The 72089-nt window shown below is 43.5% G+C and overlaps 1 long non-coding RNA gene across 1 annotated transcript; it reads right to left on the bottom strand.

Annotated features, from left to right (window-relative positions):
• Positions 1-33371: 33371 nt before the first annotated feature.
• Positions 33372-53521, bottom strand: LOC116975990. Its single transcript, XR_004412845.1, has 4 exons — positions 53511-53521; positions 49764-49770; positions 33693-33699; positions 33372-33438 (listed from the first exon to the last, which is right to left on the bottom strand). It is a non-coding gene; the product is annotated as an uncharacterized LOC116975990 (long non-coding RNA).
• Between the last annotated feature and the right edge of the window lie 18568 nt (positions 53522-72089).

The following is a 72089-nucleotide window of genomic DNA, read 5'->3' as shown; positions in this document are numbered from 1 at the left end:
TGTAGCTGGCCAAATGGTGTTTATTTGTTGTTATTGTACCTGCCCCAACTACTTCTTCTGGCACCTCATTCCGTACACCCATCACTGTCTGTGTGAAAAAGTTTGCCCATCAGGTTCCTATTAAATCTTACCCCTCTCATTGTAAACCTATGCTCTCCAGATCTTGATTTGTCTCCCCTGGTAAAAAGAATCTGTGCATTTACCCTAACTATTACTCTCATGAATTTATATGTCTCAGTAAGATTGTGCATCAGCCTTCAGGGACTTAAGGTTGAAGGACTTTATCCTTATAGCTCAGAATAGGGGATTGCGAAGCACACCTAAGAAAGCAATCAGGAGAGCTAATTGTCCTGTGGTTACTGATTCCAAAATGCTCATCCACTTGCCTTTCCCAATTCCATATAAGTAGGTCAAGTTTTGTCTTCTCCCTTGCAGGGCCCTGTACTGCCTGAGGAAACCTTTCCAAACATATTCCAGTCCATCTAAGCCCTTGGCACTATGATAAAGTTAAAATCCCCGACCAAGACTGCCTCATTAGTCTTGCAACTGTCTGCATTTACCCAGCATATTTGTACCTCTAATTCTCATCTATTATTTGGGGCCTATAGCACAATCTCAACAAGGAACTTCCACTTTTGTTGCTCAGCTCATCCCATAGCATCTCACCCACTGATCCTTCAATAATATAATCTTGAAATATTACGTTGATGTTCTCCCTAATCAGTAAAGTGACCCATCCTACCTCCTTTTACCCCCCCACCTCTATCTCGCTAGCATAATCTGTACTTTGGAGCATTAAGTTGCCTGTCCTGTCCTCCTGAATTTAGTAACGTGGTGTCAAGATAACAACCTCTCCCTCAATATCGGTAAGATGAAAGAGCTTGTTAATGATTTCAGGAATGGAGATGGTGCACATGCCCCAGTCAACATCAATGGTGTCAAATTTGAGATGGATGAGAGTTTTGAGGTATAAATATCACCAACAATATTTTCCTGGACCAACCACCTCTACTTGCCCAGAAGACTAAAGAAGTTTCTCCAACAACTTTTACCAACTTCTAAAGATGTGCTGTGGAAGTGATCCTATCTGAATGTATCAGGTTGGGTGATAGCTCTGCCCAAGACCGCAAGATATTGCAGAGTCATGGATGTAACCCAGACCATCACATAAACCACCCTCCCCCGCATCCCTTCCCCAAAGATTCCATCTACACTTCATGTTGCCTTTGGAAAGAAACCAACATAATCAAGGATAGACACAAAATGCTAGAGTAATGCAGGAAGTCAGGCAGCATCTCTGGAGAAAAGGAATAGGTGAAGTTTCGGGTTGACACTTCTTCAGACTGAGAGTCAGGGGAGAGGGAAACTAGAGATATGAAAAGGTACAAAGAACAAATGAGTGAAAGGTATGAGAAGAATAAATCAGCCAGCCAGATGATCAAGGAAAGGTGGAGCCCACAATGGTCTATTGTTGGCTGTGGAGAAGTTGACAACGAGTGGATAATCAAGGACCATTCACACCTCATCATTCTCGCATTTCCTTTGCCCGATAAGTTAGAAGGTACAAAAGCTTCAAAGCATTAACCATTAGAATCAGGAACAGCTTCCTCCCCACTACTAACAACTACTGATTGATCCTCTCATTAATATGTTGTCCTAATCGCCAAACTTACCTCATTACTTAGACTTGGGCTTAGTTCCTTCCACACTGTTGAGTGTATTGGGCAGCAAGCTTTCGTCATTCTGGTCGGTTATGTGCGACGTCTTCCACCCTCGATAGGTTTGCGTCCCGGGCTTCCAAATCCTTCTAGAATGTTCGCCTGCTTGTGAGTTTTGGTCGGCCTCTTTTCCTTCTTCCGTCAGGTTGCCATGTCATTGTTATCTTAGGTGCACATTCTGCTAACATTCTGAATACATGTCCTGCAAATTTCACACACTACAGCCTCTTTACAGCCCTTAATATTTTTTTTTATTATCTGCACATTCTCTGAAGCTGTAAAGCTATAACACTGGAACACTATAATCTGCACTCTGTTATTTTTCCCTTTGCACCGTCTGTGTGTGACTTGATTGTACTCATGTATATTATGATTTGACTGGATACATAAACAAAGTTTTAACAATATCTCAGTACGTCTGACATTAATAAACCAACACCATCAGTGGAAATAAATTCAATTTTCAAACTCGGAATTTCCCAGAAGCTACTTAAACCTGATGTCCTAAATAAGATTAATTAAAAATAAATAATTGGTGAATAGTAATATATTCAAATAACAATTCTTATTCCATTTTTTTGAAATTAGAAGTTTTTTTTCTCATAGTAAAATGCAAAAATTGCTGTTTATTTCAAATGCTTTCAATAATAAATCACTTGCATCCTTTGATTAAATGCCTTGGCCTGCTGTCTTGGCAGTTAATCAGCATGGGAACTGCTTAATACTTCATACACACCAGATAAATAGAAGATAGAGCTTAATTATACAGTTTTAAAAACAGCTTAACTTCTAGAAATTGGTTAATATAAGGTCCCTTCAGGGATCCGCACAAGATTGGGGCAGTTTAGTCTGGATTTTGTTCATTTCTGCCAAGTGCATCCTGAGACTTACGTATGTTACTATAACCATTCTGTTGTTATGAAGGAAATGCATCTTTTTTTTAAAGGAACATACTCTCAAAGAAGGCATTCAGCTCATCATCAGTAATGTCCCACTTATGGGCTGTAATCCTAGACATTACCATCAGTGCTTTTGAATATGCCAATCAAGTACTATTGTCGCGGCAGTCTAAAATAAAGACCAGATAAATCCCCGAGGATAGTTGACAGTTGTTGCAGGGGACGGAAAGAGGCAAATGGAAAATATATGTGGCATTAACAGTCATTATGAGAGACTCATTATGTCCAGCGGGAATGTAGGGTTGGGTGTGGAGATATCAGACATTTCAAAACTGGCTTCTCTGGCACCTAAATCTAAATTATGATAACCTGGGCGGCATGACAGTGCAGCGGGATGAGTTGCTGCCTTACAGCGCCAGAGATCTGGGTACAATCCTGACTACGGGTGCTGTCTGTACGGAGTTTGTACATATTCCCCGTGAATTACGTGGGTTTTATCTGGGTGCTCCGGTTTCCTCCCACACTCCAATGACGTACAGATTTGTAGGTGAATTGGCTTCTGTAAATCAGTGCGGATTCGGTGGGCCAATTTCCGCACTGTTTCTCTAAACTAAACTAAACAAAACTAAATATTAATGAAAGCATCTCTGGGCACTGCCATTAACCATAAAACAATGGAATAAATCGTGTGCAGATCATATGTAAATGATCTGACCTAACCCGTCTCCACAATTCTTTGAAGAAAGCTACAAAATCCCATGGAAAACATTCTTGGGATTCATAATCATTCCTGAGGAAAGGTTTGATGTATTGGCTCCATTTCCTGGACTGGGTTAGCAGGTGAGAGGAGTGGATCAGCATGATTTGGACCAGGAGGTATTTACTGGAAAGACTTAAGCCTAAAGGAGAAAAACTGAAGTAATTTGTATTTGAACCTTTTGCCATGATGAGCAATTACCCTAATCCCATCATACAGCATGGAAACAGGCCCTTCAGCCCAACTTGCCCACACCGGCCAACATGTCCCATTTACACTTGTCTCACCTGCCTGCATTTGGCCCATATCCCTCTAAACCTGTCCTATCTATGTACCTGTCTAAATATTTCTTAAGGGCCTGTCCCACTTCAGCGACCTAATCGGCGAGTTGAAAAGAGTGTCTTTGACCTTCCAGCTCGAGGGCACACGCCTGGAAAGCCTCGAGCTGGATCCCGTCCGCATTGAAACCGCGAGCAGGAACACGTACTGTGACTCACAATGTCTGTGCTAAACATGGTGCCAAGTTAAAGAAACTTGCCAGCACATGATCCATTTCCCTCAATTTTCTGAATATCTGTCTGCCTATCTAAAAGCCTCGCCTGTATCCACCTATCACTCGCCAGGTTTTTTTCATGCTTTCCCTCTCCTGCTACAATCAATCTGAGAAAGTGTCCTGATCCGAAACGTCACCTATCTATGTCCTCCATAGATGCTGCCTGACTTGCTGAGTTATTCAGATTATGTGCAGATCCATAACAGATTCCCGCTATGAGGTGAGCCTGCTACCAATTGATAGAGACTTATGAAGGTCACCTGAGCGGGGCCTTACACCATCGCCCCGCGCGGCTTGGAATGGCTGCGGGACTTTGCGAGCGCACGCCGGGGGCTCTAACATCAAGAACCCGGTGTGCGACCTTGCATCACCCGGCATGGCTTTAATGGCCACGGGACAACTCGCCATCGCCCGCCGGGGGCTTTGACTTTGACTCGGACTCTGACATGGGGGGGAGAGTGCAGTGGAGAGATAAGTTTTTTTGGCCTTCCATCACAGCAATGTGATGGATGTTTATGTAAATTATGTTGTGTCTTGGGTCTATTTGTTTGTAATGTATGGCTGCAGAAATGACATTTCGTTTGGACCTCAAGGGGTCCAAATGACAATAAATTGAATTGAATTGAATTATTTCCAGACTGTATTGTGTTTGTTTTTCAGTCTAAACATTACCTTCCAAATCAGTTTGATTTCCATTTATGTTTCTTCATTTTCAATTGTATTGCTTTTTTTGCCATCTCCAAATATCAAATTCAGTTTGGTAATCATTTCAGTAAGTTTATCATAAATTGAAAAAAATGAGATAGAGAAGCATTGTGGGCAGCTCACTGGAACATTGGGCCTGATCATGTTTGAACCAATCTGCTGCTAAATCTCATACAAGCCCTGATCTCTGAGTTCTGTGCAGCTCCCTACAACCAGGGGGTCTTGGCCCAATAACTATCCCGCAGGAGAAGCAGTCAGAGTAGTTCCTTCTAGACAATGCACCTTGAGGTTCAAACTCCCGTTAATTTAGACAGCTGAGGGAGAAGGGGGGGGGGGGGGGGGAGAAGGGGGGGGGGGAGAAGGGGGAGAGGAGAAGGGGGGGGAGAAGGGGGGGAGAGGGGGGGGAGGGGGGGGGGGAGATGGGTGGGGGGGAGAAGGGTGGGGGGAGAATGGGGGGGAGAAGAGGGGAGAGAAGGGGGGGAGAAGAGGGGGGGGAGGGGGGGGAAGAAGGGGGGGGAGAAGGGGGAGAGGAGAAGGGGGGGGAGAAGGGGGGGGAGGGTGGGAGAAGGGTGGGGGGGAGAATGGGGGGGAGAAGGGGGGGAGAGAAGGGGGGGAGAAGGGTGGGGAAGAAGGGGGGCAAAAGAGGGGGGAATGAAAGGGGGAAGGGGGGTAGAGGGGGGGAAAGAGGGGGGGGAGAAGGGGGGAGGAAGAAAGGGGGGGAAGAAGGGGGGGAGGGAAAGAAGGGGGGAAAGAAGGGGGACGAAAGAGGGGGGACGAAAGAGGGGGGACGAAAGAGGGGGGGGGGGAGAAGGGGGGGGGAGGAAGAAAGCCAGAGATACACAGCTGTTAAGTTTGGTGGGCATTTAACATTACTGGTCGGTTATCCTTGGTTCTGAAAACTCGTGCTTACGTTTTTCCCCCCCAATGAGCCAATGAAAATGTCCGGTCAGCAAAGGCGATTAAGTAAAACTACCTACGACTACCTCGACTACCCATAACTACATGGCGACCCCACTACAACTGCACCTACGACTACAGGATTATCGATTTTCTCCATGGCAACCAATTTTTGGTCGCAGAAAAATTTTCAACATGTTGAAAAATTTGTGGCGACCATACTGAGGCTGCGACTAGTTCCCAGAATGCGAGAACTCCTCGCGATCATGAAGGAGACTCAACAGAGACCACCAGCGAACATGTGGCGACCATGTGGCGATTATGAGGCGAGCGCAGAGTCCACTGCACTCGCCTAAAAAGTCGCCTAAGTGGGACAGGCCCATTACACTGTGAGGCAGCAGCACTACCAGCTGCGCCACTGACCTCTCATGCTGTCAAAGCCCCGTTTCACCCTTCAATAATGTCTCTGATATTCAAATACATTTAACAAGAATTGAAATTGACATAAATAATTGTAAGATTAGAGGCTGTCAACCAATTGCATATATAAATGTATGGCAGAACAAAACATATATGCATGAAAGATTCAGCTAAATTTAATAAAGGCTGGTAATGCCATTCAATTGAACAGGGATGGGTAAGATTTACCACTACAGCTGGCATAATGTCAACAAAACAAATATGCAATGTACCCAAACCCACAGGTTACTAAGCTATGGAATGCACCAAATATAGCACTGTCCAGAAATGGAGCAAGAAAACACACATATCTATATCTGATATATATTCCGTACTTCCGCAGTGCAGCATATAGACAGATATACATGCCCAGAACAATCAGACGAGTAAACTTGCTGTCAGTGTTATCTGGCTCATTAATATCAATGGAACTGAATATATGGCAGGTAACATAACAGGCGGTCCTTGCAATATCATTTGTTTTGCACTACTGTCCAAGATGGATGTCAAGCCAAATGCATTCAACACTGCTCTCATTAATATTATTAACATTAATAATGTCACATTAATCATTTGATACGCTCTCATCTCCCATCATTTACTTCCCTTTTCCCAGTGCCCTAAATATTTTGCAACTCCCTGACATAATTGCTGACTTTACTAAATTGAGTACTGTATTGAGTACAAGATTTTAAATAATGTCTCAATATTAGAAGATAGAGTAAAAAAATGAGATAAAATTAATCTTAGTTATCATAAGAGTGGAACGGTTACCTTGCTTTGATTTTTTGATACACACTATTGCATTGTTGTGATATGAATAAAGTATTGCACTCGGATAGAAATTTGTCCTGGGCACATGCACTAAATTTGCATCACAATAGCAAGGCAAGGCAAGGCAAGGCAAGGCAAGTTTATTTGTATAGCACCTTTCAACAACAAGGTAATTCAAAGTGCTTTACATAAAACATTAAAAGCATTGGAAAGAAACACATATAAAATGACATTTAGATGTAAAACGATTATTAGATTATTCAGATAAAATAATTACAAAATTAAAAGCAATCAAATAAAATATTTAAAATAGAATAAAACCAGGAATAGAAGTTACAGTGCAGTATAGGTAATTAATAAATTGTATTGTTTACTGAAAGGCAGCGGCAAACAGAAAAGTCTTCAGTCTAGATTTAAAAGAGCTGAGAGTTGCAGCAGACCTGCAGTTTTCTGGGAGTTTGTTCCAGATATGTGGTGCATAAAAACTAAATGCTGCCTCTCCATGTTTAGTTCTGACTCTGGGGACACAGAGCAGACCTGTCCCAGACGATCTGAGAGGTCTGGGTGGTTCGTAGCTAAGCAGAAGATCAGAAATGTATTTTGGCCCTAAACCATTCAGTGCTTTGTAGTATTTTGAAATCAATTCTTTGACAGACAGGAAGCCAGTGTAAAGACCTCAGAACTGGAGTAATGTGATCTACTTTTTTGGTCTTAGTGAGGACTCGAGCAGCAGCGTTCTGAATTAACTGCAGCTGTCTGATCGACTTTTTAGGGAGACCTGTAAAGACACTGTTACAATAGTCGAGCCTGCTGAAGATAAATGCATGGACAAGTTTTTCCAAATCCTGCTGAGACATAAGTCCTTTAATCCTTGATATATTCTTTAGGTGATAGTAGGCTGACTTTGTGACTGTTTTTATGTAGCTGTTGAAGTTCAGGTCTGAGTCCATGACTACTCCTAAGTTTCTGGCTTGGTTTGTTGTTTTTAGCATTACCATTTGAAGCTGGGTGCTAACTTTTAATCGTTCTTCCTTGGCTCCAAAAACAATTATTTCAGTTTTTTTTTTGTTTAATTGGAGAAAATCCTGGCTCATCCAATCGTTGATTTGCTCAATGCATCTACTCAGTGCTTGTATTGGACTATAGTCTCCTGGTGATATTGTTATGTAGATTTGTGTGTCGTCTGCGTAACTATGGTAACATATTTTGATGTTTTTCATGATCTGAGCCAGTGGAAGCATGTAGATGTTAAACAGAAGAGGCCCCAGAATGGGGCCCTGGGGAACTCCACATGTAATTTTTGCACGCTCAGATGTGTAATTACCTATAGACACAAAGTAGTCCCTGTCCTTCAAGTAGGATTCAAACCATTTTAATGCTGTGCCCGAAAGTCCCACCCAGTTTTCCAGACGGTCTAGTAATATGTTGTGATCGACTGTTCCGAATGCAGCACTGAGATCTAGTAATACTAAGACTGCAATTTTGCCATTGTCTGTGTTTAAGTGAATGTCATTGAAGACCTTAACAAGAGCCGTCTCGGTGCTGTGGTGTGGTCTAAATCGCAACTGTGCTTCAAGAGTATCAAGAGTGTTTTCGGTGGGCGGCGCGACTTTCGTCAGCAGCGGCCTCTGCAGTCCGTCTGCGTTTTTATTATTTTATGTCTTATGTTTTTATGTAGTTTTTGTTATTTTTGTTGGGGTATGTGTGTGGGGGGGTGGGGGTAACTTTTAAATCTCTCCCTGCATGGGAGACCCGACCTTTTCTTTGTCGGGTCTCCGTTGTCGTTGGGGCTGCAACGAGGAGCGGCCTCCAACAGGAAGACCGGGGGCTGTGGTGCCGACTACTCACCTCACCGTCGCGGAGCTGGCCGAGTCCAGAGCGGGTGGAGCTGTGGTGGACGCTGCTGCGACCCAACCCCCGGAGATTCGGAGGCTGCAACTGCGGGTTTGGCGGGCGGCACCGGGAGCCCGCGGGTCCCTGGAGGGAGACCGCTTTTCAGGGCTTCCGCAACGGCGACTTCTCCCGCCCGAGTTGCGGGGTTGAAGAGCTCCTGGAGCGGGGCCTTACAGCACCGCCCCGCGCGGCTTGGAATGGCTGTGGGACTGCGAGCGCACGCCGGGGGCTCTAACATCAAGACCCGGTGTGCGGCCTTGCATCACCCGGCGTGGCTTTAATGGCCGCGGGACATTCGCCATCGCCCGCCGGGGGCTTTGACTTTGACTTTGACTCTGACATCGGGGGGGAGAGTGCAGTGGAGAGATAAGTTTTTTTGGCCTTCCATCACAGCAATGTGATGGATGTTTATGTAAATTATGTTGTGTCTTGGGTCTATTTGTTTGTAATGTATGGCTGCAGAAACGGCATTTCGTTTGGACCTCAAGGGGTCCAAATGACAATAAATTGAATTGTATTGTATTGTATTGTTTATCTGTTATCTGCACCGTTATGAAACCAAAACAATGAAATGCTTACTTGCTGCAGCTTTACCCACATATTTGACATAGTATCAACAAAAAATATATGAAACAAATTATGAGTTATTGTAAGTAACTGTGATCATGCAAAAATCAAATTGCTTTGAGCGACCATAGTAATGGAAAGTTTTTGATAGGGATGTGGTTATGGTTGTGACTTAATTGACTTCAATTATAGTGAATTTCAGAAGTGCAATATGACACTCTGTAGATGTATGTATCCCCATGACGAATTTATGTCCCAAAAGCTACAATTGAATTTTTACTTTTCTGATTTTCTAGAAAATCTACAATGTATTGATGACATTTATCTAACATTGAAAAACTACACTGTACTCATAGGATCATCAGCCTTTTGTTGTGAGTTTGTTATGTTTTTAGGGTGTCTCCAGAGAAAACTATTCATACTATAAATTTTATTTTAGTAATCTGGGCATGCCGGGAAAGCCAGCATTTACTGTCCTTCTGAATTTTCTTGAACCCCAACAGTCCTTTTGAGGTGGATAGTTCAATTTCCTTCAAGATCCTTGATGTGCATATTACCAATGATCTGCCATGGACCTACCATATAGAAGTCACAATGAAGAAGGCACACTAACTCCTCTAGTTCCTCAGGGGACTGAGTAAATTCGGCACGTCTGCAACGACTCACACAAACATCTACAGAAGTACCATAGAAAACATACTGTCAGGTTGCATCGCAGCTTGGTCTGACAATAGTTTTGCCCAAGACTGCAAGAAATTGCAGAGAATTGTATATGGAGCACAGTCCATCACACAGACGACCATTGAGTCCATCTACACTTCATGCTGCCTCAGAAAAGCAACCATCGTAATCAAAGATCTTTCCCACCCCAGTCATTCGTTCTTCTCCCCGCTCCCAACTGGCAGGAGATGCAGAAGCTTGTGACTCAGATTTCTCCCCTCTTATATCAGACTTCTGAAGGGTCAAGGAAAGTATCAAGAGAGAGTTAGATAGAGCTCTTAAAGATAGTGGAGTCAAGGAATATGGGAAGAAGGCACGAACGGGGTACTGATTGTGGATGATCTGCCATGATCACAGTGAATGGCAGTACTGGCTCGAGTGGCTGAATGGCCTACTCCTGCACTTATTGTCTATTTTCTATTGTCTATTGTAACATACAGTCCCGATACTCCAACCTACCTCATTGCAGACATTGGGCTTTTTCTCTGCAACTGTTCAGCTACAATGCTGAGAAACTATATTTTGCTCTCTGGTATCATCCTTCACTCAACCTTTTCTACTTGAGTTTGACTTGATTATATTCATGTATGTGTTACCTGATTTGACTGTACAGCACACCAAACAGTGCTTTTCACTCTACCCCAATACATGTGCTGAAATTTATTCCAGAATTTATATCCAGCAATACTGAAGGACCACTGAAATATTTCAAAATCAGTAAAATGTGCATCAAAAGGTGCCTGTGCCCCCATGTCCTTCTACATGATAAAGGCCATGGATTTGACAGGTCCTTTCAGAGAGGCCAATGTGAGTAATGGCTCTGCAGTTTAGTTTACTGTCACGTGTACTAAGGTACAGTGAAACGCCTTTGTTGCGTGTTAACCAGTCAGCAGAAACGCAATACATGATTACAGTTGAACCTTAGTGTATTGATGCATGATAAGGAAATAACATTTAGTGGTATATTCTGTAGCAACACTTATGGGGCGAGTATGTGTTTAGAATAAACAAAATGCTTCTAAAACAGCCTGCTTTGTCCAACATAGTGTTGAGTTTTTTTTCGAGTTGTTGGAAGTACTCTCACCCAGCCAAGTGCTGAGTCTTCTTTTAAGCTCCCTTATTCTGTCTCATAGATGTAAGCCAGTGAGTCACTTGAAACAGTCTTTCACCTGGTCTGTGGCATTGGTATCTGTATGACTGATCCAGATCAGTTTATGATCAATTGTGATCTCTAGGTTTATATGGTGGGACTTCCTCATTTGACATCTGTGCCAAATTATTCAATTCATTAGGTTGAGGTGTCGGTTTAGGTTTATTATTGTCATGTGTACCAAGGTGCAGTGAAAAGCTTTGTTTTGCATGCTATCCAAACAGATTAGATATATCATACATAAATACAATCCTCAAACTTAAATACAACAGTTAAAGGGCTTTCTCACGGTGCGACCTGAAGCAAGACTTAACAAGAGTTTAACATCGTGGGAACCTCTGCGATAGCAGTACGGCATTCGTGGACCACCGAGGACCTCCGTGGCGCTAACGGCAGGTAGTCGTGTAACTTTGTAAGGTCGGGAGAAAATTCAAACATTTTTGAATTTCTCCAAGAGTGACTTGAGCAGCGTTGCAACATTGTATGAACGCAGATGCCAGTGCGATATCCGTGCGATATCCGTAATGACACTTGCGGGTACCGTGGGAACTCCTGCGAACGGTAAACCCGGAAGCTTGACAGAAGGGACATAAGGTGAGTAAAAAAGGTGGTCTCAATATCGCCAATGGACCATGTGTCCATCGAGGACGTCCCACCTAATTGTCATTGTTTGAGAATCTTTTTCACAGTAAAAAGACTTGCAGAGATGCCTCTCAGAAAAGCGCAAAGAAAGGGGTCAAAGAAAGTCAGAAGGTTTTTAGCCATGCAGGTAAATGAGGAGGAAACTCAGCAAGAGAGACAGGTGGAGAGGCAAGAGGAGATGCCAGAGATACCACTGCCTGTGGGCTCCTTGGAGCACGGAGAGGGTGATCAAGGTGGATTTGAGATTGCCTCCCCAGTAGTGAATATCTATAACAATATATTAGTTTATGTACAGGAGAACAATTTAATGTTATCCATGATTTAAAAACATACAATGCTACAGATGTAAAAGTGCTGTTTTTGCAATTTCCTTTAATTTATCTTATAAAAGTCTGTCTGTTCCCTGCAAAAACAGCACTTTTACATCTGTAGCATTGTATGTTTTTAAATCATGGATAACATTAAATTGTCATTAAAGAGGTCCTCGGTGGTCCACGAATGCCGTACTGCTATCGCAGAGGTTCCCACGATGTTAAACTCTTGTTAAGCCTTACTTCAGGTCGCACCGTGAGAAAGCACCATTAGAGCAAAGGGGAAGATGCAGAGTGCAGAATATAGTTCTCAGCATTGTACTGCATCAGCACCATAGACAAAGTCCAATGTCCACAATGGGGTTGAAGTGAAACAGACAGCATCCTAGCTTATGGAAGGATTGTTAAGAAGCCTAATTATTGTGGAAGAAGTTGTTCCTGAGTCAGAAGGTGCATGTTTTCAAATGCCTGTATCTTCTGTCAGATGGGAGCAGGAAGAAGAAGGAATGACCAGGGTGGGACTAATCTTTGTTTATGTTGGTTGCTTTTCCAAGGCAGTGTGAAGAGTAGAAGGAGTCCATGGCAAGGAGGTGTTGGTCTGTGTGATGGGCTGGACCATATTACAACTCTCTGTAATTTCTTGCGGTCTTGAGCAGAGGAGTTCCAAAACTAAGTTGTGATGCAATCCAACTGTATGCTTTCTATGGTGCCCCGGTAGAAGATGGTAAGAGTCATTTGTGACTTGCTGAATTCCCTCAGTCTTCGCAGGAAGTAGAGATGTCGGTGTGGCTTCCAGGCTGTTGCATCAATGAGGTTGGCCCATGACACATCATTGGAACTTGAAGCTTTCAACCACTCCCATTTACGCATGATTGATGTACTCCATAATGCTTCCTCAAGTCGATAAGTCAATAAGCCTTTAGTTTGGTTTAGTTAAGTTTATTATTGTCACGTGTACTGAGATACATTGAAAAGCTTTTTTGCTGTAAGTTATCCAGTCAGTAACAAGATGAGAACATGATTACAATCAAGCCGTCCACAGTGTACAGATACAGCATAAAGGGTATAATGTTTAATATAAATTCCACTAAAGTCTGATTAGTGGAGAGTTTGTAGGTCTCCAATAAGGTAGATGGAAGGTCAAGACAGCTCTCTAATTGGTGAGAGGACAGTTCAGTTGCTTAGCTGGAAATAAATTGTGCCTTAATCTGGAGGTATGCGTTTTCAAACTTCTGTGCCTCGTGCCTGATGGGACAAGAGAAAAGAGCGAATGACCGGAGTGAGGCTGGTTTTAAAATTTAAGATAAATTGGACATATTCTCTCCTCCCCAAAGCAATAAAGGACCACATTATGTAAACATTCTCTGGCATCTGCCGCACAAATTATAACAAGAATATCACTTCTTCCCCCTTTCATTATACTACAATTTCAATGGAAAATCAGTAGAAATCTCAGAGAAGTTGAAACAAACTTCCACTGAAGTGCTGTGATCAGCCAATTCATGAAATGATGACCGCCAGGCAACACCACTTGTTGATGTTCTCAGTTGCTTGACGAATATCTTAAAATAGTCTCAATTTTTACATTTAGTCTCCATCACAGGAAATAGACTATTGACTGATGTCTATTACAAATCCACTGACTCCCACAACTATCTCCACTACACTTCTTCCCACCCTGCTTCCTGCAAAGACTCTATTACCTACTCCCAATTCCTCCATCTATGCTGCATCTGTGTGTATTCTGTGCCCAAGATGAGGTGTTCCATACTAGGACATCCGAGGTCCTCATTTTTTAGGAAACGGGGGTTCCCCTCTCCCATCATAGATGAGGCCTTCACTCGTATCTCCTCGGTACCATGCAGATCTGCCCTTGTTCCCCATCCCCCTAGTCGCAACAGAGACAGATACCCCTAGTCCCACAGATACGGTCCCACATAGGAGATTAGTGGGCAAAATTAGAGCATATGGTATTGGGGGTAGAGTCCTGACTTGGATAGAAAATTGGTTGCGGAGAGGAAACAAAGGTTAGGAATTAACGGGTCCCTTTCAGAATGGCAGGCAGAGACTAGTGGGGTGCCGCAAGGTTTGATGCTGGGACCGCAGCTATTTAATTATTATAGATTTGGATGAAGGGATTAAAAGTAACATTACCAAATTTGCAGATGACACAAAGCTGGGTGGCAGTGTGAACTGGGAGGAGGATGCTATGAGGATGCAGGGTTGGGTAAGTGTGCAGGGATGTTCCCAATGTTGGGGGAGTCCAGAACCAGGGGCCATAGTTTAAGAATAAGTAGTAAGTCATTTAGAACGAAGGTGAGGAAACACTTTTTCACACAGAGAGTTGAGCGTGTGTGGAATTCTCTGCCACAGAGGGCAGTGGAGGCTGGTTCTATGGATGCTTTCAAGAGAGAGTTGGATAGAGCTCTTAAGGATAGTGGGGTTAAGGGATATGGAGAGAAGGCAGGAATGGGGTGCTAATTGTGGATGATCAGCCATGATCACATTGAATGGCGGTGCTGGCTCGAAGGGCCAATTCCTGCACCTATTGTCTATTGTCTATTGTCCTTACTTTACACCCCATCAGCCGTCTCATACAACACATAATCCTCCGAAATATCCGCACCTCCATCGGGATCCCATCACTAGCCACATTTTTTCCATCTCCACCCGTTTCCGCCTTCCACAGAGACCGTTCCCTCCGCAACTCCCTGGTTAACTCAACCCTTCCCACTCAAACCACCCTCTCCCCAGGTACCTTCCCATGCAACCGCAGAAGATGCAACACCTGTCCCTATATCTCCTCCCTTGACTCTGTCCAGGGACCCCAACAGTCCTTTCAGGTTAGGCAGAGTTTCACTTGCACCTCCTACAACCTCACCTACTGTATCCGTTGTTCAAGATTATATGTTATACATCTGCGAGACCAAACGCAGACTGGGTGATTGTTTCGCGGAACACCATCGCTGAGCCCGCGTGAACCTACCTGATCTCCCGGTTGCTGGACACTTTAATTCTCCTTCCCATTCCTACCTAGACCTTTCTGACCAAGGTTTCCGCCATTGTCAGAGTGAGGCTAAATGCAAATTGGAGGAACAGCATCTCATATTTTGCTTGGGCAGCTTACAGCCCAGTGGTATGAATATTGATTTATTTCACTTCATGTAGCCCCAGCATTCCCTCACTCTTTATCCCTCCCCCACCCAAGTCACACTGGCTTCCCATTTTCACCCAACAAACAGCTAACAATGGCATGTTTCCTTTATCATCGTTACTTTTTTGCATATCTTTCATTCATTGTTCCTAATCTCTCCACATAACCCTTTATATCTCACATTTCCCTTATCCCGAACCAGTCTGAAGAAGGGTCTCGACCCGAAATGTCACCCATTCCTTCTATCCAGAGATGCTGCCTGTCCCGATGAGTTACTCCAGCTTTTTGAGTATATCTTCGGTTTAAACCAGCATCTGTAGTTCCCTCTCACACACTCTACATTTACCTGTTCCTTTAAAAGATATTCAAAAAATGTATCTCTTTGACCATCCTGCCTTAGTATTATTACTTTATGTGCTTGCCATAATTTTTTCATTAATAGTCAGCCAGTCTCACTTTCAGATGTTTTGCTGTGTTAAAGTAGCTACACCAATGGAGGTTATTGGTACTGTTGTACAGTATTGTGTGCAGTTTTGGTCCCCAAATTTGAGGAAGGACATTATTGCTATTGAGGGAGTGCAGCATAGGTTTACAAGGGTAATTCCCGGGGTGGTGGGACTGTCGTATGCTGAGAGGATGGAACGGCGGGGCTTGTATACTCCGGTTTAGAATGATGAGAGGAGATCTTATTGAAACATATAAGATTATTAATGGTTTGGACACACTGTATGGAAACATGTTCCCGATTCAGAATCAGGGGCCACTGTTTAAGAATAAGGGGTAAGCTATTTAGAACGGAGATGAGGAAACACTTTTTAAACAGAGAGTTGTGAGTCTGTGGAATTATCTGCCTCAGAGTGTGGTGGAGGCCGGTTCTCTGGATACTTTCATGGGAGAGCTAGATAGAGCTCTTAAAAATAGCTGAGTCAGGGGATAGGGGGAGAAGGCAGGAATGGGGTACTGATTGGGGATGATCAGCCATGATCACATTGAATGGCGGTGCTGGCTCGAAGTGCCGAATGGCCTACTCCTGCACCTATTGTCTATTGTCTGTTTTCACGTATAGTGCTTTCAAATAGATGACTCTTCTGAAGCCTATGATGATGCTTTCATTTGGATTTCATATATTGGGAAAATTATAATCTACAGTATTTTTCAATAAAGCACATTTTCAGTACATTCGGAAAGCAGATAAAGAAAGCCTGAGCTGCATTTTACTTCTCATCAAATTACACTGGGGAAAATTGCATTGCCCCTGTCACATTCTTCCACCTGGTACAAGCTAATCCAACACAAATTATGTATTGAATCCTGGCCTTCTGAATTATCACAGTAGGCTCTCTAAATGTTTATATGCACATTCACAGTTTTGTTTTAAATGGCACACAAAATAGAAGTAATCTCCATTTATCTACAATATTCTTTGCAATAAAGTGCTCCTCTTGCTTTGATTAAATGCTTTGGTCTGCGGTCTTGTCAGTTAATCAGCTTTGGAACTGATCACTGCCTCATAGATACAGGCTGCAGCTTAATTGTGTGATTTTGTTTTAAATTGCTTGGCATTGTGAAGTTGGTGAATGTAGAGATTAATGAAGCTTCTTTGCATGTTGTCGATTTAATACAGACTTTATTCATTCCTATTTAAAGCAAAGAGGCAATATTACCATAACTACTCAGTTGTTCCTTTAAAAAGACCATATCATAGTACCTCCCTGTGGTATATCATGTGTGCTATTTAACTCTATGCGATTCCAGATATCATCACAGCTCTCAAATGATCAGACACCAGAACTCAGTCTGACACTGGTAGCTACACATTTGGGATCTGCTTTCTGACAAGATAACAAACTGGAAAGCACCAAGAGAAACTGGAGATTGGAAACCACTTTTTCTCCCCACTGAAAAGGTTATAGGGATAAACCCAGGCATCAATGACCAATTACTGTAAAAAACATGCTGCAGCGGTCCAGAGGTAACACTACTCCTCATGGAGACCATATGGAGTTTACGTCTCCTGATAACATGTTCAACTCATTGCTACATACAGACATGATTCCCAGGAATGAGAAGCGTGTGGAGCTTAGAAGGGTTTGGATTTTCATGGTCGGCAGCTTCGAAGAAGATGCTGACTACTGTGAAAGCCGCAGGAGAAATTTCACGTAAAAAACAAGAATGGTGTCCACTGAGTAATTGAGTGCTGACCAGTGACAGAAGTGTTTGTACCAAAGAATGATCCTGATGAAGGACAGTGAAAAACAGACTAATAACAATAACAGTGGAAATAAATAACAGAGTGTATATATACTGTGGCACTAATGATCCAAACAGTAAGCCGATGAAGAACATTATTATTTCTGCAAAAGAAAGTGTGAAAAAATGTTGATAACATTTCATTACTGTCTTTTTGTTCTGTTTTTTTTATTACTTTGAAGAGTAGGTTTTTACTTGCAGCCTATACACACAGTACACATGGAAACATAATAAACAAAACAACATTTTATCAATCACAAACCCTCATGTTAGTGCAAAACCTTTGAAATCCTTAGTGCGATCAAAACAGTTCATAGTTCGTCTGTTGGGTAGTGTTTTTGTCATGTTCAAGAGCCTGAGGAAGGCTCTTGTCGGGAGGAAGATGCTCTTCAATCTTCAATCTGGAGGTTAAACTCCTATTCCTTCTTCCAGATGGTAGGAGTGAAAGACAAGTGTGCCCAGGATGGCATAGGTCCTTGATGATGAGGGCTGCCTTCTTGAGGCAATGCTTCCTATAGATTCCTTCAATAATGGGAAGGTGCATATCAGTGATGGACTGGGCAGTGTCCACCAACTTTTGTAGTCTCGTTCATTCCAAATTGATGGAGCTGCCGAACTAGGCATGATGCAACCAGATAATGTGCTCCCAACCAAACGTCTGTAGAAGTGCAAGAGAGTATTAATTGACATGCCAAATCTCCTTCATCTTCTGAGGATGTGAGGGTGTTGGTGGGCTTTCTTATGATTGCATCGATTTTCTGGACCCAGGTCAGATCTTCAGAGTAGGCATGTTCAGGAACTTGAAGATGTTGACTCTCTCCACCACTGACCCATCCATAAAGAGAAGTGCAAGGACAAAACGGAAACGGCAACAGATGATGTCAGATAAGGAAATTCCTTGAAGCCAATTGTTGGCTTGAGACAACCTATACTATTACTAAAACTCTCATCTTGACCACCTCCAGTCTGCATTGTATTTAAATTTGTGCAAAAACAATCCCCCATAATGCTATGACTTTTCGCCACCTTCCTCACCATTCTCCTCTGCTGCAAGTCAATGATACAATGATACAATGACACAATTTATTTGTTGTCATTTGAATCTCATTGAGGTTCAAATGAAAGGTACACAAAAATGCTGGAGAAACTCAGCGGGTGCAGCAGCATCTATGGAGCAAAGGAAATAGGTAACGTTTCGGGCCGAAACCCTTCTTCAGACTGATAGGGGGTGGCAGGGAGAAGGAAGGGAAAAAAAGAGGAGGAGGAGCCCCAGGGCTGGGGATGGGAGGAAACAGCTCGAGGGCTAAGGAAGGGGAGGAGACAACAAGGGCTAACAAAATTGGGAGAATTCAATGTTCATGCCCGCAGGATGCAGGCTCCCCAAGCGGAATATGAGGTGCTGTTCCTCCAATTTCCGGTGTTGCTCACTCTGGTAATGGAGGAGACCCAGGACAGAGAGGTTAGATTGTGAATGGGAGGGGGAGTTGAAGTGCTGAGCCACCGGGAGATCAGGTAGGTTCTTGCGGACCGAGCGGAGGTGTTCGGCGAAATGATCGCCCAACCTCCGCCTAGTCTCACCGATGTAGATCAGCTGACATCTAGAGCAGCGGATGCAGTAGATGAGGTTGGAGGAGACACAGGTGAACCTCTGTCGCACCTGGAATGACTGCTTGGGTCCTTGAATGGAGTCCTGGGGGGAGGTAAAGGGACAGGTGTTGCATTTCTTGCAGTTGCAATGGAAAGTACCTGGGGAGGGGGTGGTACGGGAGGGAAAGGGAGAATTGACATGGGAGTTGCGGAGGGAGTGGTCTTTGCGGAAGGCAGACATTGGGGGAGATGGGAAGATGTGGCGAGTGGTGGGGTCACGTTGGAGGTGGCGGAAATGACGTAGGATTATTGGTTGTATGTGACGGCTGGTGGGGTGTAAGGTGAGGACTAGGGGGACTCTGCCCTTGTTGCGAGTGCGGGGATGGGGAGAGAGAGCAGTGTTGCGGGGTATGGAAGAGACCCTGGTGCGAGCCTCATCTATGGTGGAGGAGGGGAATCCCCGTTCCCTGAAGAATGAGGACATTTCAGATGCCCTGGTGTGGAACACCTCATCCTGGAAGCAGATGCGGCGTAGGCGGAGGAATTGGGAGTGGGGGATGGAGTCCTTACAGGAGGCAGGGTGGGAAGAAGTGTAGTCCAGATAGCCATGGGAGTCAGTAGATTTGTAGTGGATGTCGGTCAGAAGTCTATCACCTGCGATGAAGATAGTGAGGTCAAGGAATGGTAGGGAAGTGTCGGAAATAGTCCAGGTGTATTTGAGTGCCGGATTTTGAAGAGATTCAAATGAAATTTGGTTTCTGCAGTCATACAAACAAGTAGAAGAACCAAGACACAACGCAATTTACACAAACATCCATCACAGCGAATCTCCTCCTTGCTGTGATGGAAGGCAAAGTCTTATCTCTCCCCTGCACTCCCCATTCTCCTCCCGATGTCAGAGTCAAAGCCCCCGGCGGGCAATGGTAAATAAGTCCCGCGGCCATTAAAGCCGCGCCGGGCGATGCAAGGCACTGCTCCGGGTTTTGATGTTGGAGCCCCGGCGGGCGCTAGCAAGTCCCGCGGCCATTTATAGCCGCGCCGGGCGATGTAAGTCCCCGCACCAGGTCATCCTCAAACCTGCAACTTGGGCGGGAGAAGTCGCCATTGTGGAAGCCCCGAAAAGCGGTCTCCCACCAGGGACCCACGGGCTCCCGGTGTTACCGTCCACCTGACCTGCAGCTGGAGCCTCCGAATCTCTGGGGTCGGGCCGCAGCAGCGCGCCACCACAGCTCCTCCCGCTCCGAACTCGGCCAGCTCCGCGATGGTAAGTAGTCTGCAGGCTCCGCGACTGGAGCCCCAGGTCGTTCCGGTTGGAGGCCGCTCCATGCTGCTAAGCCCCAACGACAACGGAGACCCGACAGAGAAAAGGTTGGGTCCTCCGTACAGGGAAAAGGTTTTAAAAGTTTCCTCACCCCTCCCCCTCCCCCCCCCCCCCCACCACCCCCCGCCCCCCAACACACATACCCAGTTTAAAAAAAAACACTATAACTACACTCAAACGAGACAACAACAAAACAAAGACAGACGGACTGCAGAGGCCGCTGCGACGTGAGTCGCGCCGCCATTTCAAATAAGTTTTGTTCTGATCGGTGAAATTGTACAAAAGTTATGAAGGTTTAAAAATCGTAAAAACCGCCCTTTCTGTAACCCTCTGTCAATAACGCAGTGAGGAAAATAAAAAGCTGAAGGGCCGCAGTGTGTTGAGCTGCTTGCAGAGAGTGCAAAGCCAACGGAGAGTGTGCAGCCTGAGGAGAGTGAGCAGCTTGCAGGTTGCTTCTGCGGTGACCAGCATGACCAGCCGAAAGCAGCTGAGTTGAACCGGAAGCCTCTGAGTGAGGCCAGAGTGGGAACAGGATCTGCTGCATGAGGCCGAAAGCTGTAGGTGCAGGTTGAGCAGTGTGCGAGCCCCCCCCCTCCCCACACCCCCCCCCCCTCCCCACACCCCCCTTCCCCCTCTCATCCCACCCCCCTTCCCCCACCCCCCCCTTTCCCCACACCCCCTCTTTCCCCATCCCGCCACCCCTTTCCCCACCACCCTCCCCCACACCCCCTCTTTCCCCACAACCCTCTCCCCCACATCCCCCACACACCGCCCTCTGCCACACACCCCCTCCCCCTCCCTTCACCCTGAAATACGAGTACTGGGAGAATAAGCAGACAATAATGGGACTAAACAAGTGGAAGAAAGAAGGAAATGAAGCAGGTGAAATGAGTTTGCAAAGGTGATTTATTTGGATTAGCACCTCTGATTTAATAAAATATGAAGACAAGCACAATTCAATCCATTCTGCTAACTCAAAGTTGACTCGCAGAGTGCTTCTTAAATTGTAAAGATCCCCAGCAGAATTTTGTGCAACCCCATTAAAGTGAGTTAGGGCTGATGCAAAATCATGGCTTGACAGTTGGTTAAGACAGAAAATAAAGAGTAGGCATAAACAGATACTTCTCAGTTTGGCAGGCTATGACTGGTGGATTTCAACAGGGATCAATGTTTGGACTCCAAATACGCACCACCTATACCAATCATTTGGTGAGGGGTCCAAATGTAACATTTCTTATTTTGCTGATGAAACAAAATTAAGCAGCGATGTGTATTACTGAAGGTGCAAAATGGTTTCAAGAAGATATAGAAAAGCTGGGTGAATATTCAACACCATATAACCATATAACCATATAACAATTACAGCACGGAAACAGGCCATCTCGACCCTTCTAGTCCGTGCCGAACACGTATTCTCCCCTAGTACCATATACCTGCGCTCAGACCATAACCCTCCATTCCTTTCCCGTCCATATAACTATCCAATTTATTTTTAAATGATAAAAATGAACCTGCCTCCACCACCTTCACTGGAAGCTCAGTCCACACAGCCACCACTCTCTGAATAAAGAAGTTCCCCCTCATGTTACCCCTAAACTTCTGTCCCTTAATTCTCAAGTCATGTCCCCTTGTTTGAATCTTCCCTACTCTCAGTGGGAAAAGCTTATCCACGTCAACTCTGTCTATCCCTCTCATCATTTTAAAGACCTCTATCATGTCCCCCCTTAACCTTCTGCGCTCCAAAGAATAAAGCCCTAACTTGTTCAACCTTTCTCTGTAACTTAGTTGCTGAAACCCAGGCAACATTCTAGTAAATCTCCTCTGTACTCTCTCTATTTTGTTGACATCCTTCCTATAATTAGGCGACCAAAATTGTACACCATACTCCAGAATTGGCCTCACCAATGCCTTGTACAAGTTTAACATTACATCCCAACTTCTATACTCAATGCTCTGATTTATAAAGGCCAGCACACCAAAAGCTTTCTTTACCACCCTATCTACATGAGATTCCACTTTCAGGGAACTGTGCACAGTTATTCCCAGATCCCTCTGTTCACCTGCATTCTTCAATTCCCTACCATTTACCATGTACGTCCTATTTTGATTTGTCCTGCCAAGATGTAGCACCTCACACTTATTAGCATTAAACTCCATCTGCCACCTTTCAGCCCACTCTTCCAACTGGCATAAATCTCTCTGTAGATTTTGAAAATCTACTTCATTACCCACAACCCCACCTATCTTAGTATCATCTGCACACTTACTAATCCAATTTACCACACCATCATCCAAATCATTGATGTACATGACAAACAACAGTGGACCCAACAGTGGACCATGACAGATGAAGTAAAATGCGGAAAGGTGTGAGGCTTTCCACTTTGGTAATAAAAACAACAATATTAAGCATTTTATAAATAGTATCAGATAGGGAAATACTGATGTTCAGAGGGAATTTATGTTCTTGTACATAAGACACCTGCAGCTCGCATGCAGGTGCAGAAGGCAGTTGTGAGGGCAAATGGTTTGGTGACCTTAATTTGTTGAAAACCTAGGTACAAGACCAAAATGATCTTACTGTTGTAATATAGGCCTTATTGAGGCCAATCCTGTAAAATTATATCTCCTTTCCTGAAAGAAGGATACTTGATCTAAAGGTACAGATTGATCTTGCTTGTAGGATGGCAGCTCTTACATATGGGGAAAGGTTGGGTGGATTAGGCCTGCATTTATAGTTTCAAAGACTGAGAGATAATCTATTGAAACATACAAGGTTCTTCAAGTTGAAGGTGCAGCCATGGCTACTTGTACGGGCTCCATTGATGCCTGCATTGTTGTTGGTTACGTCTAACAATTCTTATTCCAAACTTATACTGGCACCATCCCTCAACGCTTTCTCCGCCACATCGATGACTGCATTGGGGTTGCCTCCTGCATCTGTGCAGAACCCATTGATTTTATCAGCTTTACCACTAACCTCCACTCTACCCTCAAATTCACTTGGAGTATCTCTGACACCTCACTCCCTTTTTCATTCTCTATGTCTCCAACTCTGTCACCAACATGAGGTATGGATATTGACTGATAAACCCACAATAAACCCACTGCCTCTAGCAGTTAACTAGTCTACACCTTCTCTTCTCCCTGCCTCTTGCAAATACACCATACCCTACACTCAATTTCTCTATCTCTACTGCATCAGCTCTCAAGATGACGCTTTGCATTTTGGGACACTGGATATGTTCTCTTCCTTCAGTAAACATGGTTTCCCCCTTGCTGTCAGAGATGGATACCTCACCAGCGTCTCCTCTTTCATCTGCCATTCTGTTCTCGCTCCCCTTTCCCCTGGATGGAACAAAGATAGAGTTTCCTTGGTCCTCAGCTTTCACCCCACCAGCCTCTGAATCCTATGCCATTCTCCAACATTTCCGCAACCTTCAACGTGATCTCACTACCAGTCTTGCTTTCAACAGATTGTTGACTTTAGAAGAGGGAGGCCGAGAATCCATGAACTTGTCAATTCACGGGTCAGTGGTGGATAAAATAGTAAGATTAAACAAGAACTTACCAGTTTGAAGTTTGATCTGTATTTTATGAGGAGTTACGATGAGGGATTACGTGAAGAGCCCGCTCAGCACGCATGCGCGGCATACTTCAAAGCAGCGGTGTGGAATCACAGATAGACACAGTTATTGAAGTAAACATAGTAAAGACAAGGAGACATCAGTTTATCAATTTGACACATATTATTGAGGGTGGGAGCGGAGGGCACGTAATCCCTCATCGTAACTCCTCATAAAATACAGATCAAACTTCAAACTGGTAAGTTCTCGTTTAATCTTACTATTTTACTTCGGAGTCACGTGAGTGACTACGTGAAGACTTCAAAGCTCTGTGATTTCAAACCGTGTAACAGGTATTACTTCATGCACTGCCGAAGTCCCTGAGGGAGGAAGTGTGTTATCGTAATCAACCAATGAATCTGTTTGTAGAAAAAACACAATGGTATTTTTTAACAATAACAACAAAGAAATTAAATTGCTCCCCTGGGTTTAAATTAAATATTTGCAGTCTGTAAAAACTTTTTCTGCAAATAAAACAGGTTTTACAACAGCTTATTTTAAAATTTCTGAACGGTCTTTCCCCCGACCATCCTGCTGTAGCCAGGATGTGGTTTATAGGCACGTCCATTCTTTTAGCCGTCGAAGTGGATGCTGCCCTGGTGGAATGTGATTTGTACATGTTAGTGTTTATCCCAGCAGCTTTTAGCACCTGCTTGAGCCATCTCGCAATGGTTTGGCTCGTCACTCGACCATAAGGTTTTTTTATGACTGACCACAAGGCTTTTCATCTCCCTCGAATATTTTAGGTTGTGTCTATGTAGGATAGTAGGTGGGTCATGGCACATAACCGTGGTTCTGGCGGGTAAGCCCGGAATTCCACAACTGGATTAGGTGTTCCTGGTCTGCTCTGTTTGATCAATCCCTGGATAACGACAGAGATCTGGTCTGGAGCTGTGAGCATGCTGTCCAGTAGCAATAGTAGTGTAGTGACTGGACCCTCTGTGCAGATACAAGTGCCATCAACATGAGTGTTTTGAGCATAGACTGTTCCAGGTTGAGGGATCTGGCTGGTGGGCATTCCCTGAGGTATGTCAGGACCACACTGACATCCCATATATGGGTGTACCTTGGTCTAGGGGGTTAGAGTTGTAAATACCCTTCATTAGTTTGACCACCAGCGGGTGGGACCCCATGGCCTGTTGTCCTGGAGCTGGTTTTAAATAGACAGGCAGGGCACTTCTAGCTGTGTTGATGGCTCTGTAGCTGAGTCCTTCACCGTGGTGAAGGTTCGCCAGGAATTCCAGTACGTTGGTAACTGTAGCGGTTGAGTAGGTGGTCCCTGTATCCAAGCAGTACTTCTCCCATTTTTTGATGCTGGACAAGTGCTGTTTTTTAGTGGATGTTCGGAGGGATGCTGACATGGTGTCGATGGTTTGTTATGATAATCCCAGTCCCAGAAGTGGTTTGTGCAAAATCTGCAACCCAGGAGTTTGATTTTTTCATGGCATGGGAGGCTTGTGCCCGACACTGGGTGTTAATAACTCTGGGTCACTGGGGAATACCATCGGAGTTTCAACAACCATGTCATGGAGTATTGGGAACCATGGCTGCGTAGGCCAGTCGGGTACTATCAAAATACCTGAAGCAGAGTCCATTTGTATTGTGCGTAGTCCCCGACTGATGAGGCAGAAGGGAGGAAATGCATAGAAGAAGAATTTCCCCAATCCAGCGTGAACGCATCTACCGCTGCTGCCTCAGGGTCTGGTTCCCAAGCGACATACATAGGTACCTGGTGATTTAGCCTTGATGCAAATAAATCGATATCTGGCGTGCCATATTGCTTGATAACTTCTGCAAATTTTTGGGGGTTTAACATCCATTCGATGTTGTCATTAAATTTACGTGACCTGGTGTCTGCCACTGTATTTAGCTTACCTGGCAGGTAAGTTGCTGATAGCCAAATATGTCTTTCGACACACCATTGCCAAATTGTGTTGACCAACTTGTCGCATGATACCGATTTTATGCCGCCCATATGGTTAATGTAGGCCACCACTGTAGTATTATCTATTTGTAACCGTACATGTAAGTGATGCATATTTGTGCATATGCTTTTAAACCATAAAAGTCACCCAACATCTCTAGATAATTAATGCCCAGTGTAAGTGGTAACGATGACTCTGGGTTAGTCCATCTACTACCTGTGCTGGATATAGAGTTAGTTGCTCCCCAGCCTTGAGCACTGGCATCTGTTTGGATAACTAATGTAGGGTTAGTGATGATAATAGGGCTGAAAACTATGCCAAATGTTTTTTTTGCCCACCACTGTCGTTCTGATATTGCTTCAGTGGGTAACTTCATGACACGATCATAATGACCTGTAGTCGTTTTGGTGCCTGTACATTTGCTCTTTGTAAGTTTTGACAGTGCAAAGGTCCAAATTGTGTAGCCGGAAATGCTGCTACCATTTTCCCAATTACTCTGTTACTTGTCGAATAGTTGGTCGTTCGTTGACCATTAAATTGTTACATGATTGTGCCAATTCAACTGTTTTGTCTCTTGGCAATGTTACAGTCACGTAGACTGAATTAATTGTGAAGCCCAAGTAGTCCATGATTGTGGATGGCTTCAACTTAGATTTATCTGGATGTAAGACGATCCCAGGGTTTCGAACAACTGTTTGGTAGCTGATACAGCTAACATAGTCAATTCCATGGTCTTGCCTACTATTAAGACATCATCAAGATATGCCATGACAATATGTTTTTGTCTTCTTAATATTGCCACAGCTGGTTTCAGTATCTTGGTGAATAATCTTGGGCTGAAGTGAGTCCATTGGGTAACGCTTTAAACTGCCATTGCTGCCCCATCCAGGTAAATTTCAGGTATCTGCGATGATCCTTGTGAATGGTACTAAATAGTCAACATCTTTAAGATCAATGCTTGTCATGAAGTAGCCTTTGGAAATTAGTTGTTTGCCAGTAACAACCATTTCCATTTTGAAATGTATATACTTAACAAACATATTTAGTGAAGTTAAGCCAATGATGATGCGACATCCACCATCTTTTTTGGGTTTAGTGAATATATTTGATACGAATTCCAAAGGTTCATGTTTTCCCATGATACCCTTTGTAATTAGTCTCACCAGTTCAGCTTGTCCCTCTTGTTTCTTTAACGGAGAGGGAAAATACCCTCTGGGGTGAATGTTGAACTGGTGGCAATTTTCCTAGTATGAATTGTATTTTGTATCCACTAATGCCATTGAGTATATACTGATCACTCATGATATACTCCCGTGCTTCTTTAAACAGGTGTAATCTCCCCCCTGTTAGTATTAAGCCCCTATTTTCTATACACTGGTAGGAACCAGACCCACCTACCTCCATGTTTATGGGTATTCTTCTGTTTCCTGCCGGTCCAACGAGTCTTGCACGTTGCCCCAACGTGCCCCCACTTTTGGCTGTTTACAGCCGGCACTTTAAGGGACTCACAGTTCTCTGGAGCTGTATACGCCTCACTGACCACCTCTCCTGTAGGGCCTTTAACGACCTCCTGCACGTGGGGTTGCCACGTAGCGGTCCACCACACCTAGCAGCTCTTCCTGTTCCTGCACCCCTTGCATACTTCCGACATCTTCAGCCAGCGTCCCCTCTTTTTGACCAGCCCATCCTGGTCACCAAAGCTACCCTCAGGTAAGGAGGAAGCAATGGACAGTGCACTAGACACTGTGGAGGGAGTGCCTGAACTCCCCCTGCGAGAGCGCCCCTCACAAGCGCGTCTCGCTGGAGCTCCTGCTCCAGGAGCCGCTCCATTCGGCTCAGGCGGCTGTCTCCCCTCCCCGTGCTGGTGGAGAGACGTCCCCGTCCGACAAGTCGGAAGCCACCGGCTGGATGCCTCTTCCGTGGCTTCACATCCAGCCCGCTGCTCAGGCGCTAGCGGGCTAGGCTCGGCACGGTGTCGGAAAATAGTGGAGTGCCCGGTAAGCGGTCCTACCGCCTTGTTGCTGCCCCCCCCCCAGATGGAACGCTCCTCCGTGGAGTCGAACGGGGGACAGGTCTTTTCTGTTGCTGCCGCCCCCCAGATGGAACGCTCCTCCGTGGAGTCGAGCGGGAGACAGGTTTGTCCAAGAGCCTTTCTTCGCTGCCTGAAAAGCAGAAGGCTCTCCTGTGAAAGAAAACCCGACCTCAGAGCTTACCTGATGGTCCGTTCTTTCACCCCGTAGCGGGAGCGCCTGACTCCCGATGCGCCGCTGTTGCAACTGCTGGCGTAATGCCGCGCATGCGTGCTGAGCGGGCTCTTCACGTAGTCACTCACGTGACTCTGAAGTAAAATCAATAATTTCTAGTATTGTAGACTGAAAACAGTGACCTCCAGGCTGAGGAACAGCTTTGTTTCAACAACCATCAGTCTATTGAATATTCAGAGTCATAGTCATAGAGTGATACAGTGTGGAAACAGGCCCTCAGCCCAACTTGCCCACACCAACCAACATGTTCCAGCTACAATAGTCCCACCTGCCCGCGTTTGGTCCATATCCCTCCAAATCTGTCCTATACATGTACCTGTCTAACTGTTTCTTCAATATTGGGATAGTCCATGTGCCAATTACCTCATCTGGTAGCTTGTTCCATACACTCACCATCCTTTGTGTGAAAAAGTTACCCCTCAGATTCCTATTAAATCTTTTCCCCTTCACCTTAAACCTATATAGGTTCTTTGAAAGATGAATTTTCATTGAAATTGAATCATAAAAGATGGCATAGATCATAGGGCGGCACGGTGGCGCAGCGGTAGAGTTGCTGCCTTACAGTGCCAGCGACCCGGGTTCGATCCTGACTATGGGTGCTTGTCTCTCCGGTGTTTTACGTTCTCCCTTGACTGCATGGGTTTTCTCCGAGATCTTCGGTATCCTCCAACATTCCAAAGGCTTACAGGTTTGTAGGTTAATTGGCATGGTATAAATGTAAATTGTCCCTAGTGTGTGTCGGATAATGTCGGAGCGGACTCAGTAGGCTGAAGGGCGTGTTTCCACGCTGTATCTTTAAATTGAACTAAACTAAACTAAAGAAATTTAATGTGTCTCACCTAAAATCAATTATATCAACACAGAGTCTTTGCCATCTACATATTCACCTGCATGCAGTTGGTGATCACTATTCTAGACATTTACATACGTCTCTTCTGTATTCATTAAGAAATATGCATCTAACCAAAAATAATATTCATGGACAAAAAATGATTGCCAATATTCTAGAAATGTTCTGAAAAATACAAAGAATAACAAATTTGGATAAATAAAGTCAGCCATCTTAAAATTAGGCCATTTGCTTAAAAAATGCCAGTGTTTGTATCTCTGATTGTTACATAGACATCTCTCCAGTAAATTCTTGTATGTGAAAACTGCATGAGAAGTATTTACCTCAGCTTTGATTTCCTGTGTTGTGAGGAACCTGTTGACCTTGATTGTTCAGGCTTATAAATGACTCGTGACTTCATTGCTGTGATTGTTGCCAGTTTAATTCTGTCAGAGATAACATTCTGAACAGATAGAAATACAGGAAATTGTAAAGGCTGATAAAGAATATTTGGTTAACAGGAAGTCACACTGGATATCAGTAAGAATTTAATGCTGTACAGTAACTCGTAAAATAACAGGTATCATTTTAATTGCATTAGAAGGTTGTCCAAATTGCAAATCGTTTCACACAATTGGTTATTATTGCTTTTAACTCGCTTTAATTTGGTGGAAGGCTGGAAATGTCAGGTTAAGCAACACGTTTAATGGAAGGTGACTGTGTAATTTTGGTTGTGAGTTTGGAAAATGTGTAATCAATATTCAGTTAACAGAAGCTAGGGCTGGAATAAACCATTTACAGAGGATAATTATAATGGGTTATATAGGTAATAGTTCAGGATGTTTAATTTCTATTCACTTAAACGATTAGGTGAATTGAAGAATGTTCAACCAAGCTTTGCATTTGTTTGCCAAACACTGTTGTATAATAACAAATTTGTCAGAAAATGCATGACAGAAATACGTTGGTTCTTTAAGTACATTTCTTTATACAATAAAGACACTTTTTTTGTGCATTCTCACCTATTCCTCCTTAGCAGAACAGATTACACTTCCATTGTGAAACTATCACATTTTAATTCTATTTATTGATGACAAAGATTGATGCAAATTTGCTATCTTTTGGAGAAAATCCCAACACTGAGGCAATAAAATTACCGCTAGATAACTTATGGGCCTGTCCCACTGTCAAGTTGCCGGCAGTCGCCTGAAAAACTGGCAACTGGAACGGCCACTGTCAGAGTGGAACATACACACATCGCTTCCTTCATCAGCCTGTTATGCAGGCGGGAGACAGTGCAAGCGTGGGGAGCGCTGTCTGAGTGAAATTCACATGGTGCAAAGCCAAGGTGATACGGACACACACCGCGATGAACAGGAAGGTTGGCACTGACGGCTAAAGCACAATGTACGGTAAGTCCTTTAAAAGAGGGTTGGAGGGGAAGAAGGGGGGAAGAAGGAGAGAGAAGGAGTGGAGACATCTTTTAAGAAGCCAGAGATATATGGCTGTGAAGCTCGGCGGACATTAACATTACCGGTCGGTTATCTTTGGTTCTGAAAACTACTGCTTATGTTTTTTTTCCCAATGAGCCAATGAAATTCACCGGTCAGCACCAGCTACAACCTATGAGAACCTACGAGACCCTTCGACCTCCTGGCAACCCACTAGGACCTTCCGCGACCCACCTATGGCAGGAGAATTCTCGCTACTCTCCATGGCAGCTCCATCCTAGTCCATAATGAGGCCGCGACTAGTTACCAGAATGTGGGAATTCCTCACGACCATGAAGACGACTCCCCGGCAACCACCTGTGAACATGTGGCGACCATGTGGCGACTGCATAGCCTCCTGCAGTCGCCTAAAAAGTTGCCAAAGCGGAACAGGCTCATAAGACTCACTGAAGTGGGTGTGGAAATTTAAAGCTCTCTCTACTTTCAAAGAACATTACAATTAGTGCAGATGTTAGACTTTACTTTAGACTTTAGAAAATCAGCATGGAAACAGGCCCTTCAGCCCACTGAGTCAGTGCTGACCAGCGATCACCTGGTACACCAGCACTATCCTACATACTAGTAACAATTTAACAATTTACAGAAGCTAATTTACCTACAAACTGTTCGTCTTTGGAGTGTGGGATCACTTGGAGAAAATCCACGCGGTCAGGGCGAGAACGTACAAACTTTGTACCGACAGCACCCATAGTAAGGATCAAACCTGGATTGCTGGCATTGTAAGGCAGCAACTCTACCGCTGTGCCACTGTGGGTATTTGATGGTCAGCATAGGTACAGGGTGGGATGAGGTGGAGTGGTGTGCAATGGACTTGTTTCTGTGCTAATTAATCTATATTACTAAAAGTCTGTTCTTGACCGGTTTTGGCGATCTGTGCTGCAATTTCCGAGAGAACGCCGCCACCTACGGCCGTCATTTTTGGCCACCTCGCTCAGAGCCCCCCTCCGCCGCATGTGTGCCGAGGATTTTTCCAGATGAAAAATGACAGAGATATTAATGATTTTACAAAATTCCCCATTCTCTCTGCTGCCCCCGCTGGTGGCAAGGGGGATGGACTATAAAACCAGGAAGTGGTGTGCCTCAATTAGTCTGCAAGCTGGAGGAAGGCAGAGGGTCACGTTTCTCTGAGCTGTGAATAACACTGAACACATGTCCACACAACTGTGAGTACGTACCCTTAATGTGGTTTGAAAATGAAAATATGGTTAAAGTAAAAAAGCACTGCCTGCAAATGGTTGTTTGGGGGGTTTGGGTTGAACTAAAAAGGCACTCTCTCTCCCCCCCCCCCCTCCTCTCCCCCCCCCCTCCTCTCCCCCAAGTGTGTGTGACGCTGAATGCCGCCTCCCCCCCACAACCGCACGTTGGGGGAACAGACCCAACGGGTCTGCACTAGGTCTAGTATATTTTATAATTTTTGTTAGACCTTCACATTAAGGAATGCTGAGAAAAACAAATGATCAGGCTAAGCACTAACTTTACTGAACTGTACGTTAAAAAAAATCACTGTACCTCTGCACACGTGATAATAAAGGACCATTGAACCATTAATTTTCAGGTTGAATGTGACCAAATGAATGTTCAATACAGTTGACGATGTAGTCAATGTGGTTGGAAAATTTATAGACAGCATCAAAATTGGTGGCTATCTGAATACTGGAGGGCTATCTAACTTTGCAAAAGGATTTGGATCAAATAGTAAAGTGTGCCAAGGAAAGGCAAAAGGAATTTAACTCTAATAAGTGTGAGGCGTGAAGCATTTTAGTAAGTCAGGACTTACACAGAAAATGGCAGACCCCTGGAGACTTTGCACAGTTCACCCAAAATGGTGACACAGCTAACTAGGGTAATGAAAGCGTTTGCCATGCTCGCAATAATTAGCTAGGGTATTATTATAGGAGTTGGGGAATCATATTGCAGGTGAGAGGGAAAAGATTTGAAAGAGACCAGAGGCGCAATTGCTTCATGCAGAGGTATTTATGGAACAAGTTGCCAACGAAAGTTGTAGAAGCCGGTACAAAGGCGATAGATAATAGACACTTAGACAGGTATATGGCAGGGAAACATTCAGAGGGACATGGGCCATACTCATGCAAAGTAGCTCATTTAAAAAACTTAGTTGGGAGGAAGGGTAAGGCCGAAGAGCCTGGTTCCCTAATATATGTCTCAATGAATCTAAACTGTATAGGGTCAACCCTGAGGGTCTGAACAGCTTGCTGTCTTATATTCTCAAACAATTTGTTCACAGAAAACATAGAAAACAAAGAAAAATAGGTGCAGGAGTAGGCCCTTCGAGCCATTCAATATGATCATGGCTGATCATCCGAAATCAGTGCCCTATACCTGCTTTCCCCCCTTATCCCTTGGTTCCTTCAGCACTAAGAGCTAATTGTAACTCTCTCTTGAAACAAATCCAGTGAATTGGCCTCCACTGTCTTCTATGGCAGAGAATTCCACAGATTCACCACTCTCTGCGTGAAAATGTTTTCCCTCATCTGTCCCAAATGGCCTACCTTTTATTCTTAAACTGGGACCCCTGGTTCTGGAGTCCCCCAAAATCAGGAAAATGTTTCCTGCATCTAGCCTGTCCAATCCTTTAAGAATTTTAGAAGTTTCTATAATATCCCCACTCAGCCTTCTAAATTCCAGTGAATACAAGCACAGTCGACCTATTCTTTCATCATATGTCAGTCCTGCCATCCTGGGAATTAACCTGCTGAAACGATGCTGCACTCCCTCAATAGCAATAATGTCCTTCCTCAAATTAGGAGACCAAAACTGCACACAATACTCTAGGTGCGGTCTCACCAGGGCCCTGTACAACTGCAGCATCGATGCACAGCTATTTTCAGAGATGTTCGATCGGGGTCAAGTCCAGGCACTGGCTGGGCCACTCTAGGACCTTCACAGACTTGTCAAGAAGCCACTCCTACATATTGTTTTCATCAAGGATCTCTCTGAACTTTGCTCCATTCATCTTTCTCTCGATCTTGATTAGTCTTCCAGTCCCTGCTGCTGAAAAACATCCCCACAGCATGATGCTGCCACCACCATGCTTCACCGTAGGTATGGTATTAACAAAGAAACATAGAAATTAGGTGTAGGAGTAGGCCATTCGGCCCTTCGAGCCTGCACCGCCATTCAATATGATCATGGCTGATCATCCAACTCAGTATCCCATACCTGCCTTCTGTCCATACCCTCTGATCCCTTTAGCCACAAGGGCCACATCTAACTCCCTTTTAAATATAGCCAATGAACTGGCCTCAACTACCCTCTGTGGCAGAGAGTTCCAGAGATTCACCACTCTCTGTGTGAAAAAAGTTTTCTCATCTTGGTTTTAAAGGATTTCCCCCTTATCCTTAAGCTGTGACCCCTTGTCCTGGACCTCCCCAACATCGGGAACAATCTTCCTGCATCTAGCCTGTCCAATCCCTTAAGAATTTTGTAAGTTTCTATAAGATCCCCTCTCAATCTCCTAAATTCTAGAGAGTACAAACCAAGTCTATCCAGTCTTTCTTCATAAGACAGTCCTGACATCCCAGGAATCAGTCTGGTGAACCTTCTCTGCACTCCCTCTGTGGCAATAATGTCCTTCCTCAGATTTGGAGACCAAAACTATACGCAATACTCCAGGTGTGGTCTCACCAAGACCCTGTACAACTGCAGTAGAACCTCCCTGCTCCTATACTCAAATCCTTTTGCTATGAAAGCTAACATACCATTCGCTTTCTTCACTGCCTGCTGCACCTGCATGCCTACTTTCAATGACTGGTGTACCATGACACCCAGGTCTCGCTGCATCTCCCCTTTTCCTAATCGGCCACCATTTAGATAATAGTCTGCTTTCCTGTTTTTGCCACCAAAATGGATAACCTCACACTTATCCACATTATACTGCATCTGCCAAACATTTGCCCACTCACCCAGCCTATCCAAGTCACCTTGCAGTCTCCTAGCATCCTCCTCACAGCTAACACTGCTCCCCAGCTTAGTATCATCCGCAAACTTTGAGATATTGCCTTCAATTCCCTCATCCAGATCATTAATATATATTGTAAATAGCTGGGGTCCCAGCATTGAGCCTTGCGGTACCCCACTAGTCACTGCCCGCCATTGTGAAAAGGACCCGTTTACTCCTACTCTTTGCTTCCTGTTTGCCAGCCAGTTCTCTATCCACATCAATACTGAACCCCCAATGCCGTGTGCTTTAAGTTTGTATACTAATCTCTTATGTGGGACCTTGTCGAAAGCCTTCTGGAAGTCCAGATACACCACATCCACTGGTTCTCCCCTATCCACGCTACTAGTTCTATAAGATTCGTCAGACATGATTTACCTTTCGTAAATCCATGCTGACTTTGTCCAATGATTTCACCACTTTCCAAATGTGCTGCTATCCCATCTTTAATAACTGACTCTAGCAGTTTCCCCACTACCGATGTTAGACTAACTGGTCTGTAATTCCACGTTTTCTCTCTCCCTCTCTTCTTAAAAGGTGGGGTTACGTTTGCTACCCGCCAATCCTCAGGAACTACTCCAGAATATAAAGAGTTTTGAAAGATTATTACTAATGCATCCACTATTTCTGGAGCTACTTCCTTAAGTACTCTGGGATGCAGCCTATCTGGCCCTGGGGATTTATCGGCCTTTAATCCATTCAATTTACCCAACACCACTTCCCGACTAACCTGGATTTCACTCAATTCCTCCAACTCCTTTGGCCCGCGGTCCCCTGCTATTTCCGGCATATTATTTATGTCTTCCTTAGTGAAGACGGAACCAAAGTAGTTATTCAATTGGTCCGCCATATCCTTGTTCCCCAAGATCAAATCACCTGTTTCTGACTGCAAGGGACCTACATTTGTTTTAACTAATCTCTTTCTTTTCACATATCTATAAAAACTTTTGCAGTCAGTTTTTATGTTCCCTGACAGTTTTCTTTCATAATCTATTTTTCCTTTCCTAATTAAGCCCTTTGTCCTCCTCTGCTGGTCTCTGAATTTCTCCCAGTCCTCCGGTATGCTGCTTTTTCTGGCTAATTTGTACGCATCATCCTTCGCTTTGATACTATCCCTGATTTCCCTTGTTATCCACGGATGCACTACCTTCCCTGATTTATTCTTTTGCCAAACTGGGATGAACAATTTTTGTAGTTCATCCATGCAGTCTTTAAATGTCTTCCGTTGCATATCCACAGTCAACCCTTTTAGAATTAATTGCCAGTCAATCTTGGCCAATTCACGTCTCATACCCTCAAAGTTACCTTTTTTTAAGTTCAGAACCATTGTTTCTGAATTAACAATGTCACTCTCCATCCTAATGAAGAACTCAACCATATTATGGTCACTCTTGCCCAAGGGGGTACGTACAACAAGACTGCTAACTAACCCTTCCTCATTACTCAATACCCAGTCTAAAATAGCCTGCTCTCTCGTTGGTTCCTCTGCATGTTGATTTAGATAACTATCCCGCACACATTCCAAGAAATCCTCTTCCTCAGCACCCCTGCCAATTTGATTCACCCAATCTATATGTAGATTGAAGTCACCCATTATAACTGTTTTGCCTTTGTCGCACGCATTCCTAATTTCCTGTTTGATACCATCTCCAACTTCACTACTACTGTTAGGTGGCCTGTACACAACACCCACCAGCGTTTTCTGCCCCTTAGTGTTTCGCAGCTCTACCCATACCGATTCCACATCCTCCAAACTAATGTCCTTCCTTTCCATTACGTTAATCTCCTCTCTGACCAGCAATGCTACCCCACCTCCTTTTCCTTTCTCTCTATCCCTCCTGAATATTGAATATCCCTGGATGTTCAGCTCCCATCCTTGGTCACCCTGGAGCCATGTCTCCGTGATCCCAACTATATTATAACCATTAATGGCTATCTGCACGTTCAACTCATCCACCTTATTACGAATACTCCTTGTATTGAGACACAAAGCCTTCAGGCTTGTTTTTACAACGCTCTTACCCCTTATACAATTATGTTGAAAAGTGGCCCTTTTTGATTTTTGCCCTGGTTTTGTCTGCCTGCCACTTTTACTTTTCACCTTGCTACCTCTTGCTTCTACCCTCATTTTACACCCCCCCCTGCCTCTCTGCTCTTGTACCCATCCCCCTGCCACATTAGTTTAAATCCTCCCCGACAGCACTAGCAAACACTCCCCCAAGGACATTGGTTCCATTCCAGTCCAGGTGCAGACCGTCCTGTTTGTACTGGTCCCATTTCCCCCAGAACTGGTTCCAATGCCCTACAAATTTAAATCCCTCCCCCTTGCACCATTTTTCAAGCCACGTATTCATCTGCAATATCCTCCTATTTCTACTCTGACTGGCCCGTGGTACTGGTAGTAATCCAGAGATTATTACCTTTGAGGTCCTACTTTTAAATTTATCTCCTAGCTCCCTAAATCCATCTTGTAGGACCTCATCCCTTTTTTTACCTATATCGTTGGTGCCAATATGCACCACGACAACTGGCTGTTCACCCTCCCCCTCCAGAATGTTCTGCAGCCGTTCAGTGACATCCCTGACCCTTGCACCAGGGAGGCAACATACCATCCTGGAGTCTCGTTTGCGGCCGCAGCAACGCCTATCTATTCCCCTGACAATTGAATCCTCTATTACTATTGCCCTTCCACTCTTTTTCCCCCCCTCATGTGCCGCAGAGCCACCCATGGTGCCATGAACTTGGCTGCTGCTGCCTTCCCCTGATGAGCCATCTCCCTCGACAGTATCCAAAATGGTATACCTGTTTAGGAGGGAGATGACCGCAGGGGACTCCTGCACTACCTGCCTACTGCTTGCTGGCTATTTGCCACCCGTTCCCTTTCTGTCCTCTTACCTTTTACCTGCGGTGTGACCAACTCGCTGTACGTGCTATCCACGACTTTCTCAGCATCGTAGATGCTCCAGTATGAATCCAGTCGCAGTTCCAATCGTTCAATGCGGTCTGCCAGGAGCTGCAGCTGTACACACTTCCTGCAAACGTAGTCACCAGGGACACTGACCATATCCCTGATCTCCCACATGTTGCAGGCTGAGCAAACCACGGGGCCAATCTCCACTGACATATCTTACTCCCAAATTAACTCTATATTAAATATTTTAAAAAACTTTATCCTTTAAACTTTACTAATAAATATTAATAAATACTGTACACTTAACTCCCAGAATCCTTAACCTGAAGGCAGAAATGTGAAAATGTAAACCCGGGGTTGCACCTAATCAGCTGCTTCCTCTGGTCCTCTTCCACCAGACCCCTTCTCTGGAACGTTGCCGATTTTGGTGTCAGGTCCCTGGGCCTCTGTGAAAGCAAACCCCGCGATGTATTTTATACTTACAGCGCAGGTACTCCTCCCCTCGCACCAACGGCTCCCTGGGCCTCTGGCCAGGTGATGAGCAGTGCTTGGTTTTCTCTTGATGAAAACCTGCTCCAGATCATTCTGGACCTCAGACTGGGGCGGAGGTTCACCTTCCAACGGGACAATGACCCTAAGCACACAGCCAAGACAACGCAGGAGTGGCTTCGTAACAAGTCTGTGAATGTCCTTAAGTGGCCCAGCCAGAGCCCAGACTTGAACCTGAGCAAACATCTCTGGAGGGACCTGAAAATAGCTGTGCATCGATGCTCTCCATCCAACTTGACAGAGCTTGAGAGGATCTGCAGAGAAGAATGGGAGAAATTACCCAAATACAGGTGTGCCAAACTTGTAGCGTCATACTCAAGAAGACTTGAGGCTGTAATCACTGCCAAAGGTTCCTCAACAAAGTACTGAGTAAAGGGTCTGAATACTTATGTAAATGTGATATTTCAGTTATTTCTTTTTCATTACTTTGCAAACATTTCTAAACACCTGTTTTCACGTTTATTAAGGGGTATCGTTTGTAGATTGATGATAAAAAAAAATGAATTAAATCCATTTTAGAATAAGGATGTTTATATAACAAAATGTGGAAAAAGTGAAGGGGTCTGAATACTTTCTGAATGTATTGTGAGTGGCAGTTAAAAAGATATGTGCGTGCACACGATCTCCGAGAGAGACTAGTCTGTAGACTTTCATACCCATCGTCCATGCATTCTTGATTCTTGTACACAAATAATCAGATCCCATTTCCCTCTACAAATGCTGCCTGGCCTGCTGATTTCCTCATGCACTTTGTTTTTTAATTAAACTGGTACTTATTTTAATAGTTTCCAAGCACATTTTAAATGAGGTTCAGTATAGATGAACATTTTTCATTAAGAAGTTTTTTCAATAATATAAGAAAGTAGGAGATTCTTTTTTTATTTTATTTTCCAGGATTCTATTAGTGATGTTTTTTTTTAATTGATTAATTAATCAAACTGTTAGCATCTGCACAGCACAAAACAAAAATCAGATTCTGAGTTTCAAATTTTCAGGCTTAAAAGTCGAAACTCGATCACTGCTGAGTCAAGAAATCCACCACTTTCAAACATTTTGTCTCTGCTTAACCAAAATAGTAATTACCTGAATGCGCATGTAATAAAGAAAAAAGTCAGTTCAAAAACCCCCCACTATCTTAATTGTAAAGCATATGCACACAGAAATTAGGAGGAATTAGTGTCACATTTGGGTAGAGGTACTGTATTTCCTGCATGCTCTCACTGTATTGACACTGATAGGGAGGTGTTCATTTTTCTTACTTTGTGTCAGTGCAAATAATCATCTGGGCAAACTGTGCTGAGAAATATAGCGCCGGGGAGTGACTATTTTTGCCTGTGCTCCAGAATCTAACAATTATTTAACACAGAAAAAAGGACATTGTTATTTCCATGACTTTTCGCAATAACAGCAGTCCAAGCCCAGGGATTTTTGATCCTTGAGGCATTACTGAAATCAAAGGGGCTAAGCTCCTATGTTTGCAGATGCAGTGTCTCTTTTGCTGCTATTTTTCTCCCCTTTCTGCTTTAGCCTTGTAGATTGGCTGCTATTTACTTTCTGCCCACAGTCTTCATTTTCACATGAAGCACAATGGCATGTCCTTTGGGAGCTGCCCTCTATCTTTGCTGCATTAAAGAAGAGGGGAAGCAACAGACAGGGACCAGACTAATGAGACTGCACTGCAGGCATCTGACACCCACCCGCCTGCAAATCATCACCATTGCCTGCAAGCACTGCCTTGCATGTTTTTCAACTGATGAGAATGTTTGTAGATGTTTTGTATACAAGGGAAGTTATTGGCAAGTATATGCCACTGCTATCATCAGATCTGCAGTCCACCTCTTCAAGATGTGTTGCTTGCTCAGAGGCTATGAACAAGAACTTGAAGTGATCTGGCACTCTTTACACACAAAAGAAGCCTGAGGTGCCGGACATTGGTCTGAAAGATTGAGAGCAACACAGTGTCCACTGTGCAAGAACCTGACAGAACATTTGAAACATAGATGATGGACACGAAAAAAGAAGTGGCTATAATACTAGCATACTATTCCAGAAATCTGAATTTAAGCCTCACCATGGGCAGATGGGAATTCAAATTCAGTTAATTATAGAAATGTTGAATAAAAAACTCTTATCCATGGGAACAAAGGGAAAACATATAAAACTGGAAGGATCGCTTGACTTTAAGTTCATAGTGAATATGAAAAAAATAATAAAGGGGCTTACTGTGCAGCCAACTGTGCATTGTCCTCTTCACGAGCATCAGTGGATATGTGTGAATGTTGGGAGAGCAGTAGTCTGGCAATGTTATTCCCACTGAATCATGACTTTCAGCAGATATCCTGGAAATGTCCACCGTCAACTGCAGGAATGGAGATCGAGGCACCAAGTGTACATTCCATAATGCACAAATCATCACTTCATGAGATTAGAATAAATGTGCTCAAGGGAAGCTCCTGTTGATAACCATCCACTCTGTTCAGATGAATCATTGCAACTCCATGTTGTAGACTACTTCAACCAGAATTGGAAAGTAACAAAATCCTGGAGTTGGCCTACATAGTTGACTTCAAAGTCTCATCCCATGAATACCAATGCCAACTAAACCAGATAAATACTAAAGCTACTTGAATGGGAAGTAGCTGAATGTCTGAGAAATAACAGAGGAAAGATCTTAATTGTTTGGACTCTTGTCAATATACTTGCCACTGAACCATCTGACCATGATAGAATTAATAGGAATGATAACTTTACAGCCAGTCTTAACTCTTCTTCACCATAATCCTTTCTACATGGAGTAAGTCAGAATAAAATGTGAAAGTTAAATCCATGAGACCTTGTGGGTCATTTTAAGGAGCTGAATTTTATCCACTACAAGCTGTTCAGCTGTTTTTTCTATTGCATCTATTTTTTCCCTCTCAATCCAATTTCTTCCTATAAAAATGATCATAAAACCATGGTTGGTTTGGTTCAACATTGAATGTTAAACATTCTTGCCAGGAACAATACTAGGCATAATTAAAGATAAGTTGCCATCTCATTGAAGTCACCCAAGATGACTGCATTTATGCCAAAGAGTAAATGCTGCATGCTAGAGAAATAACTAAGTGATCCTGTAAATTGCTTCCCCCCTGTCTAGTTTCAGTAAAAACACTGAATCAAGCACTTGAAACAGCTAAATTTCATTTTAACAAAAGTGCGTCACAGTTCAACTACTGTACCTATCCCACCGCGGGTTCGATCCTCGCATCTGCCTGTTCAAGCCCTTTAGGCCTCACTCAGACAGAGACACTCCAGAAGTTCACGCAGTCCCAAGCGCTCTCCCAGAAGATCGACGCTGAACCTCATGGTAGCGGACTTTTATATGTCCCGGGACCTCGAGGGGCCGAACCACATGAGGGTGGTCTCTTAATAACCCAATTAGAGATATCGATTAACCGCATACATAACAGACACTTCCCTAACCCAATAATACAACAGCTCATACATATTTGTATAAGAAAGGAAGCTCTCGAAGGAAGCTAACAAGAACAAACATTGAAACATGTCAAGTCAAGTCAAGTCAAGTCAAGTCAGATTTTTTCGTCACGTGCAAAATAAAGTGCAGTGAAATGAACTTGCCAGCAGCAGTACAATAAAAAAGAACACACAATACACAACAAAAATTAACACAAACATCCACCACAGCATTCATCAATGTGGCGGAAGGCACAAAGTTTAGTCAGTCTTCCTCCAATTTCCCCCGTAGTCGGGACCACAACTCTCATCAGTCGCCGCTGTGGGCGGCCCGATGTGCAGATGTAAGACCTGAATCGGAGCTTCCCTACCGGAGACTGTGGCTTCAAGATGGTGTAGGCCGCAGGCCAGCGGTCGAAGATCTAAAGTCCCCGCCGCGCCACAGTTAGAAGCACCGCAGATCGCAGGGCCGGCGGTCGGAGCTCTTCTCCAGGGATCCCCGGCGAGGGATCCCGCTCCGGAGGTAAGTCCCCGCCACGCTCGTGGTTAGAAGTAGGCTGCGGGCCGGTGGTCGGAGCTCTTCTCCTCCGGGGTCCCAAACGAGGGATGCCAGGCTCCGGACGCCACGCCAGCTGGAGCTCCGCAGACCGCGGCTTCATGCTGCCATGGGCCAGCGATCGGAGCGCTCCCTTCCGGCGACCCCCGACGAGGGCTCGCCCTCTCCATGATGAAAAAGTCTATGCTGTGCCCGCTGCTGAAGCCCCGGGTGTGTCTCCGGAAAAGGCCGCACCGATCCTTTGTGTTAGGCCGCGAGGGAGGCCACATGGGAAAAGTCGCCTCTCCGTGGACGAGGCGACCAAAGCGGTTTCCCCCTTACCCCCCCCCCACACTCGACACACCGAGAAACATTAAACACACACATTGGGACATACTAAAAAACAAAAACATTAGAAAAAATGAACACGCTGCTGGCAGGGCAGCCTGCTCGCAACGCCCCCACCGAGATTGCCCTGAGATTCAAACTATTTCCCCAAGGCTCAACAGTTCGACCAATCATCAGTTAACAGGATGATCATCTTGCAACACTATTTATACTGTTTACAATGTTTTTGCAGCGAACCAATAGAAATGATGCATTTAACGTAAGCTTGAAAAACCACTATACATGTTATCAATTTAAGAGAAACATGGAGAACACCTGGACCCCTTACCATCCTGCATATCAGCCTGAGCCTAGACTGGATGGTGCCAATCAAAGCCTATAAAGTTCAGCTGACAAGGTTTAAGCAATTCTGACAAGTGCAGGGATCCTCCATTCTATGGCATCTTTAAATTAGCCAATATTAACAATCCCCTAACCAGTGTATGAAATCAAAGCATATGAGCATTTCTACATCCTGTTACAAATCATAACATTTTATTAAATGGCCTAGGCACCATATATTCTCTCTGATTGCTTAATGTTAATTGCTTAATTCCAACAGCACTCAAGAATCTTGAAACCGTCCAAGTTAACTGACTGATCACATATGCAATGCTAAACATTTGGACCCTGTGCAATATGGCTCCAGTTTCCACCACCTACATCTTACATATTGAAGATCAATTCCACAGTAACTTCAAAATGCACCAAGAGAAATGTGTGACATTAGCCAAGAACCTACGCAAAGGTTCATCAAGAAAGACATAGATAACTTTCCTTCCCAGTATAGACATTTCTGGAGGGAGATAGATACAGAATGTTGGTGTAACTCAGCAAGGTCAGACAGCATCTCTGGAATAAAGGAATAGGTGGTGTTTCGGGTCAGAACCCTTCTTCAGACTGTGCATGGAGAACTGGTAATTGGGTACTGCAGTTTTAATAAATGTTATATTTTACAATATAATTTTGCAGTTCTAAACTACTATCAATCCATAACTATAATACAGTCTCCATATCCTTGCAACATGTTTTCAACAATTTTGATTTAAAATACTGTCTAGTTTCCTCTTTAAACTGCAATTACCTTCAAAGTCCTGCATCAAATTACTTCCCACCACCAAAATATCAAGGTCTGGATTGGAAGTGGTCATCACTCTGGGATCTTGCTATGACTATTGAAATGATTCGCAGCTGGAAATCACAATGTAGTCAGATCAGTTCCTATTTAGCATTAGAAATCTCATCTCATCCAAGTGGAAAATTTAAGCCATTGAGTTCATTATGCAGCAAGATTAGCATTAAATGAATATAAAAAAGGGTAGAGTGGAATATAATTGTCGTGTAACATGGCACATTTCCTTATTTTAATACTTTGTAATACTTTTCACATTTAGGAATCCTGCTATATTCAGCCACAATAGATGAGATGATATAAAACAATAAGTGTAAAAAGAAGACATTGTAGACATCCCTGTCCTCATGGGGAAGATGGGGTTAATGGGGAGGAAGCAGGAGCCTGGGTTAAGAGGGATATGTAGATCAGCCATGATGTAATTACAGAGTAGACTTGAAGGTCTAATTCTGCTCCTATCACTTATGAACTTATGAACTCATTGATGTAAATCAAATGAGAGCAAAAATGAAAGATTAGACATTCACAACAAGCCAGAAAGTCTGAATGGAAGATGACACTTCTCAGGTCCCCATCAGTACAGCGTATCCACCAAAATGTTATTCAATCCAATTCAAGCATCTGGCAATGGCTAACTGCATTGAATAGGGCAAAAGCTATCGGAATATAATAAATAGAAGCCGACATGGGCTATATGGTTCCTCAACCTAAATCCAACAATCAGTAAGGTCATAGCCTCGCAGACACTTTGCTACCTTCGGGTCGCCGGTCCGCTTACAGACTGATAACGGCCGGCAGTTCACCAGCACAGAATTCAAGGCTTTCGCTGTCAAGTGGAACTTCCATCATTACACCAGCAGCCCTGAGTACCCGCAGAGCAACGGACTGGCCGAGCGAGCTGTCCACAGTGCCAAGAATTTACTCGAGCAGTCTCGCCTGTCCAATTGCAAAGATTATTTCTATGCTTAATCCCCATATTTCTGTATCTCCTTAATATCCACAGAAGTCCACCTATCTCAAACTATATTACATTCAATGATGAAACATCCACAGCTCATCCATCGCTGAAATATAAAGGAGACACAAGAAACTGCAGATGCTGGAACCTTGGTCAAAACACAAAGAGTTGGAGGAACTCAGCGGACCAGTCAGCATCAATGGAGGGAATGTACAGTAGTTTGAAATCCCATCAGTCCAGGGCACTAGTACTTTTGCACATAAGGAAAAATGTTTCTATTTCTTTAAGTCCACATGCAGCACGTTCAAAGAGATCAAATACTGTTTTAGTAATGTATTTTAATGATCATTAAAGTGATGGAAAGAGTTAACTACTGTGGTTTTTCACCAAGAACAGCTCACAGATATTCAACATGCCATGTTTACTCAGCTCCTGACCTCTTTAATATCTCCGCTTAATTGATGAAGATGAGAGTGAATATTTTCACTAAGGACTGCCCCAACCTACCAGGGACCCATTTCACATCCCCTTTCCCCATCCTAACTCCCCACACCAATCAAATTTTGTTATGGAGCACAGATGTGGTGGGAATACATATTCCATTACACAATGCAGCTTCTCTGAACCCTTTAATGCTTCCCTGCCAATTAGTACACAAGATCTTACAAGCAACAGAGAGGTGAAAGAACCATGTTTTTCCTGTTTTATTTGTTGAGGAAGAAATGTTTTCTAAATAAATTTTTCCTTGAAATTGTCTAGTTAAGTCTTACGCATTAAATTGGATAAATGTGACCTTAGTACAACAACGGACCTGGAAAACACCATCTCATCAATTCATAATTTTGCAGCTTGACATTGATGTCTAATCCTATATTATGAGTTTGCAACCTAGAGTGAGGTTGAATTTATAATCCTCTCATTCACAAGCACATTTTCTATAATGGTTCATAGCAGGTATTGTACATATTAATTTTGTTTCATGTTCAATGGAACTGAATCCTATTTGCCCTGTAAACAGTGTTTTTCCCAATATTTTTGTACTGTTTGTTTTAACTATTTCTTAATACAACTAAACTGTTAACATATCTGCACATACTGTTTATCTCTCCAGCGCCAGAACAACTAAAGTATATGACTACATATTTAAGCAGAAGAATATAAGAAATAGCAGGACTAGGTATATCAGTCTTTCAGTCTCTGTCCTTTTAAATCTGCTCTATCATTCATTAAGATTATGACGGTTCTTCTACCTTAGCTCCATATTCCTGTACTATATTTATAATCCTTGATCCCCTTTTTGTCTAGAGATCAATAGTTCTCAGTTTTGAATTAACATGCCTTAGACTCCCAAGCCTTCCCAGTGGAGGTTTCTGAAGATTCAGCCCTCTTTGAGTGAAGACAATTCTCCCCACACTATTCCCTTATTCTGAGAATTTAGTTTTAATTTCCTCAATCAGGGAAAATATCCACTTGGATTGATCTGCTGAACCCTGCAATACTTTTATAAGAGGGTGCTGTGTCTCTAGCCAAAACCATTGTATTCTCTCAATGAATGTTGCCTGACCCCATTGAATTCCTCCAGCAGTTTGTATTTTGCTCAAGAATTTTCAACATGAAAATATCAATATGATCACTTTTTCATTCTTCTGAGAATATAAACATTGTCTACTCAATATCTCCTCATATGGATAACCACAATCCAAGGATTTCTCCATTCTGGTGAATATTTGTTACAGTCACTTGATGGAAAGTGTATAATTTTTTGTGATAATGAAGGTCAAATTCTACACAATACTCTAGGTGTAGTTTCACTAAGGGATATACACTTCAGTCAAGCCATCTTCACTCCTGTACTCAGAACATCTTGTTATTAATTCAACATAACATTTGCTTTCTCAATTACTTGCTGCACCTGCATGATGGCTTTCAGTGGATTGATTTTCTGAGAATTGAACCACTTACTGTGGCATCTCAAAATGCTGGAAACATATCATTAACATTGTCTCATAATTCTCTAACTTCACTGGTAAAACAAGCCAACTAATATTAATTTCCTCTCCAAAGCCAACATTCACAATGTTAGTCATAGAGTCAGAGAGCCATACAGCATGGAAATAGGCCCTTCAGCCCAACTTCCCCAAGCTAACTAATATGCCCCATCTACACTAGTCTCACTTGTCTGCTTTTGGCCCATATCCCTTTAAACCTATCCTAACCATGTACCTATCTAAATGTTTCTTAAACATTGCGATATTACCTGTATCAACTACCTCCTCCAGCAGCTTGTTCCATACACCCAAGCACCCTTTGTTGGGAAAAATTACCCCGCCATGTACCCATTAAATCTTTCCCCCCTCACCATAAACCTATGTCCTTTGGTTCTTGATTCCCCTACTCTGGGCAAAAGACTCTATGCGTTTACCCAATCTATTCCTCTCATGATTTTGTGCATCTCTATAAGACCACCCCACATCCTCCTGCACTTTAAGGGACAAAGCCTGAGACGGCTCAACATCTCAGCTATGTCCCTCGAGTTCTGGCATCTTCCTGATAAATCTTCGCTGAACCCTTTCAAGTTTGACAGCAGCTTTCCTATAACATGGTGACCAAAACAGAACATGGTGACCAAAACAGAACATGGTGACCAAAACAGAACATGGTGACCAAAACATAACATGGTGACCAAAACATAACATGGTGACTCTCTTCTTTTTGTTCTTCAAACATTGAGGTCTCATTTGCTTCCCTCTAATTTTCACACTTTTAGAACTTTGAATTAATAATAATAATAATAATAATAATAATAATAATAATAATAATAATAATAATAATAATAATAATAATAATAATAATAATAATAATAATAATAATAATAATAATAATAATATCTTTTATTGTCATTGCACATCACTGCAACGAGATTTAGTATGCAGCTTCCAACCGACATAAAAGAAAAGTAAAATAAATAAATAAGCTGTGTGACGTGGCCATCCAAGGGAGACAGTCCAGGGGGGATGGGGGGCACTCAGCAGGGCCGGTTCAGAGCCGCTATAGCTCTGGGAATAAAGCTGTTTCTGAGTCTGGAGGTTCGGGCGTAGAAGGCCTTGTAACGTCTGCCGGAGGGAAATAGTTCGAACAGTCCGTTACAAGGGTGTGAGGAGTCTTTATGGATGCTGACGGCCTTCCTGAGGCACCGTGTGTGGTAGATGCCCTCCAAGGCTGGTTGCTCTGTCCCAATAATCCTCTGCGCTCTGTGGACGACGCGCTGAAGAGCTCTCCTCTCCGCCTCGGTGCAGCTGAGATACCACACAGAGATGCCATACGTTAATATGCTCTCTGTGGTGCAGCGGTAGAACGTTGTCAGCAGCTGTTGGGGCAGACCAGTCTTTTTTAATGTCCTCAGGAAGAACAGTCGTTGCTCTGCCTTCTTGGCCAGCGCAGCGGTGTTGGTGGACCATGTGAGGTCCTCTGAAATGTGAGTACCCAGAAACTTAAAGTTGGACACTCTCTCCACACTTTCCCCGTAAATGGAGTTTGGGGCGTATTCTCCATTATGGGACCTCCTGAAGTCAATAATCAGCTCCTTGGTCTTGGAGGTGTTTAGTGACAAGTTGTTACATGCGCACCAGTCTACCAGGTTCTGCACCTCCGCTCTGTAGTTTGTTTCATCACCGTTGGTGATCAGCCCAATCACTGTTGTGTCGTCTGCAAACTTCACGATGGCGTTGGTGTCGAATGCAGGAACACAGTCGTGAGTGAAGAGGGAGTAGAGCATGGGGCTTAGTACACAGTCTTGTGGTGTGCCAGTGCTCAGGGTGATAGTGGAGGACAGGTGCGGGCCCAGTCTCACTGCCTAAGATAACAACTGTACTATTAATATAGCTGACTCTGCCATGAGATGTAAATCATTGGTTCTTAGTGTGCATTAGCTATCAATTTCACCAACTTCTTAATTACATTTATTTGTACTCATATTAATTGTATTAATTTCAGCATTCCTGCCAGCCCCTTGGTTTCCTTGTGTTTTTCCAGTATTTTCTTATTCACCATTATAAATTTTACCACCACTGACTGCAAGAAATCCACATTTCCTCTTACTTTTCACATAGAAAATCTTACTGTTCATTTTTGTACTTCGCACCAATTTACACCAATATTCTATTTCCATTTTCATTTTCAGTTTCTTTGTCCTTCTTACTGAGCACTAAAACCCGCCCAATCAGGTTTACTGCTCCTTTTGACATCTTTATATGTAATTTTCCACTAATTTAATACTTTAATGCTGGCTACTGACAGACCAGATTTCCTGTTGGGATTTCATGCCAATGTTTGTTTTTTGCAAATCATGTCATATTTCTTTAATTGAAAGCCTGCAATACGTTTGAATTGGGATTTATAAATCTACTGCAGCCAAGTCATCACTGATACCTTCTTTGTTTCCTTTGTTTATATTAAGAAATTGATCTCATACATCACTCTCACACTCAATGCAAAATTCTATCATATAATTAGCATGCTCCCCTGAACAGATCTATCCAACAAGATTATTAATTAACCCCTTCTAAGTGCAGATAAAATATATTTATTAAATCGCATTCATTTCCACGGGCTATTTATCGGTCCACCCATCTTTGCAAATGTTGTTATAATTTTGTTAAATTATGTTAGAATAAAGGGCGGCACAGTGGCGCAGCGGTAGAGTTGCTGCATTACAGTGAATGCAGCTCCAGAGACCCGGGTTCAATCCTGACTACAGGTGCTGTCTATACAGTGTTTGTACGTTCTCCCCGTGACCTACGTGGGTTTTCTCCGAGATCTTTGGTTTCCTCCAACACTCCAAAGACGTACAGGTTTTAAGGTTAATAGGTTTGGTAAATGGACAAAAGACAATAGACAATAGGTGCAGCAGTAGGCCACTCAGCCATTTGAACCTGCACCGCCATTCACTGTGATCATGGCTGATCATCCACAATCAGTAACCCGTTCCTGCCTCCTCCCCATAACCCTTTACTCCGCTATCTTTAAGAGTTCTATCTAACTCTCTCTTGAAAGCATGCAGAGAATTGGCCTCCACTGCCTTCTGAGGCAGAGAATTCCACAGATTCACAATACTCTGGGTGTCCAGTCCCTTAATAATCTTATATGTTTCAATAAGACATCCTCTCATCCTTCTAAATTCCAGAGAATACAAGCCCTGCTGCTCCATTCTATCAACATTTGACAGTCTCACCATCCCAGGAATTAACCTCGTGAACCTACGCTACACTCCCTCAATAGCAAGAATGTCCTTCCTCAAATTTGGAGACCAAAATTGTACACAATACTCCAGGTTTGGTCTCACTAGAGCCCTGTTCAACTGCAGGAGGACCTCTTGGCTCCTATACTCAACTCCTCTTGTTATGAAGGCCAACATACCATTAGCTTTCTTCACTGTCTGCTGTACCTGCATGTTTACTTTCAGTAACTGATGAACAAGAACACCCAGATCTCGTTGTACTTCCCCTTTTCCTAACTTGACACCATTCAGATAATAATCTGCCTTCCTGTTTTTGCCACCGAAGTGTATAAACTCACATTTATCTACATTAAACTGCATATGTCATGCATCTGCCCACTCACCCAACCTGTCCAAGTCACCCTGCATCTTCATAACATCCATCTCACAGTTCACACAGCCACTCAGCTTTGTGTCATCTGCAAATTTGCTCATGTTACTCTTAATCCCTTCATCTAAATTTAAAAGTCGGTTGTAGCATAGTGTTAGTATGCGGGGATCGCTGGTGGGCGCGGACCCGGTGGGCCGAAGGGTCTGTTTCCGTGCTGTATCCCTAAAACTAAATACAACTAAAACTAAATATTGCAAACATTTAGAGTATAAAAGGCCCTAACCTTTGAAATGCATCGATAACCACCGGCTGGCATTCTAACTATTGTCTATTTACTTTAAATCTTTTTTGCTGCTGTGTGTTATTTCTTAAGTTGTTCCACTACGCATGTTAAGGATAAGTTTGCTCATTAAAGGAAAAAAAACTTAGGACTGATATGAAATGCAAGACAGTATCTATAGTGCTCAAAAAGTGGGATTAATAATCATTCCCATAGTTATCATAGAAGTTAATGTTTGTAGCACCTATGTCTTACTTTGGACATTTGAAATGGTGTGTTGAAAGTTTAAATGTACATTATATCTTCGCTTTTTAAATGTAGCATAGAACATAAATCTTGAAAATAAAGTCAGAGAAAAAACACCATTTTCAATATCCCACCTCATTTAGACCACAGTAATTGTTGTGCATCAAAGACCCATAGCCATATAATCTATTGCAAGAGACAATAAAAAAGAAAAAGAACTTGAAGCCAATTCAGGAAAATCTCTCTGAAATGTCTATTTAACTCCCTAAGGCAATCAAATAAACTCCAGAAGACAAAGGTCACCCATAACTCCTCACAATCCTGGGCACTACCAACATTCATTTGAAAACTGTCAGGAACTTGCCAAGTAACTCTTTAAAGAACTGGAGGGAAATCATTGCCATGACATTTCTGTAGCTCTGACTTTTTGTGAAATGAAACACTTCCTTGGAACAAATAAATTTCCAAAGATGTACAGGTCTTTGTACGTCTTTTTCTACCCCACCTTTTCTACGAGTTGCAAATTACTTATTCAGATAGTCTGTCGAATTCTGTTACCATTCTTGAACTGAAAAACATATAAATTCTGAATTTCCTCATGTAATCAACACCTATAGCAGCACTGCAACAAAGTGAATGAACTAAGTGGAATCCACTTATCACTATCATGTATTACTCAAATACACAGAAGTTTCCTGGACTTTCAAGGTTCCTATATTTGTCTCAACTTCATCACGTCATTGAATCATCGAGTAATGGACCTGTCTCAATTAGGCTATTTTTAGGCGACTGCCGGTGCCTGTCATAATCGTAGCAGGTCGCCGAAAAACCGGCAACTGGACCCCCCCTTCGACATAAAATTTGAAATAGAATCATTACTTTAACAACAAAAAAAAACGAAGTCAGCACCGGCGACAACCTACGTGAACCTGGCGACAACCTACGTTAACCTGACGACAACTACAACAGCACCTACGTCAGTGGGACAAGCTATGCTCATTGGTGTCAAACCCACTGTCGCCGACTGTCTCCGAAATGTTTTCAACATGTTGAAAATCCAGCGGTGACCAGAAAGATACTACGACTCTTTGGGCGACTGAGGAGATTACTCACGACCATACAGGTGACACCCCGGCGACCTTGACAGCCTAGTCGCCTATAGTCGCCTAAAATATCGCCTAAGTGGGTCAGGTCCATAAGGAAACAGGCCGTTCAGCCCAATGTCCTTGCCGACCAAGATGACCCATCTACACTAGTCCCACCTGCCTGTGTTTGGTGCATATTCCTCGAAACCTTTCCTATCCACGTACCCATCCAAATGTCTTTTGAATGTTGTTATATGATTTTTAAATGTTGCTATAGGTAAAATAAATTGACATAACAGTCCCACCAAGTTACGTAAATAAGCGTGAAAGTGAGGAAGTTTCCTTCCATGAATTATATTTATATCTGACTACTCTCTGGCTAATTTTCTTAATAAAATATATTTGATTCAATACACAAATTTCACTTGCTGGATTTGAACGGAGTGCCAATAATTTAAGCAATATTTTGCCATACCTAATTTTCAAAATTTTCTCCGAATGAAATACAATAACTACTTGTGCCGGAATTCTGAAACTAAAACATAGCAACTGTGGCGAGAGAATCAAAGATCATATTTCAGATTGGAGATCCTTCAACAGAAACGGCAAAGAGTTGAAGGCTGCAGAGAAAAGTTAAAGTGAAGTGTAGTGAAAGAATAGAGGAATCTTCACTGTATGTACAACATTCACAGTTGCTTTCTTGCCCACAAGTTTGAAATAGTTTCATCTTTGTTCTTTACTTGAAGTTTTTTTTTAAATGTGGGTGTTGCTGAATTAAAATTGCTTAATCTACTTTGATTAAATTGTCAGGTGGAATCAAGAGGAAGAACAAAAACACCAGTAACAAGTCCCACAGCAACCTGGTGCTCACATTCCTGGGCCTGCACATCCATGAAAGAAGCAATAGGGAAGTAGTCAGAAACAGAAAGACCAGCAGTGAAGTAATGCTCACACTCAAAGGGTGCATGGAATGAGCTGCCAGAGGAGGTCGTTGGGGCAGGTACGATCGCAATGTTTAAGAAGCAATTAGACAGATACATGGAAATGGCAGGTTTAGAGGGACGTAAGCCCAAGAAAGGCAAGTGGGATTAGTGTCGTTGGGACATGTTGGTCGGTGTGGGCAAGTTGGGCCATAGGGCCTGTTTCCACACTGTATGACTATGACTCTATGAAAATACACAACCACGCTAAATTTCAGGAAGTTCCAGATGTCATGTGAATTGGTAGCAGGCATCTGCAGCCTCCTCAGCTGGACACCTACTAGAACCCTCTTTCACAGAAACATGGAAACGTAGAAAAATAGGTGAAGGAGTAGGCCATACGGCCCTTCGAGCCAAAATCAGTACCCCGATCCTTTTTCCCCATATCCTTTGATTCCTTTAGCCATAAGAACGGAATTTAACTCTCTCTTGAAAACATCCAGTAAATTGTCCCGCACTGCCTTCTGTGGCAGAGAATTCCACAGATTCACAGCTCTCTGGGTGAAGAAGTTTTTCCTCTTCTCAGTCCTAAATGGCCTACCCCTTATTCTTAAACTGTGATCCCTAGTGCTGGAATCCCCCAACATCGGGAACATTTTTCCTGCATCTAGCCTGTCCAATCCCTTAAGAATGTTATATGTTTCTTTAAGATCCCCTCTCACCCTTCTAAATTCCAGTGAATACAGGCCCAGTCCACCCATTCTTTCATCATATGTCAGTCCCACCATCCCGGGAATTAACCTGGTGAACCTACACTGCAATAATGTCCTTCCTCAAATTAGGAGACCAAAATTGCACACAATACTCCAGGTGCAGTCTCACCAGGGCCCTGTATAACTGCAGTAGGACATCCCTAAACACAAATCCTCTCGCAATGAAGGCCAACATACCATTAGTTTTCTTCACTGCCTGCTGTACCTGTATGCTTACTTTCATTGACTGATGTACAAGCAAACCAAGGTCTCCCTGCACTTCCCCTTTTCCTAATCTGACACCATTCAGATAATAATCCGCCTTCCTGTTCTTGCCACCAAAGTGGATAACCTCACATTTTACCACATTATACAGCATCTGCCATGCATCTGCCCACTCGCCTATTGTAAATAACTGGGGTCCCAGCACCGAGCTTAGTCACTGCCTGCCATTCTGAAAAGACTGGTTAATTCCTACTCATTGCTTCCTGTCTGCCAACCAGTTCTCTATCCATGTCAATACACTACCCAAATACAATGTGCTTTAATTTTGCACATTAATCTCTTGTTTGGGAACATGTGAAAGGCCTTTGGAAAGTCCAGATACACCATATCCACTGGCTCTCCCTTATCCATTCTACTTGTTACTTCCTCAAAAAATTCCAGAATATTAGTCAAGCATGATTTACCCTTCATAAATCCATGCTGACTTTGACCGATCCAAATGCTTTCCAAATGCGCTGCTATAACATCTTTAACAATCGATTCAAGCATCTCCCCCACTAAGGCTAACTGGTCTATAGTTCCCCGTTTTCTCTCTACCTGCTTTCTTAAAAAGAGGGGTTACATTGGCTATCCTCCAGTCCACAGGAACTGATCCAGAGTCGAGAAAACATTGGAAATTGATCACCGATGCATCCACAATTTCTAGGACCACCTCCTTGACTACTCTGGGATGCAAACAATCAGGCCCTGGTATTTTATCTGCCTTCAGTCCCAACAGTTTACCTAACACCATTTTGTGATTAATGTGGATTCCCATCAGTTCTTCCCTCCTCATCATATAACCATATAACCCATATAACCATATAACAATTACAGCACGGAAACAGGCCATCTCGACCCCTCTAGTCCGTGCCGAACACATAATCTCCCCTAGTCCCATATACCTGCGCTCAGACCATAACCCTCCATTCCTTTCCCATCCATATAACTATCCAATTTATTTTTAAATGATAAAAACGAACCTGCCTCCACCACCTTCACTAGAAGCTCATTCCACACAGCTACCACTCTCTGAGTAAAGAAGTTCCCCCTCATGTTACCACTAAACTTCAGTCCCTTAATTCTCAAGTCATGTCCCCTTGTTTGAATCTTCCCTACTCTCAGTGGGAAAAGCTTTTCCACTTCAACTCTGTCTATCCCTCTCATCATTTTAAAAACCTCTATCAAGTCCACCCTTAACCTTCTGCGCTCCAAAGAATAAAGCCCTAACTTGTTCAACCTTTCTCTGTAACTTAGTTGCTGAAACCCAGGCAACATTCTAGTAAATCTCCTCCGTACTCTCTCTATTTTGTTGACATCCTTCCTATAATTAGGCGACCAAAATTGTACACCATACTCCAGAATTGGCCTCACCAATGCCTTGTACAATTTTAAAATTACATCCCAACTTCTATACTCAGTTGGCAGTCGGCAGTCACTCAAAACGAGTATGACTGTCCTCTTTTGGGAGGACGCCTGTGCATGACATTGTTTAGTGTGGGGCGACTGGTGCACAGACAGCCACCACATGGTTCTTGACAGATCTGGGTTATGATCCAGTGGCATGGAGTCTAAGACAATGGGGGACCCTTTTCAGCTGCAGCCTTCATCCGCCTTCCCAACCGTTGTGACGTTCCACTAAAGTTAGCCATCATCCTCTGCCTATTCCACCATTGAGGTCTTGGATGAATTGCTCTTTGTCAGAGACCTCCTCCTCGACCTTACCGCCATGGGTGGCCCTACCAGGAGCATAGCTCCAGATGGCATCGCTCTCAGGATCTCAGGACCACACAAGCTTCTCCACCACAACAAGGTGACAATCCACGGACAATCCTCCCTCCTACTAGATCCTCAGTCCCCTACTATTTCTGGGAGATTGTTTGTGTCTTCCTTTGTGAATACAGAACCAAAGTACTTGTTTAACTGTTCTGCCATTTCTTTGTTTCTCATTATAAATTCACCTGTCTCTGATTGTAAGGGACCTACATTTGTCTTCACCATTGTATTAGTCCCCGAACCTTGAGGGGCCAAACCACATATGGGTGGGCTCTATACAGTCCAATAACAGATATCGATTAACACAGTATATTGTAGACATTTCCCTAACCCATTAAGAGATATTATAAAGATAATATACTCCTATATAATTCCCCCCTTTGAGATCTAATTGGTCTCACAGAAAAAGAAAATCACAAGCTGCACATATCAGCGTTGAATCAAACTACAACTAGCCCCCAAAGTCAGGGACCTTATATTTGTAATGTTCAGCCTCACGGTTTTCTTTCTCTGGGATCCTGGGTAACTGAGCCAAAAACCCACCCCCATTATGCTGGGGCAGGAAAAAAGACCCAGCTATCCTTACATACTTTTGTTCAATATTCCTCTGATGTGTTTTGCATATCACCGTAGTATTCTATCAGCTTCTCTAAGAGACCAGATTCGCCTTTTTCCTGGAGCAAGAAAGCTGCTTTGCAGTGGCGCCTACTAGGATAAACTTAATACAGGGTCAAACGCAACATAGCACAACAATAACCACTAACAGCACAGCTCCAATAGTCACCCCCATCTTAGGCAACCATGCTCCCCAACCACCAAACATATTTTCTAGCCAATCAAAGAATTCATGTCCAAAAACCCACAATCTGCTTGATCTCTTTTCTCAGATTTTTCAACATCCATTGCTTTAGTGAAGGATCCCTCTGGGCTAATGTTGTAAGATATGAAGGTGCAACAGTGTTCCCCAAACAGGACACACACACACCCTTTTTGTGACCTCATTTACAACAGCCCCAGAGTCAGTAGTGTCTCCAATAACCTTACTATCTGGCTAAAGCTCTGCTCTCCCCTTATGTCTTTGTCCTCCTGTTCACTTACCTCAGGGTTATTATCGAGCCATAACTGTGGGACAGCCCTCGTGCAATAATTGAGATGGTACCATGTGGATCGACCTTCTACCTGAACAGCGGTGAGCTAAGCCCTAACCACCATGAACGGTCCTTCCCTTCTTTGCTCATTCCACTTCCTTCGGAAGGCTTGTACACAAACCTTGTCTCCGGGTTTAATGGGTTCTTCCTCCGGGTTCTTTTGCTTTTCCAGTTCATGAATAGACTTGTGTATCTTAGTTAACTGTTGCATATACTGCTCACGTTCTACCTCTAACTGTCCCAAACTTGGTCCCTTGTAGGGACCTCTCCATTTTGGCGCTGGCATATACGTCTGCCAGTAAGCATCTCATGTGGCGTCAAATGAGTTATTTGATTAGTTTACATGCGACAGCCCATCAGTGCAAATGGCAGGGTATCAATCCAATTCAACTTTGTAGTTGCACATATCTTATTTAGCTTAACCTTCAATGTCCCATTAATTCTTTCCACCATGCCCTGTGACTGACGGTGATATACACACCCAAACCCTTGTTTCATTCTCAGGGCTTGTAGCACCAACTTGACTACTTACTGGATGGAGTCCAGGGAAGGGTACTAAAGGACTGTGCTGTACAGCTGGCGGAGGTATTCACGAGAATCTTCAATCTATCTCTATCTCTGGCAACGATCCCAAAGTGCCTGAAAACAGCCACCATAGTGCCGGTGCCGAAAAAGTCCAAAGTCACCAACCTGAACGACTACCGCCCAGTTGCCCTAACTCCAATCCCAATGAAGTGCTTCGAAAGGCTGGTCCTCTCCCATATCAAATCCAGCATCCCTGCCTCACTGGACTCTCATCAATTTGCATACAGGGCAAATAGATCAACAGAGGATGCCCTCTCTCTGGCTCTTCACACTGTCCTGACTCACCTGGACAGACAGGGCACGTACGTGAGGATGCTCTTCATTGACTATAGCTCTGCATTCAATACGGTCATCCCCACCAAGCTCACCACCAAACTCCACCAGCTAGGCCTCAGCTCGCCGATATGCGATTGGATCCTGAACTTTCTGACGGAGCGACCGCAGGCAGTGAGACTGGGCCCGCACCTGTCCTCCACTATCACCCTGAGCACCGGCACACCACAAGACTGTGTACTAAGCCCCATGCTCTACTCCCTCTTCACTCACGACTGTGTTCCTGCATTCGACACCAACGCCATCGTGAAGTTTGCAGACGACACAACAGTGATTGGGCTAATCACCAACGGTGATGAAACAAAATACAGAGCGGAGGTGCAGAACCTGGCGGACTGGTGCGCACGTAACAACTTGTCACTAAACACCTCCAAGACCAAGGAGCTGATTATTGACTTCAGGAGGTCCCATAATGGAGAATACGCCCCAAACTCCATTTACGGGGAAAATGTGGAGAGAGTGTCCAGCTTTAAATTTCTGGGCACTCACATTTCAGAGGACCTCACATGGTCCACCAACACCGCTGCGCTGGTCAAGAAGGCACAGCAACGACTGTTCTTCCTGAGGACATTAAAAAAGACTGGTCTGCCCCAACAGCTGCTGACAACGTTCTACCGCTGCACCACAGAGAGCATATTAACATATGGCATCTCTGTGTGGTATCTCAGCTGCACCGAGGAGGAGAGGAGAGCTCTTCAGCGCGTTGTCCACAGAGCGCAGAGGATTATTGGGACAGAGCAACCAGCCTTGGAGGGCATCTACCACACACGGTGCCTCAGGAAGGCCGTCAGCATCCATAAAGACTCCTCACACCCTTGTAACGAACTGTTCGAACTACTTCCCTCCGGCAGACGTTACAAGGACTTCTACGCCCGAACCTCCAGACTCAGAAACAGCTTTATTCCCAGAGCTATAGCGGCTCTGAACCGGCCCTGCTGAGTGCCCCCCACCCCCCCCTGGACTGTCTCCCTCGGATGGTCACGACACACAGCTTATTTATTTATTTTACTTTTCTTTTTCATCGGTTGGAGCTGCATACTAAATCTCGTTGCACTGACGTGCAATGACAATAAAAGATATTATTATTATTATTATTATTATTAATAGCTGATCTGTTGTCGGAGCTAATTTCTGTAGGTTCACCAAACATTGGGATCATTTATTTGTCAGAAACATTACTACTGTCCCTGCACCTAAATCTTTGGAAAGTAATGCCTCCACCCATCTGCTAAATCTATCGATCACTAATAGCATATACCTTTTCCCTCTTACTGTCTTTATCATATCCACATAGTCGATCACCAGGTGCCCTTCGGGCACAGGAATGGGACCGATAGGCATTGTTATTCCCTTTATAACATTGTTTTGAGCACATACCTCACACTGTGACAAAATGTGGTCTACCGAAGCCTGTAAATAGGTTGACAAAAACCTATCCTTTTTTACCTTTCTTATTACTTCCCCCCTTGCGCATTGATCTAACCCAAGCGCTTCTGAAATTCGAATGGCCAGCAGTGGTGTGGGTGCTACCAACAATCCTTCAGTAGTCCACATGCCCTCCAAGTTCTGTTTAGCTCCCCTTTGTCTCCACATTGTTTGCTCTGCTAAGGTTGCCTTACCTTGCATTTCAATTATGTCCTCCTCTGTGGGTTCCAGACCCAAGCTTACCTGAGGCGCAACAGACGCTGTTCTGGCTGCTTCGTCTGCAGCATCATTTCCCTTCATAATCATGTGGTTTCCCTTCTTATATGCCTGGCATTTAACGACGGCTAGTGCCCTAGGCATCATCATTGCCCTTATCAGGTCTGCAATTTGCTGATAATGTTGTATGGGGTCTCCATTGTTTTCTTAAAGCATCTCTGTTTCCATACTGCTCCAAACAAGTGACAGACCCCGTGTGCATTTCACATGCTGCTATTAAAGCCTTAATTTCTATAAACTGAGCTGACAAGGTTGGGGGGGGGGGTCAAATGGGATAGTCAAGGATGGAGTTAAAGGGAAAGGGACTAAAGGGATAGTTAATGACCCCAGAATTAATGGGAAAGAAAGCTCACAAAGGGATTGGAGAGTATGGCCAAGTGTAATAGGGATCGATGTGAAAGGTGAGATGCGTAAGGAATTAAAAGTACTGTATTTGAATGTGCGAAGATTAAGAAGTAATGTAGATGAGTATGAGGCTCAGTTAGAGGTTGGTAGATATGACATTGTGGGGATTACCGAGACGTGGCTGCAGGAGGATCGGGCCTGGGAACGTAATATTCAGGGTTATACATCCTATAGAAAGGACAGGCAGGTAGGCAGAGGAGGGGGATAGCTCTGCTGGTGAGGGATGGAATTTAGTCCCTTGTGGCGGAAGACATAGGGACTGATGAGGTAGAGTCTCTGTGGATTGAGTTGAGGAATTGCAAAGGCAAGAAGACACTAATGGGGCTTTTTCACGGGGCGAGTTGACGCAAGATGTCACCAGAGTGAAGTGGTCGTGGTCCAGCACGAGTCTCGCACGATATAACGGGGGGTAGATAAAGAGTTCCCACGGTACTCGGCATTTCTGTTATTTGTGCGAGTGACTTGTCCGTCTCCCGAGCTTTCGCGTTAAATCTTGAATGAACATCGTGAACTACACGTGACACAAATGATGTAACTTTTTTTTTCACACACTATAAATATCCTCCCTTGGTTGAATTGGCTCATTTGGAGACATGTTTTACTGTGTATGTGGGAGACACAGACAGGGCCGGTGCTAGGAATTGCGGGGCCCAATTAGAAAATTGATGGCGGGGCCCCGACTCTAGAAAAGTAAAAATTTATGTATGTTTATATTTCGTGTAGTATGCTCGTCTTTAACCAAAAAAAACATTAAATGCTTGATATACTAAAATTTTGAAAAACTATATGAAAGTGTCACACATCTAATAAAATGAGCGGCACTTTGAAAGATTGAATGTGTGTGTGTGTGTGTGTTTATGAGTGTATGCAATTGTGTCTCTGTGTCTGTGTGACTGAGTGTGTGTGTTTGTGTATATGCGTCTGTGTGTGTGCGTGCATGGCCGGCCTTAGGGGGTTTAAACGGTTTAGAGATGTTTAGAGGGCTTCAGATGGGTTCAGGTGTGTTTACAATTGTTTAGAGGGGAATAGAGGGAAATAGGGGGGCTAGAGGGGGTTTAGAGGTGTTCAGAGGGTCCCAGAGGGGTTTAGAGACGTTATAAGCCCCCCATGAGAAATTGTATTTCTCTGAAATTGAAGATAGACATAAAGCTGGAGTAACTCAGCAGACAGGCAGCGCAGCGACTCTGGAGAGAAGACCCTTCTTCAGACCGAACTGAACTCGCGTCGGTGAGAGTACTTGTGATTGTCTGAAGAAGGGTCTCGACCAGAAACACAACCCTCTCCCCAGAGCCGCTGCCCGTCCCGCTGACCCACATTCAACTGTAGAGCCAAACAAAAAACACAGAGTGCTGGAGGAACTCAGCGGGCCAGGCGAATGCCTCACCAGCTGAGTTTCTCCAGCATTTTTGTTCACCGCTAAACATCAATGATTCCGGGAATGCTGAGGGGACAGGGTGATAGAGAGGGAGTAGGAGAGCTAGAGAGAGACGAGACGGGGAGCGGGAGAGAGAGCGCGAGAGAAAGAGGAAGGGAGGGAGTGAGCAAAAGACAGAGAGACACAACGTGGGTCGGTAGGTGAATGACTAACCTGCACACCAGGAAGAAGCCCCTTCTCGCGGTCCGGGGCCCTCACTCATGATGGTGAGTTAAATGAAATTCTCAACGTGTCATCGATCTACATTCCTCAGTAATGTAATTGTGTTTTAAACAAGTATTAATGACGCCGCGTGAATTTTATTCAAAGGAACACGGCGTCATTAAATGAGTCTGAAGAAGGGTTTTGCCCGAAACGTCGCCTATTTCCTTCGCTCCATAGATGCTGCTGCACCCGCTGAGTTTCCCCAGCAATTTTGTGTACCTTCGATATTCCAGCATCTGCAGTTCTCTTTTGAACACGGCGTCATTAATACTTGTTCAAAACACTATAACATTTACTGAGGAATGTGGATAGATGCAGATTCATGACGTCGCATAACAAGGTGTTAACTACTTACCGTTAAGAAGTGCTAACAGCACTAGTTAACAAATCGTTTGTGTATGATGGCCATGCAGCGGTTGTTATGCATGTTCGTTTAAAAAAAATCCGGATGGCGAATTTAAAAAAATCTTTATTTAACAAAGAGAATTCGTATTTCCGTACGAAATACTGAACATTAGTGCGGGGCCCCCATTAGGCGCGGGGCCCAATTGGGAGCAATCGGTCAAATCGGCTTAACGCCGGCCCTGGACACAGATGGACTGAGCACAGTACCTCGGTCTTACTGTGTGTGGGAGAGGGGGAGAAAGAGACGTACACTCACAGAGGCAGAGTCTCTCAGCCTGTGTAAGAGGGAGGGAGAGAGAGAGAGAGGCACACACAAGTTGGATGTGAAATCTCACCTGCCTGTTTCAGTGACAGACACCCGCCGCCAGTAAATGAAGACACCCCCATCTGTCTCCCCCTCCTCTCCCTCGACCCCCACCTTTCCCTCCCAACTCCAGTCCCCCTGGGAAACTGAATAGAGCAACAATATAGATATAGAAACTGAAACAATATAGAAACTGAATAGAGCAACATGGCAAAAACATCTCTGACACGCTTTACCCCCTTTCTTTGAGATTTTCTGGGAGCCATCTCTGCAAGTGTTCCTGTTAAAAATATTATCCAACAATGACAATTAGGTGGGACGTCCTCGAAGGACACATGTTCCCTTGTCGATATTGAGACCACCTTTTTTACTCACCTTCTGTCCCCTCTGTCCAGCTTCCGGGTTCACCGTTCGCAGGAGTTCCCACTGTACCCGCAAGAGTTATTACGGATATCGCACTGGCCACTACGTCCATATAATGTTGCAATGCTCAACCACAAGTGTATAAGTCACTCTTGGAGAAATTCAAACTTTCTTGAATTTTCTCCCGAGTGACCAAGATACACGATTACCTGCCGTTAGCGCTAAGGTTGTCCACGGTGGTCCACGAATGCCGTACTGTTATCGCACGAGGTTCCCACGATGTTAAACTCTGGTTAACTCTTGCGTCAAGTCGCCCCGTGAAAAGGCCGCTTTATTGGTGTTATCCATAGATACCAAATAGTAGCCCGGATGTAGGGTGTAAGTTGCAGCAGGAGTTAAAACTAGCATGTAACAAAGGTAATGCCACTGTGGTGATGGGGGATTTCAATATGCAGGTAGACTGGGAAAATCAGGTTGGTTCAGGACCCCAAGAAAGAGAGTTTGTAGAGTGCCTCCGAGATGGATTCTTCGAGCAGCTTGTAATGGAGCCCACCAGAGAAAGGCAATTCTGGATTTAGTGTTGTCCAAAGAGTAGCCGGAAGCCAGGGGATTGGGAAACCTTCATAGGACAACAGAAGGAAATAAAATGGCAATACGGGCTGAAAAGATGAAGTATGAGGGGAAGCTGGCCAGGAATGTAAAGAAGGACAGTAAAAGCTTATTTAGATATGTTAAGGGAAAAAGAATAGCAAAGTCAAATGTGGGTCCCTTGAATGCAGACACGGGTGAAATTATTATGGGGAACAAGGAAATGGCAGAAGAGTTGAACAGGTACTTCGGATCTGTACTGGACTACAGAGGATCTAAGGGGGTAAAGGAAATGAAAGAAATTTTCATTAGGCGAGACATAGTATTGGGTAGGCTAATGGGACTGAAGGATGATAAATCCCCTAGGCCTGATGGTCTGCATCCCAGGGTCCTCAGGGGGAGATGGCTCTAGAAATAGTGGACTTATAGGTGATCATTTTCCAATGTTCAATAGATTCAGGATCAGTTCCTGTGGATTGGAGGATAGCTAATGTTATCCCACTTTTCAAGAAAGAAGCGGGAGAGAAAACAGGGAATTACAGACCAGTAAGTGACTTCGGTGGTGGGAAAGACGCTGGAGTCAATTATTAAAAAGGTAATAATGGGGCATTTGGATAGCAATAAAATTATTAGTCCAAGTCAGCATGGATTTATGAAAGGAAAATCATGTTTGACTAATCTTCTGGAATTTTTTGAGGATGTGACGTAAAATGGATGAAGGGGAGCCAGTGGATGTAGTGTATCTAGACTTTCAGAAAGCCTTTGATACAGTCCTGCATGGGAGACTGGTGACTAAAATGAGAGCACATGGTATTGGGGGTAGGGTGTTGACATGGATAGAAAATTGGTTGGCAGACAGGAAGCAAAGAGTAGGAGTGAACGGGTCCTTTTCAGAATGGCAGGCAGTGGCGAGTGGAGTGCCGCAAGGCTCGGTGTTGGGGCCGCAACTGTTTACCATATATATTAATGATCTGGAAGAGGAAATTAGGAGTAACACTAGCAAGTTTGCGGATGACAACAAAGCTGGGAGGCAGTGTAAACTGTGAAGAGGATGTTAGGAGGTTGCAGGGTGACCTGGACAGATTGAGTGAATGGGCAGGTGCGTGGCAGATGTAGTATAATATAGATAAATGTGAGGTTATCCACTTTGGTGGCAAAAACAAGGGGGCAGATTATTATTTCAATGGGGTTAGGTTAAGTAAGGAGGAGGTACAGCAAGACCTGGGTGTCCTTGTACACCTGTCACTGAAAGTCGGCGTGCAGGTACAGCAGGCAGTGAAGAAAGCTAATGGAATGTTGGCCTTCATAACAAGAGGATTTCAGTATTGGAGTTGAGAGGTTCTTCTGCAGTTGTATAGGGCTCTGGTAAGACCGCATCTGGAGTATTGTGTACAGTTTTGGTCTCCTAATTTGAGGAAGGACATCCTTGTGATTGAGGCAGTGCAGCCTGATTACGAGATTGATCCCTGGGATGGTGGGACTGTCATAAGAGGAAAGATTGAAAAGACTAGGCTTGTATTCACTGGAGTTTAGAAGGATGGGGGGGGTCTTATAGAAACATATAAAATTATGAAAGGACTGGACAGGCTAGATTCAGGAAAAATGTTCCCAATATTGGGCGTCCAGAACCAAGGGCCACACTCTTAGAATAAAGGGGCCATTTTGGACTGAGGTGAAAAAAAACTTTTTTACCCAGAGAGTTGTGAATTTGTGGAATTCCCTGCCACAGAGGGCAGTGGAGGCCAAATCATTGGATGGATTTAAGAGAGAGTTAGATAGAGCTCTAGGGGCTGGTGGAATCAAGGGATATGTGGAGAAGGCAGGCACAGGTTATTGATTGGGGACGATCAGCCATGATCACAATGAATGGCGGTGCTGGCTCGAAATGCCAAATGGCCTCTTCCTGCACATATTTTCTATGTTTCTAAGGTTGCGGGAAAGCTTCTAATTTAATTATCTTAAACCCTGATTGGTCCTGTTGCACCACTGCAAACCCTCCATGATTGCCATTATGTTCCATATAACAAGAATCATCCACAAACAAGGCTTTTTTGTCCTTATCATTCAATGGCTCTGACTGTAGATCTGCTCTCAACTTAGAAAATACCATCATTTTTCCTACACAATCATGGGGTTCTCCCTCATGACCAAGCGGAACATAACCAGCCATATTACATGTGGTACACCTTTGAATAGTAATATCTGGAAATGTCAACAACATCTGAAACGCTGTTATCCTAGCCGGTGTCAACACAAATGTTCCCTTCTCCAACCGTTCTGCTACCTTATCGTGTGTGTATATGATCACTGGATAGCCAATGGACACAGACTATGCTTTTTCATATGCATAGTACAATGCAGCTAATCCCTGATAGCAGGGTTGGTATCCCTGAGCTACCTCATCTAATTTTGTACTGTGATATGCTATTATAGGCTGCATTGCTTTACCTTTGCCCATGTCATGTGTCAGTACTGCTGCAATGTAGCCCTCCTGCCTGTTAGAAACATAAAGGTGAAAGGCCTTTTCAGAGTTTGGCAGGGCTAGGGCTGGAATTGAATGTAACTCCTGCTTAATGGTGTTAAAAGCTGTTTCCGCCTCATCATTCCATTGCAAAACATTTCTCATGCTTGTGTGTCCTGCTTCCATCATTATTTCCTTAATGGCATCACAATTTCAGCACACTCTCCTATCCAATCTGAACTGTATCCTGCCATTCCCAAGAATGTCACTATCTGTCCTACTGTTTGAGGTTTGGGAGCTTTAATTATTGCCTCAATTTGATTCTCTTAGGAGGAGAAATTTATTTAGTCAAAGGGTGGTGCATCTGTGGAATTATTTGCCACAGAAGGCTGTGGAATTATTTGCCACAGAAGGCTGTGGAGGCCAAGTCATCGGATATTTTTAAGGCAGAGATAGATTCTTGATTAATGCAGGTCTCAGAGGTTATGGGGCAAAACCAGCAGAATGTGGTTAGGAGGGAGAGATATATCAGCATGAATGGCAGAGTAGGCTAGATGGCACAAATGGCCTAATTCTACCCCTATTCCTTACGACCTTATTTTTGAAGACAACAAACAAAGAAATAAGAAGTTTTGGCCTGAGATTATTTCATCAGTCTATGAAATTAAGCAAGCAGGTACAGCAGGCATTGAAGAAAGCGAATGGCATGTTGCCCTTTATAACAAGAGGAGTCGAGGATATGAGCAAAGAGATCCTTCTGCAGTTGCACAGAGGCTTGGTGAGATCACACCTGGAGTCTTGTGTTTAGTTTCGGTCCCCTAATTTGAGGACTGCTGCATGGGTTTACAAGGTTAATTCCCGGGATGACGGGACTGTCATATGCTGAGAGAATGGTGCGGCTGGGCTTGTACACTCTGGAGTTTAGAAGGATGAGAGGGATTCTTATTGAAACATATAAGATTATTAAGGGTTTGGACACGCTTGAGGCAGGAAACATGTGCCCGATGTTGGGGAGTCCAGAACCAGGGGCCACAGTTTAAGAATAAGGGGTAAGCCATTTAGAACGGAGACGAGGAAACACTTTTTCGCACAGAGAGTTGCGAGTCTGTGGAATTCTCTGCGTCAGAGGGCGGTGGAGGCCGGTTCTCTGGATACTTTGAAGAGAGAGCTAGATAGGGCTCTTAAAGATAGTGGAGTCAGGGGATATAGGGAGAAGGCAGGAACGGGGTACTGATTGGGGATGATCAGCCATGATCACATTGAATGGCGGTGCTGGCTCGAAGGGCCGAATGGCCTACTCCTGCACCTATTGTCTATTGTCTCACTTCACAGAGTGATGTTAAGAAAAACATGGATGGAGATCTAAAGAGATTTTGTCCTATTTTAAGATCAGCAGCAAAGCAGCTATGCTTATAAGGTGACTTTGAAGAAAGCTGCCAGAGGATCCAGAGATCTCTGTAACAATAACTTTACATTTCTTGACATCAATACCTGTAGCTGTCCGGCATTAGCTCCATTTGATCATTGTTACACGGCAGCAGCCATGTCATCATTCAGGTGCACAGTCAATCACAATGAAATATTTGTGTACAAAACCAGGGATGTAATGCTGTAGTAAGGTGCTGGTAAGGCCACATTTGGAGTATTGTGAGCAATTTTGGGCACCATATCTGGGGAAGCATGTGCTGGCATTGGAGAGGGTCCAGAGGAGGTTTACAAGAATGATCGCAGGAATTAGTAGGTTAACCTATGATGAGTGTTTGGCGGCACTGGGCCTGTACTCGCTGGAGTTTAGAAAAAGGAGGGGGGGGGGGGACTCATTGAAACATACAGAATTGTGAAATGCTTGAATAGAGTGATGTAGAGAGGATGTTTCCACTAGTAGGAGAGTCTAGGACTAGAGGTCATAGCCTCAGATTTAAATGACATTCTCTTAGGAGGAGACATTTATTTAGTCAAAGGGTGGTGCATCTGTGGAATTATTTGCTACAGAAGGCTGTGGAATTATTTGCCACAGAAGGCTGTGGAGGCCAAGTCATCGTATATTTTTAAGGCAGAGATAAATAGTTTCTTGAATAGTGCAGGTGTCAGAGGTTATGGGGCAAAACCAGGAGAATGTGGTTTGGAGGGAGAGATAGATCAGCATGAATGGCAGGGTAGGCTTGATGGGACAAATGGCCTAATTCTACCCATATTCCTTATGACCTTATTTTTGAAGACAACAAACAAAGAAATAAGAAGTTTATATTTAAACTCTGTGAAGCCTTTTATTATATTAAAAAGGAATGGAATTTTAATATACTACCTGAGGGAAAGACAATCCACACAAATTATATTATTTTGATGGGTCAAAGACACTATGAAGGAATAATAATGGTTTAGTGTGCCATTAAAACAATTATACCTCAAACAAGAAGCATTTTCAGAGCCCATTACAATGGGTATCTAACATTTTCATAAAATTCACTGATTTATGAAGATTATGTGAATAAATGTAGTCTCTGGAAAAGCAGGACATCATGGATAGAAATGTTTGGATTTCCATTTAAATTACCTCTTTCAATAGCTCCTACCACCTGTACATTATAATGATGATCAAATTGAATTCCTACTCTCTGCTAAATTCTGTCTATTGAGGTGTGTCACCAATTGCTTGAAGAAAGACATGGGACCACTATAAAAAAAAAAGGAAACTTGGAGAGGCACAGGACTCAGATATGGAATTAGGGCCAAATCTGAGCGTAAACTTGCAAAAGCCATAAAGAAGGAAGACAGACAGACAGACAGACAGACAGACAGACAGACAGACAGACAGACAGACAGACAGACAGACAGACAGACAGACAGACAGACAGACACATAAAAACAGTATAGACAGGAGCAAAAATAAAACCAGCATAGACAGGAGCAAGTCCAAGAGGAGCACTAAGTACTAGGATAAAATACTAAACTGGAGATGTCAACTTTCAGGAACACAACTTTGGGGAACAAGGATGTGGACAATAAATTGATGGAATTTGTTGTACGATAAGATACAAGCAGCACAAGTTTGGTTAAAATGAAATTTAAAGAGAGCGGAGGAAGGAATAGGAGCAAATACACTTCAGAATCCTCAGGATTACAAAGGTAAATCGAGAAGATGGGCTGACAAAATTGGAGGCAGTTGTTCTTATGGAGGTGAAAGGAGGCTATCTTCAAAATTTAAAAAATATGAGGTCAAAACCTCAGAATGGAATTGAGCAGTTTACTAAAGGACTCTTCCAGCTCAAGGCAGTATCTGGAGATGAGCAGAATTCTGGAGATGGGCAGTTTATGGTTTTGTAAAGTTTAGCAAGATTACTTATTCCTTGCTCTTCAATGATGTGGATTGATCCCACTTTCACCCAATGTTATCAGTTGCCGGCAAAGCTTCAAACACAGCTATCATAAATCAAGAAACAGGTCTGTAATTTTCTGATACTCACGAGTAGAAAATTGCCACTTTATGTTTAGTTTCCCTCTGTGTATTGGCCTGAAATGAAATTGTTTTGTTATCATTTAAATTAGAATGAATTATAATGGATAGACATAAATCCTTTGCCTCACAAAATATCCCTGAAACTATTTCCAGCAGTGATTCAGATGACTATCTTTCACTCATTCAACTGCACCAGTCATTGAATATAAAATATGTGTCAATACCAATGGCATTCTTTTCCTGTACATCAACTTATTTATCTGATTGGGTCACTATTTGGAAAAAGACCTCAGTTCAATATGTAAGACTGATTCTGAGCTTTTTGCGACAAATATTAGTGTGATTCTGAATCCTACTCCACTGCATGACCAGAATTAATCGAAAACTTACACTTGGCATGGCACGGTGGCACAGCGGTAGAGTTGCTGCCTTACAGCGATTACAGCACCAGACACCCCGGTTCAATCCTGACTACAGGAGCTGTCTGTATGGAGTTTGTATGTTCTCCCCATGACCGTGTAGGGTTTCTCTGAGATCTTCAGTTTCCACCCACACTCCAAAGACGTACAGGCTTGTAGGTTAATTGGTTTGGGTTTTTATACTTGAATCGAGGACCAGAGGATAAAGGTTTACGATAAAGGGGGAAAGATTTAATAGGAATCTGAGAGGTAACTTTTTCACACAAAGGGTGGTGGGTGTATGGAACAAGCTACCAGAGGAGGTAGTTGAGGCAGGGACTAACCCACCATTTAAGATACAGTTAGACAGGTACATGGATAGGATAGGCTTGGAGGGATATGGACCAAATGTTAGGTTAGTCCTACAATTGGTGTAGCTGGGACAAGTTGGTCGATGTGGGCTAGTTGGGCTGAAGGGCCTGTTTCCACATTGTATCACTCTATGACTATGACATAAGAGCTTTGAAAGCAGTAAGATATAAAATGGTCTATCGAAAAGAACTGCGGATACTGGTGTATACCGAAGTTAGATACAAACTGCTGGAATAACTCAAGAGGGTGAAAAAAAGGATGGTTGACTTTTCTTCAGACTGCCTAAATGATACAAAATGATGCTGGAAATGTGGCAACGCTAGTGTACTCTACTATTTTTACACTCTTGTACTTAGGTATGATAGTTTATGTATACTAAGATTTTACTGAATTGCATACAAAAAAAAGAATTTTGCTGTATCTAGGTACATGTGACAATAGAGTACCATTGAACCATTGAACCATAGACCATTGTTTCCAGCATTGAAAACCATCCTAAAATGCTTCACAGCAATGTATTCAATTAAATCGGTAAGGGCCGGTCCACTTTGTACGAGAATGCAAGATAAAGGAGTAGTGAATCACGTTCAAGGCCACAGTGGCATTGAGAAGGATAGAGATGGAAAATGCAATAGGAATAGTCAGAGAAGATGTCTTCAGTAAGAGATATTTTAGTGTTGAAGCAGGGAAATTTTTTACTGGAAGTTCCGTGAAAGTTGATCTTGGAATGTGGGAAGAGGATTAGCTTTATGCAAAATTAGGAAAGATTGTGAATAGTTTGGTTTAATATGAGATAATAACTGGGGTGGGTTGGGAGGGAGGGGGGTAGAAGAATTAATGGTGTTCCTTTCCTGCATCTATCACAAATGACAGGAATCTAATATGCCAAGGAGACACAGAAGCTGGAATAGATCATTTAATCCCTCAAGTCTGCTCCATAATTCAATAATGCTAGCGTTGATCCACAATCTCAAATCCACTTTACTGCTCGATCCTCATGTCCTTTGATTCATTTAGTGTCCAAGAAACTATTGATCTCTGTCTTGAAAATGTTCAATGACTGAGCACCTACAACCCCTTGGGATAGAGAAGTCCAATGACTTACAACCTTCCGAGTAAGGCATTTCTCATAATTTTAGACCTAAATTGTCGACCACTTATCATGAGTCTATACCTTCTAGTTATAGGCATTCAAACAAAAGGAAATAGCTTCTCAGCATCAGTCCATCTCAGAATAGTATCAGCTTCAAGATCACCTTTCATTCTTCTAAATTCTGGTGAATATAGACTAATCTCACTCAATCTCTCATCATAGAACAACTCCTCCTTCCCAGCAATCAGCGGGAATCAATCTTGTGAATCAGCATTGGAATGACCCCAAGGCATATACCTCCTTAGGCATGGAGAATAAAACAGCACACAGTACTCCGAGAGAAGTCTCACCAAAGCTCTGTACAACTGCGACAAGAGTTCTTTGCCCTTGTACTCCAAATCCCTTGCAATTAATCCAACATACCATTTGCTTTTTTAATTGCTTGCTGAACCTGAATGTTAATTTCTGCTGCTCTGTGAACGAACATGTCAAGATCCCATTGTACAGCAACATTTAGTCATGTCTTACCATTTGAAAAAATATTCAACTTTTTTATTATTCCTACTAAAATGAATAATTTGTAGCGTCACGCATTATAATTCATTTGCCATGTTCTTGTCCATTTATTTAATCTGCACGCATCTAGATTGTTTGTGTTCTCCTCTTAACTCACTATTCCATTTAGTTTTGTTTCATAAACAAACCTTCATCAGACGCAGACTTAATTCAAATTTTGAAAAACTGAGAAGTTGCGACCTAGAGAAGTGATCCTTATTTCACTCAATTAATGTACCCTGCCAACTTCAAAGTAATATTTCTATTCCTGCTGTTCTCCTCCTTTAAAGCACTCTCTTACTATGATAATACATTGACCACAAAGACTTGAACCTTACTTGGTGTAACAATATTTTGTATGTTACCTTGTGATTATGGAGTGAGCTGCCTAAGGCAGTATTTGAGGCAGGTACCATAACAGCATTTAAAGGTACATGGATAGGAAAGGTTAAGAAGGATATAGGCCAAACATGGGCAAATGGGACCAAAATAGATGGGGCACCTTGAGCGGCATTGACGAGTTGGGCTCACCAGCCTGTTCTTATACTGTATAACTCTATCACTCTACATTCAATTAACTCAATTTCCAGACTGTAGAAAATGATTAAAGAAAGAAAGACATTTGCCTTCAGATAGACTATGTGAAGGTAATGTTTTTTAGTTAGACAAAAGTGCTGGCGAAACTCAGCGGGTGCAGCAGCATCTATGGAGCGAAGGAAATAGGCAACGTTTCGGGCCGAAACCCTTCTTCAGACTGGTGTAGATCGTAGAGTTGGAGGGAAGGGGGAATCACAGAGGGGGAGCAGTTAGAGAGGAGGTTATAAAACGGTCTTCAGAGGGAGGAGGAGAACTTCTTCAAAGGAGACATACCTTGAGGAGATTTTGCAGTGGAGTAGACAAAGCGTTTAAGAAGGAACTGCAGATGCTGGAAAATCGAAGATAGACAAAAGTGCTGGAG

This window comes from Amblyraja radiata, chromosome 1 (assembly GCF_010909765.2).
Source record: "Amblyraja radiata isolate CabotCenter1 chromosome 1, sAmbRad1.1.pri, whole genome shotgun sequence".
Taxonomy (NCBI): domain Eukaryota; kingdom Metazoa; phylum Chordata; class Chondrichthyes; order Rajiformes; family Rajidae; genus Amblyraja; species Amblyraja radiata.
Note: the sequence above shows the minus strand (reverse complement) of the source record. Positions and strands in the feature narration are given on the sequence as shown.